General features: G+C 44.9%; 1 pseudogene; it reads right to left on the bottom strand.

Annotated features, from left to right (window-relative positions):
• Positions 1 to 28,373: 28,373 nt before the first annotated feature.
• LOC144773294 (heterogeneous nuclear ribonucleoprotein R pseudogene) lies at positions 28,374 to 30,894 on the bottom strand (annotated as a pseudogene).
• Between the last annotated feature and the right edge of the window lie 41,195 nt (positions 30,895 to 72,089).

The raw sequence follows: 72,089 nt of genomic DNA, 5'->3' as shown, positions 1-72,089 counted from the left end.
TTTCCAATGCATCCCAACTTAACTTTTTCTCACCCACTTCCCAGTCTTTTTCCTTAAGCTTTTCATAAATCCCTGCAGGTAACAGTACTTTTAATAGCTTCAGAATGTCAGCGTATGTATAATCTCCTATGCGGAGGATGTCTTTTAATTCACGGTGAAATCCCCCTGGGTCTTTATCATGACAAGGTAACATCTTTTTCATTTCAAGAATCTCTAATTTCGTTAAGGGGGTGTAAACATACACCCGTTGCAACACATTGTCCGCGTCTTTGACGGGATGTACCTCTCGTAGGGGGTTCTGTCTGTCTATGTGTACGTTATGTCTGTCATGGTGTAAGACTGGAGGCATGTATGTAGTCAGAGAATCTATGTACTTATGTCGTTGATCCAGGATTACATTAATTAATTCAGTACCTAAACCTGTCCATCTATCTAGTAAAATGTCGTCAAGTATTTTATGCAAGTGACCAGGATCAGAATGCTGACTTTTATACAACGTTATCAAGTGTTGAACCATGTAAATACCAGCCAAACGCTGTTCGTTCGGTGGAAGGCTTAAGAAAGTCTGAGCCACTATATCACTGCTATATATATTGGCATTGGACACCCACTGGGTGGCTGACCGGGCCAACTCTATTTCGTGTTGTGTGGGAGGTCTCTCATTCCCTATCCATTGTTTCAGTGCTTTCTCAGTAGCTTGGAATAGAGCTTCAAGGGAATAGCTTTCTTTTATAGCTGGCCCTTGTTTACGGTAATCAAGGCACTTGGGTGTGTCAAACTGTCCCGCTTTTCCTTCATAATTAATCTTGTCTTTTGGTTCATCTACTTCTTCTGTTGATAACTCACCATTCTCCTCAGACTCTTTTCTGTGCCTTTCTATTATTTCCTTTCGTATTTTCTTGTACATGGCATCTATCTGTCCCTGTTTCTCATGTCTACCGGCATCTATGTGATCACTCCATTCTATCAATCCTGCTTTTACATCTCCGTCTCCTTCGTCTTGTTCCCTGATCAGGCAGTTAATAATGAAACGTAAGACATGGTTCTTAACCCCTACCTTTCTTTGTGCCATGGCTTGTGCTATACTATCTGGTCCCTCCCCCGTTCTGATAAAACGATACATGCTATCTAGGTGATCTTTCATGTCTGGTAATGTCTCTAGATATGCAACAGCTTGTCTTAGTCTACGTGAAATCACAAGCATTGAACCCTTTCCTGGTTCTGGATCATATATACACTGTGGAATTGCTACATCTACAGTAGGCACCCCTCCCACTGCCCTGGGACCTACGTCATCTGTTAAGGGCTGCTGCTGGAGTTGTTGGAGCTGATCTGCTGGTGGGGGTGGAGGAAAACCTGCATTAACGTAGTCCGGGAGGGAATCGTCTAGATACGAGGAAATGAATGCTTCAGATGCTGTCGGCTTTATTCTATGTACTCTATATGGTACAGGTGGTGGCGTTCGCGACCTACTGGGTCTCTCTGAGGTGTTCACTTTAGCTAGTTCTTCTGACAGAACGGGATAAATACCATTAATAACGGCGTTTCTTTCCCTATCAGTCTGTTCTGTTTTGACACGTTCCCCCTCCTCCCGCAGTCCCTTTTCTCTGGCTTTTTCCCCAGCTTGTCTAGTTCTATCTGCTTTATTCAATTCTTTCTCTGTTCTCCTATGTGACTCTTTGCGCCACAATTCGATGGCATCTTTCTGAGAGGGTCTTGACTTCTTTTTCCATAGCGCTTCCTCTACTCTCATAATGCATTCAGAATCCCATGTACCCGAGATTGGCCATCTATACTTTTCCTCCAGGTCCTTGGTGTAGTCTACCCATAAATCTAAAAACAAAATGGCGTCTAGCCCATGCTTATTATACATATAATGACCAGGTGTGTCTCTAGCCGGGATGTTAACTGGTTCTTCTAGTATACCTTTTCTGGTCCCTATCTGACGTAACTTTGAAAACAGTGGCATGTTTGAAACCAATATTCACAAAAATAGACTGAAACAATCAACAATCATTCACACACAAACAAATATTAAACACTAAAACAGTTACAACCTAAACTGATACAGAGAGCTAAACATGTACTTGAAAAACTTTATGCACTGAAATACAGTACAACCATACCGGTCTCAAAAATGAGACACGTCTTGACCGTTCCCACGTTTAACCGTGGGCCCGTACTTTACCGGTCTCACGTGAATGAGACACGTCTTTACCGCACCCACGTTTACCATGGACACGTCTTTAATCTTGATGCATTCCCCATAGTGGTACTCACCGGGAAGCAGCAGAACTTGAAACTTGAAGGCCTCGGACTTCTACGCATGCGCCTTGGAACAGGTGGACCTCTGGAGACCTCGGACCTTGCTCTCTCACGGGCTGGGCTCTGGTTTGAGACGATCCGCGTTCCTCACCGCCTCACATGGATGCCTGGTTGCAGTCCGTCCTCCTCCTGGGCCTGAGGGAGCAGCGGGAAATCCCAATGGCGTGTACACTTTAAAGTCCGTCACGGCTGTGGAAGGGGGCAAAGACTAGACCAACAACTCCGGCGAGTGGGGAAAGGGACATGTCCCTGTTCAAGGGCGCCAATTAATGTGGTAAATAAAATATTACCCTGGCAGAATTTCTAGGCATTAACAAAGTATCATGCATCAAATGAGAGACAGGATCCGTGGTGTCCAAGTTAAAATGGGCTTTATTCCAATAACTCGAGTCAAAGGGAGAATATGTTCCATCACCTCTGAGGTTCAGGAAGAGTCTTCTAACATTTAATAACAATGAACAGAATATATACATTTTACTCCTTGTACATAGGGAGGAGCGCTCCAGGCAGAGCAAAAAAAGAAAGAGATAAGAGCATGTGGGCGTGTATGAGGTGCATGAGGGTGTACACTTGATGAGTCATAGGTAGGTGATAGGTAGGTGTCATAGGTGGGTGGGTACTTGGAGGAGGAGTTTGCATGACCAGCTGGAACTCTGCCCTAATTGTGCAACTTGAGTATGACGTGTAAATGGGAGGAGAGCTGACTTTCGGCCTAGCAGAGAAATCTCTTGTGTCAGGGCGACTTGAGCACGTCTGGTACAACTGATGTCTAGAGTCAGGGGATGTTTAATCTGAAGTAAAGGTTCATCACTAGAAATAAAGAAAAAGCATATATTTCTCCGTTCATTGCATGGGGGCTGAGACAGAGAGCTAGGCCTTATCTGTCGCGAACGGGTTCTGTTTACATTTCCTCACCGGGCAGGGATGCCACTCTGTACAGCAAACAGATACTTGTTATTCATAACACTGTCTTGGCAGGCTTCTTGCTGACGTGACTGCAGCATTCAGTCATGAAAATAATATTTCAGAAAGTGGTTTCAGGTTCAACCACAAAAAAAGGGCTCAGTACGATATTTATTTAAAAGTGCACAATGCAAAATGCAAAATACATGGGCCTTCATTTTAGCTTAACGTTTGGGAGACTTTGATGACTTGACTTGCAGAACATGTTTGCAGAGGCCTAGTGATTCAGGCCACTACGAGACATATGCATGGGTGACGTGCACATATATGTAACATAGGGTGTATGTAGTGGACATTTTTGGTCAGGCAAAATATCATTTTCCTCATACTCCTTCCAGGCAAGCGGCTTCCACAAATCCAGTAATGGTGCAAACAGCATAAGCTGCTCTCAACCGACCAGTATCGTCTCTTAAACATGAGCCATCAACAAAGAAAATTTCATCAGGGTCAGTCAACGGCTCATCCACAATATCTGGTCTTGGCTTGGTGCATAGTTCAGTCACATCAAGGCAATCGTGATCTTCACATTCTTCGCCTTCTATATCATTAGGAAGTGGCATCAATGTAGCAGGATTCAAAACAGAGCACCTCTTAAGGGTCACGTTCTCCGCAGCAAGAATAACTTGCTCGTAGCGCGTGAGCCTATTATTGGTTAAGTGCTGTGTCTTGGTCCTGGTCATTAACAGTTCTACAGAATGAGGTACATACACCACTAATTGGTGTCCCATTACTATATTTTCACACCTTTCAATGCTGACACCTGTTGCAGCAACGGATTTGAGATATCCGGGCAACGCTGCGGCTACCGGATCTAAAGTAGCCGAAAAGTATGCAACTGGTCTACGGGCATTTCCATGAGTTTGTACTAAAACTGACAAAGCACAACCCTCTCTCTCGCAGCAGTAAAGTGAAAATGGTTTTTCGTAATCAGGCATCCCCAAAGCTGGAGCACGGCACAAGTCCTCTCTCAGCTGTAGGAACGACATCAAACAATCCTTGTCCCATGGTACCGGATCACTCACCTCCTTGTGCGTCAGTTTTTGTAAGGGTTTTGCTTTCAGGGAAAAGTTAGCTATCCACTGTCGGCAATAACCGACCATTCCTAGGAACATCCTGACTTCTCTCTGTGTCGTAGGCGAGTTCATCTTCATTATCGCCTCTATCCTATCTGGTGACACCTTGCGCTTTCCTTTTTCTATCCGGGGACCCAAGTACTGTACTTCTGTCAGACAATACTGCAATTTGCTCGGAGATACCTTATGCCCATTTTCAGCTAAATGGTTCAGCAAGGCAATGGTATCTATCTTACAAGCTTCTTCCGTTCCTGACGCAACAAGTAGGTCGTCTATGTACTGGACCAGAACCGAGTTCTGTGGCAGTACTAGACTTTCAAGATTTTTCTTCAGTAGCTGGTTGAAAATTGATGGGCTTTCTGTATACCCCTGTGGGATATGACACCATGTTAGGACACGATTTTCCAGCTTAAAAGCGAAAAGAAACTGGCTCTCTTCATCTAATGGAATTGAAAAGAAAGCCTGACAAAGATCTATCACTGTGAACCACTCAGCTTGGAATGGTATCTGAAACAATATCACTGATGGATTCGGTACCACTGGACAACATGAAACAACTATGTTATTAATCTTTCGAAGATCTTGTACTATTCTAAATTTCCCACTAGGTTTCTGCAAACCCATAATCGGGGAGTTGCATGGACTACCCACGATTTCCTTCAGTATTCCCTGTTGAATCATAGAGTCGATTACGGGTTTTATTCCTGCAATCGTCTCCGGGGTCAATTTGTATTGAGGCGTTCTTGGATATTCAACATTTGGTTTTACCATGATCTTCACTGGTTCTACTCCTTTGATCAATCCTATCTCTTCTCCAGTATAATCCCATACCTCTGATGACACTGTATCTCGTAAGTCCCAAGGAAGCTCCTCCACAGTCAGGGTAGGATACAGTTCTACGCATACTCTCGAATTTGCAACTTTAAAGGTAGCATCATCGTCTGTAGTCTGTACCTCCACTCCCTGAGGTGTGCAGTGTATTGTGCAGTTCAGTTTGCACAATAAGTCTCTTCCTAACAGACACACAGGACTAGAATCACATACTACAAACTGATGTTCATCGGTGTAGTTTCCTATTCTCACTAGCACTGGTTCCGTCAAAGGGTTAGTCATTCTCCTATTTGCGACTCCTATCACTTGAATTGTTTCCCCCAACATTGGTAGATCAGGAATCACTGCCGATCTCAAAGTTGATCGAGTAGCTCCGGTATCTACTAGGAATGTTGTAGGACACCCTGCCACTTCAGCCTCAACAAACGGTCCTCTTTGATCCACCTCTAGAACTGCCCCGAGGGTACAGTCCTCCTCTCTACTTACACGTCGTCCCGTCAATGGATCAACGTAGTAACACTCTTCTTCGTCTATAAAAAGAGGCATTTGTCTATAGATCTTTCCCCCTGTCGTAATCTTTCTCCAAGTATCAAGCCACAGTATAGTATGCAACCCAACGTTCGTTGCCATATAGTGAGCTGGTGTACCCTCTGGCAGTGCCTCTTCCCCGTAATAAGATTCTCTTCTTTTTCTCTTAAAGATCGCTCTCAAACATTTAAAACACTTCATGTTCAAAATCTACAAAATTTCTATTTTCTCCGCGTTCGTTTACTTCCTGATGACAATCCACCAATCTCAGCGCGGTTCTCGCTAACCGGCCTATCACAGCGCGGCTTCACACCAACCGGCCTATCACAGCACGGCTTCACACCAACCGGCCTATCACAGCACGGCTTCACACCAACCGGCCTATCACAGCGCGGCTCTCGCTGACGTCACTCGTCTCCCCTTCGCAGCAGTTCCCCTCCTTTCTCAGGTCGTCTCCCGGTCATGCATGCGTCCCATTCATACTCTGAAAAATGATTACTTCCGACCAAGCGATCACTTTCCTTGACTGTACGCCCACAGTCTAACTGTAATTGTCACCTTAACTGACGAAATGTCTTTCCGTATACGTCCAGACAATCGCCTTAACTGATAGGTTACTTACACACGGTAACTTTCGACTTGCGTCCGTTACCCACACACTCACTCTTGCGTTCCCCCTATCTCGGTCCTGCGGGCGATCAATGGTACCTCATGACCCCCTTTACTCTGGTCGACAACTACTCTGGATGTTCGATACACCCTGTGGTAAATAAATAAATAATACCCTATTTTTGACTAGACATATATCATAACAGATAGCTCAATAAATAAGAGTCAAGATTCGAGGTAGTAGGAGTTTTGCAGGTTTAATACAGCATAAGGACAGGAACAGGACGACCTGCATAGGAATAGGATGGCAGGGCCCAGCAGCTGCTGGGGCTGGATCTGGGATGAGTGCGCTGACTTTTAATAACAATACATGAACATATATACATAACGCAAACACATAGCATTACATTGCAGTAGGCGTAGCAGTGGGTGGAGCAGAAGGCGTGACGCGTAGCAGTCGCGAAAGATAAGGGGGGAAAAGAGGTGTAACTGGGCGTATACATAGACATGTGGTGCAGACGTAACAGAATATGTCATTAATGGGGCGGAAACATTGGAGGGGGCTACCTGGGGAGCCGGGACCTCTAACCTAGTGGTGCGCGCAAACTGGCAATGACGTATCACTAGGAGAAGCTGGGGGCTATGAACTCTGTGCTAGGAGCAGAGACTGAAGTCTGGAGGGTCGGAGCGACATGTACCTAAACAGTATCTAGTATCTGATGTTTAGAGAACATGTTGATATAAACTATAAGTCAAGAGGGGAAAGGCTAACTTGATTCTAAGACTGGACCATGCATTATTCTACATGTAGTGCGTGATGAAGAATATTAAATGACTATTAAATGCAGTATTTCTCTAACGTGGAGACGTGAAGGCTAGACAATGACGGAAACTATTGATGCAGTTCAGTAGCTTAGGAATGCAGAGAAGGAGGGCTGAACTGATAACTGGAACTATAACATATTCTTGGCAGACTCAGAGACTGAGCCAGGCTGGGCCGGGCACTGCGAGGCAGGAAGTAAGTGAAGGGTCGAGGATACAGGTGGGGGCTGTATCGCTCCTCAGCGAGGCTTCAGGAGACAGGAGCTGAATCTGGTGTCCGGGCCCTTTTGAGGCCTAGAAACGGGGACTTTATAATGGAATAACGTGCACACTGAGAAACGTGGCAACGTAGCTTTACATAGGCCTGATATTCGTAGTATTCACGAGGACTGGAAACTGGCATACTAGAGGTGGACACAACTGTAATTGCGTCATTAATCGGACATGGGGAGTGCATATGCATATTTAATCATGCACACATAACATATGATGAATGACACGTAGGGACACAGAACATGGCAAAATTTACTTTTCCACATTCCCTCCTTGTCACTACGTTTCCATCAGGAAACATCAATATTCATGATACCATCTATCATTTCATACAGTATCATTTGCTCGTCTCGAATTATCCTGGAACGGGATTTAGAACGGGGCTTGGGACTAGGAATACAAGAGGTAGCACAAATGCCGCAAATCGCAGGGCCACATTGTATACAGAGGCAGCAGCTGAATATGATCGCTACTGCGATACCTAGAAAGGACAAGACTTTCCATCCCCATGCGGACATTATATTCCAGAACCAACCGGACCATGTCCAGGTGCCTGGATCTTGGTGTATCAGATGGGCAATTTTATGGAGTCTGGTTATAGCTGAATAAACAGACGGCGCGTTATTTGGAATGAAAATGCAGCAACTAGATCCGATGACTCTACAGGCCCCGCCCCTATCGGCCAGTATGACGTCAAGGACGAGACGATTCTGTAAAACGACAAATCTCATAGCAGATTGCTCTTCGGTTAAGTTACCTAGAGCGGAGGCAGTCTCATCTACTACAGCTTCAAGGGTTCTTGTTAACCTACGGATTAGCTTACTATTTACAACTGTACCTAAATAAGGGAAAACACCTTTATCAATATCAATGAATTGTTCTGCAGCAGTTTCAGTATAGTCGACAATCGGGAGATTTCTCTTGTGTCTAGTATGTACTAGGTAGGAATTCCTATGGTAGTCAGGTGGGGCTAGGAAAACAGGTGGCAGTAGGAAGGCAATGTAACAGGTTCCCTCCCAATCGAGGGGCAGACGAACATATGCAGTTTGACCACAAACAAAATAAGAATGACGTGAAGCTTTAAAAATAGATTTCCCACTGTCACTATACTTGACAATAGTAGTACAATCACTATGTCCTACATGTACAGAACCATAATTACGAACACATAATTCGCCTTTGACTGGTAATACTGAAATAGCAGGTGAGTCTGGAGTAGTATCAGACTGAACATTCAGGACCATAAAATTCGACGAATAGTTACCTAAATTGTACACTTCATTTTCTAGATCTAAACCTGTTCGGTGAGGGAGACCTTGCTTGTCTGGAAAACATGTACTGTTAAGAAAAGACATATCTGTTGAGGATGACGTTAACGTGGACCATGCTCCACACGAACCATTATGTGAAAAAGGATAAGGAAAAAGTGGCAGAACTCCCTTCGGCATCTGGAAAGGGGGGAGTCGACCACACACCCAACAATTAGTGGCATTGCTGGTCTGGTGTGAGTAATGTAACATGCGGATAAATGAGTTATTACGCATAGCGAGGCGGTAGGACAGCTCGTGAGGAGGCAGATCACTAAACGTGTGCTCTACTGTAGCATTAGCAGACTTATTTACATGTGAAACTGGGAAACATAGGTAAAATGCATAACTGGTACAGGAAATCATAAGGCTGGAAAATAATATGAAACATAGAAAAACGATACATCGGATTGAGTTTTGACTAACTCTCTCACTATGGGGGTCTATTTTATACATGTCAGAAACAGTCTAACCGTTTCACCTAGGGGAGGACTTAGACAATCAAACTGGCTGACTTAATTTACTAGACCGTAGTTTCTGTTTATACTCCTGCTGTGGAGTTTTCTCTAACAGGGGGGGTTTTGAATCAATGTCATTTGCGGGACAGTCCTTGAGAGCAATATTTTGGCAATCCTTCAAATCCTGGGAAATGTTCTTAAAGACGGGTTTTAGTCCATTAAAAAGTTTAACATGAGAAAGGTGCACCCAGCCCTTGCGTCCTTCCAACTTCACGGCTGTACGGGTGGTGAGGAGGACCTGTCGGGGCTCTTTCCAACGAGGCTCCAGCGGACTTGATCTGTCAAAGTTGCGGACCATCACCATGGATCCTGGAACGATTTCATGCGGTGCCACCTCGGTATTGTCTGGAAATGCGGCAGCAACCTGTGAACGACATGAGTTGAGGGCAGACATCAAGGAAGCTAGGTAATCTGTCAGCATATTACTTGAAACATCGGTAATACTTCGGGGTCTAGGAGTACCCCACATATTTGGGGGGCGGCCGAATACGACCTCGTACGGGGACAGACCTGATCTGGAATGTGCGACCATGCGCATATAAAATAAAGCAACTGGCAGAGCTACTAGCCAGTCCACACCTTTTTCTTTACATACTTTGGCGATTCGGATTTTCAGGGTCTGATTATGTCTCTCAACGAGACCGGCTGCTTCAGGATGGCGTACACAATGGAACTTCCACTGGTACCCTAACAAAAGGGAAACGTGCTTCATTAACTCTGAGGAGAATGGCTGGCCGTTATCAGAATATACGACTCTAGGGAGTCCATAACGAGGAAAGAATTCACGAACCAACTGCTTGGCAGTGGTCGCGGCTGTGTAATCTGGGACTGGATATGCTTCTGTCCACCTGGACAAAGCGCATACAACTACAAGGACATACTTGAAACCTCGACATCGCTCCATCTGAATATAATCCATCTGGAGGACTTCAAAAGGGTGGTCAGGGGGCTGGAATCCACCTTGTTCCACCGGGACACTTTTACCTGGATTAAACTGACAACATATCATACAGGTACGGACTTTCTGCTTGGCTGCAGCTCGTAAATGCTTGTTGAACCAAATGTTCTGGATACTGTCTAACATAGCTTTTTCTCCTAAATGTGCTGGACTATGTGCGGTATTAATAATGACTTGAACCATAGAGTCGGGGAGAAACCATGTGGCTCTACCCTTCGTTAACCATCCTTGATCTGTCTGGACCCCTCCTTGTTCGGACCATTTCTTGATTTCTTCGGGAGTAGCATGTAACTGGATATCTATGACATCTTGTGTAGGGTCCTTAACTGTCATACATGTAGTCAGATCTGGAGTTTGTGTCTGTGTCGGATTAACTTGAATGTCTGGAGTCTGTGCTGTAAGCTTGGCTGTGCGATCTGCTAGATCATTACCTTGGGAAATAATGTCAGTGACTTTCGTATGTGCTTTGCACTTCATGATAGCAATAGATGTCGGTAAGTGTATGGCATCTAACAGAGCTTGGATAAGGAGACCATGCTGAATCTTGGTTCCATGAGAAGTCATGAAACCTCTCTCCTGCCAGAGCACTCCAAAGTCGTGTACGACTCCAAATGCATAACGTGAATCTGTGTAAACATTAACTTTCAAGTTCTTGGCGTGTATACAGGCTTGTGTCAGAGCAACTAGCTCTGCTGCTTGAGCGGACAGAGTGTCAATACGGTGTGTCTCAATAACTTCAGTGTCAGTAGTCACTGCATACGCGGCGACTAGTTCTCCTGTACTTGTTCTCATACATGAACCGTCCACATAAAGTGTCAGGTCGGGATCTAGTAACGGAATGTCTGTCAGGTCTTGTCTTGGCTTTGTCGTAATGTTGACTACTTCCACACAGTCATGTGGGTCAGGATTTGATTTAGCTGATGGTAACAATGTAGCAGGGTTCAGGATGTTGCAGCGTCTGATTTCTATGTGTGGCTGGAACATTGTCAATTCATAACCTGTTAAACGTGCAATTGTCAAGTGCTGTGTTTGTGTTCTATTCAAAAGAACTTCCACGGAGTGTGGAACTTGTACTGTCAGGGAGTGTCCTAAGACTATGGAATCACTTTGTCTGATAGCTAGTGCTGTGGCTGCAACTGACTTGAGGCACGCAGGCAAAGCCTGGGCTACAGGATCTAATGTGCTAGAAAAATAAGCACATGGCTTGTATTGTCCTGCTTGATCTTGTGTGAGAACAGATAATGCTGTACCTTCGCGTTCAGTGACGAAAAGTGTAAAAGGCTTACTGTAGTTCGGTGTGGCTAGAACTGGAGCTTGGCATAAAGCTTTCTTTAACTCGTTGAAACTAAGTGTATGTTCAGATGTCCAAGGGAGGACAGTCGATACGGCTGCCTCCTGTGTCGTTAACTGTATCAGTGGCTTGGCTAGAAATGCATACTGAGGAATCCATTGTCTGCAGTAAGAAGTGAGGCCAATAAAAGCACGTACCTCCTTCTGGGTCCTGGGCTGAGGAAGACTCGCTATCAACTGGATGCGGTCTGGTGTCAACTGCCTACCCCTCTTGGACAGTAAGTGTCCTAAGTAGACCACTTGCTGGACACAGAATTGAAGCTTCGAAGGGGACACCTTGTGCCCCATCTCGGCTAGGAAATACAACACCGTCAGTGACGCTCGCTCGCAGTCACGTTCGGAACGGGCTGTGATCAGTAGATCATCGACATACTGGAGCAGGGCAGTGTCAGTTGGCATGTGAATGTTATCAAGTTGTCTCTTAAGTGCTTGACTGTAAATACTAGGACTTTCTGTGAAACCTTGAGGAGCTCGTGTAAACATATAGCTCCTTCCATTTAAACAGAATCCGAAAAGAAACTGGCTGTCTGGATGGATGGGAACACTAAAAAATGCATTCTTAAGATCGATTACTGTAAAGAACATGGCTTCGGAATCAATGGCTGTCAATAGGGAAGAGATATCTGGGACAACTGGGTACTGAGGAATAATACATTTGTTAAGTTCTCGTAAATCAATCACTAATCGATATACTGGGGGTGCATTTGGATCAGTACGTTTCATGACTGGAATGATCGGAGAATTACATACATTGGAGTCAGTTTCTACAACTACTCCTTGAGCCATGAGCTCGTCAATAATTTTGGATAAGGCTGCTACAGCCTCGGGTGGCAATCTGTACTGTCTGATTCGTGGTAACACTACACCTGGTTTGAGAGTCACACGATGGGGTGTGATTTGCATGTAACCTACATCAGTTGGACCTTGCGCCCATAAATGCTGCGGAACATTAGACAGTCTTGAATCAAAATCTCGTAATACATAGTGACCCTTGAAGTCACGTAGGAACAATCGTATTCCCTCTGGGGAACAGCATATAACTGCACCTAACTCTTTCAGTGTTTTAATGCCTAATAGGTTTTCTGGACATGACTTAGTAAGTAACAGATCAGTAGTGCGGGACAATGGACCTACTTCTAGAGTAACTGGCTTTGAAATCTCATTTATGATAGGTTTTCCTGAAAATCCAAGGGAAACATTTCTTGAGCCTGAGAGCGGAGCCCCTGGAACTTCGGCGTGACTAATTGTGGTCCTACTTGCCCCTGTATCAATCAAAAACTTTCTGTCTTTCCCTAATACTTGACTGTGAACATAGGGACCCTCTTGATCTACAGGTATCTCGATGAGAGGCAAGCCTACCTCCCTCTCTAGGCTGTTTCATGAATACTGCTGGTACTCTGGATATTCAGACTGTGCATACTGGTACATCTGCGATGTAACGTGCTGTGTTGCAGCAATAGGCTGCGGTACTGTAACTATCAGTTGTGCATTCTGTGGCTGAGGAGTCTGTGAAACTTGTTCTTGTCTAGGCGGACGTGGTCTTTCTTTAGTCTTACCAGTAGCTATGTTGTGTTTCAGAACTGCACACTCATTTATAAAATGACCTGGCTGTTTACAATAATTGCAGTTCCCTTTAACGGGAGCTGCAGGATGACTGGCTTGATTCGGACCCCTCTTCTGACTGTCTTGAGGAACAGATTGTGCAACTAGCACTTTCATTTTCGTGTCTTTCATACGTTTTCTCTCGTGTTCTTGCTCTTCCCTGATTCTATTCTGGTGATACTGGAGCATCTGAAGCATCTGGGACGGAGTATTAGCTTGCCAGGTGCTTTCGACTTTCAAAACTCGATTTTTAACTTGTGGGCTTGAATTCTCGACTAATTTAGTAACGAAAAGGTGAGGGTACGACTCACTACTTGTCTTGAGACCACTGTTGATGCTGAAGCACTTTTCAAACCTAGAATAAAAATCACTAATATCTTCATCTTGTTTCTGTTTACAGGCTGAGATTGCATCCCAGTCTTCTTTTCTAGTTGTCAATAATCTGGGTAAAACTTGAATCAATAATTCTGGTAATTCTTTACATTTCTCTCCTAGACCAGTACCTGGTACTCGTGCCTTGTCTTCGGCTTCTAGAACTGTCCAATCTATCTTTTTCTCTCCCACCTCCCATTCTTTCTCTTTGAGCTTTTCATACACCCCGGCGGGCAACAGGACCTTTAACATTTTAATGATATCTGGGTAAGTGTATTCTCCCATACGGAGCATGTCTTTTAATTCTCTATGGAACCCTGCTGGATCTTTGTCATGACAGGGAATTAATTTCTTCATCTCGAGGAGTTCCATCTTTGTAATCGGAGTGTAAACAAACACTCGTTGCATTTCACCGTCCTCTGACTTAACTGGATGCACTTCTCGTAACGGGTTCTGTCTTTCTATGTAAAATGGTTTACTTTCTGGGGGTGAGACATGAACAAAATGCGGGTTCAGAAACGTTCGGTATTTGTGGCGCTGTTCTAGAATGACACTAATTAAGTCGGTACCTAGACCTTTCCATCTATACTGGAGTAACTCGTTCAGGATATCGTGTAACGGACCTGGATCAGAGTGCTGACCCTCATACAGAGTAATGAGGTGCTGAATCATATACATACCCACCAGTCGCTGCTCGGCTGGGGGCATTTTCAGAAACATTTGTGCCACTATTTCGTCTGGAAAAGTGGTAGAATCAGTAATCCATCGGACTGCTGATCGGGCTAGTTCTTGTTCATGCATGGTACTTAACTCACTGTAACCGATTCGTGATTTCAGAATGTAATCGGTAGCTTGGAATACTTGTTCTAGAGAACCTTGTTCTGGTGCTGAATGATGGAAAATTGACTTGTGTTCTAGGCGTAAATGGTGATCTGGAAATCTAGATCTTCCTACATACGCTATTCTGGCGGTATTCTCGTCCTCTACCTCTTCAGTATCAGAGTTACTTTCTTTCTCGCTTACTTGTGCTGCTTTACGTTGTTCGTGTATCTTTATTATTTCTCTACGGATTTTCTTGTACATACTTTCCATGGCACCAATGGTATTGTGCTTTCCTTCGGCTATATTATCACTCCACTTTGTCAGAGTTTTCATTTCTTCCGGGTCTTTAGACGGATGATCCTGTTCTCTTATTAGACAGTTAATTAAGAACTTTAATATCATGCGCTGAATCTCGGCTTTCCTTTGAGACATGGCATCACTAATACTTTGTGGGTCATCCCCTGTACGGATGAAACGATATATCCTGTCTAGGTCTTCTTTCATATTGGGTAGGGTGACTAGATACTCGGTCACCCTCCTTACGCGTACGGAATATAAAACCATATTAAACTCGCCTGGAACTGGGTCATAGGCACATTCGCCAAGGGTTTGCCTGATCTCTGCAACCGACTTATTACTTTTAGGAGTACGCTGTGATGCTTGAGCATGTAATTCGAGTGCTGATAAACGCTTGTATGGCGGCGGGGTTTGAGGAAGACCTCCTTCTGCGGCCCCTAAACTAGAATCGTCGACTGATATTCTTCGTGGCGGAGCGGGAAATTGAAATGCTGGCTGGACCGGGGGTACCGTAGCAGGTACTGCATGGGGTGCCCCGGTGTCTGGAGAAGCAGGATGTGCCTGATTTACTGGGACTGGCGGAGCGCGAACAGGATTTACATATTCAGGGACTGTGTCGTCCAAATAGGACGAAATAAAAATATCAGCTGCGGTCTGTTTGTGAGGTAGCTTGGTCGGAACTAGTGGTGGCGGGAAATTACTGGATGCCTCCGGGGTCGCTTTTGGCAAGCCCTCGGCAAGAAGAGGATACATACCCTTAATGAGGGCATTCCTCTGTCTGTCTGACTGTTCGGCTTTGACTTGTTCACCTATCTCGATTAATTCTTTTTCTTGGGCTCGTTCTAAGGATTCCCTACTTAATTCTGATTTTCTGATTTCCTTTTCAGTTCTTTTATGAGCTTCTTTGCGCCATAGCTCGATGGCATCTTTCTGTGACTGTCTGGCTTTCTTTTTCCATAATGCCTCCTCTACTCTCATGATGCACTCGGCATCCCACGTACCTGATACGGGCCATCTATACTTTTCTTCTAACTGTTTGGTATACTCTACCCATAAATCTAGATACAATATGGCACTTATGCCATGTTTCTGATACATAAAGTGACCTGGACTGTCCCTGGGCGGGACGGGAACTGCTGCTTCCAGCAGACCCTTTCTAGTTTTTAACTGACGTAACTTGGAAAATATGGGCATGACTGAACTGTAATCTAGACACAATACAATACACAATGAACACGATACTTATACCCCATTCATACCACGACATTAAAATACATGAAAAACATTTAAAATAATCAGTTCGAACAGAATACTACCTGGAAATACTGAGAACAGAACACATAAATTTTCTCGAGAACAGAAACTGACTAGAACAGAAACTAGATGCACTGCTGAAACAGTACGAAACTTACCGGTCTCATAAAGAGACACGTCAGGACCCGCATCCACCGAAGTGGACACTTCGTTTGTGGGACTGTGTACCACCAACCCACAGACCAGAGTCAATTAAATGGACCCTGTCTAGATACCACCCCAGTAACGGTACTCACCGGGCAGCAAGAACGGAAGGCCTCAGACTGGACTGGACTGCTACGACGACGGACGACAAACTTCGGACTTCGGACTTCAGTTACGGGTGGACCTCCGGATACCTCGGACCTTGGACTCTTGGCTTGGGCTCTGGTCGGGACTCGCCGCGTTCCTCCACCGTCTCGTCTGGATGCTGGACCGCCTCCTCCGTCTCCTCCGTGGGCCTGAGGGATACTTGAGCAGAAATATCTGCCACTGCGCAGAAGAGTTCCGTCACGACTGCAGAGGGTCAGGGGGTCGGCGTGGCTTCACCGACGCGTGGGGAAAGGGCAAGTCCCTGTTCGGGCGCCATTATGTGGTAAATAAATAAATAATACCCTATTTTTGACTAGACATATATCATAACAGATAGCTCAATAAATAAGAGTCAAGATTCGAGGTAGTAGGAGTTTTGCAGGTTTAATACAGCATAAGGACAGGAACAGGACGACCTGCATAGGAATAGGATGGCAGGGCCCAGCAGCTGCTGGGGCTGGATCTGGGATGAGCGCGCTGACTTTTAATAACAATACATGAACATATATACATAACGCAAACACATAGCATTACATTGCAGTAGGCGTAGCAGTGGGTGGAGCAGAAGGCGTGACGCGTAGCAGTCGCGAAAGATAAGGGGGGAAAAGAGGTGTAACTGGGCGTATACATAGACATGTGGTGCAGACGTAACAGAATATGTCATTAATGGGGCGGAAACATTGGAGGGGGCTACCTGGGGAGCCGGGACCTCTAACCTAGTGGTGCGCGCAAACTGGCAATGACGTATCACTAGGAGAAGCTGGGGGCTATGAACTCTGTGCTAGGAGCAGAGACTGAAGTCTGGAGGGTCGGAGCGACATGTACCTAAACAGTATCTAGTATCTGATGTTTAGAGAACATGTTGATATAAACTATAAGTCAAGAGGGGAAAGGCTAACTTGATTCTAAGACTGGACCATGCATTATTCTACATGTAGTGCGTGATGAAGAATATTAAATGACTATTAAATGCAGTATTTCTCTAACGTGGAGACGTGAAGGCTAGACAATGACGGAAACTATTGATGCAGTTCAGTAGCTTAGGAATGCAGAGAAGGAGGGCTGAACTGATAACTGGAACTATAACATATTCTTGGCAGACTCAGAGACTGAGCCAGGCTGGGCCGGGCACTGCGAGGCAGGAAGTAAGTGAAGGGTCGAGGATACAGGTGGGGGCTGTATCGCTCCTCAGCGAGGCTTCAGGAGACAGGAGCTGAATCTGGTGTCCGGGCCCTTTTGAGGCCTAGAAACGGGGACTTTATAATGGAATAACGTGCACACTGAGAAACGTGGCAACGTAGCTTTACATAGGCCTGATATTCGTAGTATTCACGAGGACTGGAAACTGGCATACTAGAGGTGGACACAACTGTAATTGCGTCATTAATCGGACATGGGGAGTGCATATGCATATTTAATCATGCACACATAACATATGATGAATGACACGTAGGGACACAGAACATGGCAAAATTTACTTTTCCACCACTTAAGCTCTTCTCTGAACTTAAGATTTTCACCAGTTCACCGGTTCACCAGTTTGCCAGTTTGCCAGTTTGCCAGGTTGCGCGCGCTCACAACCCTCTCTCAATCACACTACAGGCATTCAACTCCGCATGACATTACAATACAGATACAACACAAAACACCGCAATCTGTCAATGCATGACCCTTGTTATACTCACTCTCGTCCGACCCTGCTGCTTTTCTCTCGCACCGTCAGCACCTTCTTCGGCAGGCGATTCTTCCGCTGCTCATCTTTCGATCTCTAGGGACCTTGGGGTAATCTTAACCTAGTCTAGATCACCTTCCTCTAGAAGGTAACCATCCTTCTCTGCTACCAACTGTTACGGCGGGATTTCTGATCTATTGCTATAGATCGAGATCCCAACTCAGGTCGACTGAACCGTTGATACCTGTCATAGAGTAAAAGGCAATCCACTACTAGGTCAATCGGTTAAGGACTTACACCACTCTAAAGAACCACTTACTACGAATAAGTTTAAAAGTTTATTATAAAGCCAAAGTTAACTGGAGATACAAACATCTCAAAATAAGGTTCAAAAGATATACTGGTATCAATACAAACATACATTTTCTAAATGCTCTTAGTCGGCAGAAGAATATCACCAAAACCAAATAAAATATCATCAGAGTTGCAAGAATAGACACAAGCTGTAACTTGTGAGTCATTTACAGAAAGGAAGAAAATCCAGATTAGACTGTCCCTACACTAAACTAAGTGACATCCCTACTTAGTAAAATCTTAATCTAAAAAGGTGTCAGCCGTGGTGACTTCCAAAGAAGATCACTCACTTCCCTTAGTCTTCATTGTGAATCGGTGTCTCGCAGTTATCCTACCTGCCTACCCATCCGCTCTCTTAGGTTCCTCAGACCATCTGCCCTAACTCCACCCAGGGGTGCTGTCCCTAATACAAAAATCACATTTACAATAGAAACGCCCTTTAGAGACGCCCCTCACGTGGTGTCGGTTCTGGCATTTTCCATGCTGATACTCCTCTGGGCCCATCGTTAGCGTTGACCTTGCTTCTCAGGCTCTTCTCCGGCAGGACGGTACCCCCCAGGAAATTCCTGAAGCCTCCTCCAGGCCTCTGCCTGGCTCACTGAACAAAACTCTATTCATCACTCTCTTGATTGGAACCTCCTCGCACCTGCAAACAGACACTTGTACAGTGGGCCCCAAATTCCGGCCTCCACCGTATCTTCTAAGTCGTAAACCTTCGAGCAGGCTCCGCAATTTATGCTTAACATGACCTTCCTCTAACTAACACATGCAGATCAAAAGAAATGACCTTATCTATTCAGGCCTATTAGAATTAAATGAAACGGGCCTGTGCACTCTGTAAATCTTTAATTTCTTAGTCTAAACAGTATTCTAACTTATTACACACAATGGTTATATGAAACACTTCTATAAAACATATATTTCAGTTCTATGATCAATAATACTTTGAATTACAACAACATTAAAATCCATATCAAGTGAGAGTGTAACAGCACCTTTCATTCTCTGTGAACTGCCATGTGGCCTACACATTTCTACGTTTAGCAGCATTACATTCTCCTCTACAACAGCCACATAACATGGGATTTCAACATCATTCTAACATCTCTACACACTTCTACATTAGCTTTTCACACTGATATATGCATTCTATTTTAATTAAACACTCTTATGTATTTTCTTTACTGATGCAACGTGCTTGTAAATATGGTGCACTTCTATTTTTTTTCTCGATTTGCGCTCTCTCACTCTCAATACATCACTTCCGTTTTTCCTTCGGGAGCACTGCTCAACTACAGTTCTCTTGCACTTATACTGTTGAAATATGGCTTGGGGGCCTACTTGTTTTTTTTTCTTTAACATGCAGGCTGCTTGAGGAGGTTTACAGCCTCTTTTCTACAATGAAACCAGCGCCTGCACTTAAAAAAAAATAATGAGCACTGCTCTTTATAGCTCTCCTGCTGGGCCCCCCTTCCCTATCCCATCTCGTTTCCAGCCCATGGCAGGAGGCGTGCAGTGTATTTTCTTACATGTGTTTTCTTTAATAAACATGGTACCCGCCGCAATTTCGTTTTTTTTATTAACCACAGCTGTACGAAACTGGCTCTATATATACTACACCAAAATGAGGTACAGTGTGTATAGAGTCCAGGTGAACCCAGAGGTAGGCAGAGGTTAAAGTTAGATAGAACCTTACTCTCTATTTGTCTCAGTCAGCAAATGAATTCACACACTCAAGAACTGAACTCTAGGCCAATTGTTTTTGCGTAGAAAAAATATGCTGTTGTTTTATTTTTGTAACAAAGCAAGCCTGGCACAGGTAAGCATTAAATACTTTACAGTAATAAGTTGCAGAATGTAGAACAGTTTGAAAATGCAATAGGAATTGTACTTTGTTTGATTTACAGGGGATGCAGTAGGTTGCAATACTTAGCAAATACAGTACATTTAAACGAATAGGCTTTTTCAGTAAATGACAGGTAAGTTACTTTTTACGTTACTTTTCTAACTCAGTGCTGGATACCTAGATTCAACACTGGGACATTTCCTGCAAACAGGTAAGTAAATACATTTTGGTTATTCGTGCAATTTTTACAGAATATTCTTAGATTTCAAAATTCTACACTTTGAAACTTTGTGGAAGAAAATTGTCAATGTTATCCTATGGAGGAAAAACAGGTTATCGGTTCAAAGGTAAGTTTTCGACTGTGGGAGTTAAGGTTCTGGGGTTAGACTCAGCGGTCCCCCAGGGTCAGTGATGCACTCTTGTTACACCCTCAGTGGCTCTAGAGTGGCCGGGTGCAAAGTGTTGAGGCCCAATGTTATCCAATGGGGGATGGGGGCCTCTGGTTGGTGGCTGCTGGCAAGCAGGCCACTGGTTTGTGGGAGCAAAGGTCCTGGACTTTAGCTCAGGGCAAATGGGAAAACAGATTAGCACCAAAGGTGCACCCTCAGCGGCACTAGAGAGGCTGGGTGCGGGGTGCTGTTTTGAGGTCAGGTGCCCTGTTGTTTCCAATGGAGAACCTCCAGTTTGCAAAAAGCACTGCAGGCAGGGAGTCGAAGGACTTCTGGGTGCGACCACCACTTCGAGAGGTAATTTGGGAGGTATGGGGTTGGTTAGGCACCATCGGTTTGGGCACACAAGGCCTTGGGCGTCGGGTGCAGGGGTGTCTTTTGGGGTCGGATCTTCTTACCAGCTCCTGGTCGCCATTAGGGGGCCTTCTGGATTTAGACTGCAGGCGTCGGCTAAAGGCTTGAGGCAGGTCATGGGTCGCCTGATCTCGGTTCAGGGGTGACCTCCTTGTGGTGTTTTCCACTCAAGCTCGGTCGGGGTTCGGGGGGTACAGAGTGGGCTAGATTAGCAATTTCAAGCTGCTGCAGAGGTTGCAGTTGAACAAATACGGTGTTCACGGGAGAAGCAATCTTTGGAAGTGAAGGCAGGCAGGTCCTCCGGGGTTTTTGAGGTTGCTGGCTGCAGGACACACCGGGGTTTCGCAGGAGCAGGTTCAAGGGGAGACAGGCCTGTAGGGCTGGGGCCAAGTCAGTGGGCGTTGTCCTCTTGTTAGCTCTGCACGGCTCATTGGTCCTTCTTCTTATCTTATTTCTTGTTGATTTTGGATCTGAGAAAACAAGGTTCAGGGTGCCCCTTAACTACTAGATTTAGGGGTGTTACAGGTAGGTAGAGGGCAGGGACCAATGGGTCCCTTCCCTGGCGTGGGTACACCCCCTATTGTGCCACCCTCCAGTGGGAGGGGGGCAGGAGCCTGTCCCTGGTTGGTTGGATCCCCTCATCCTCAAGATGGCAGGGATTCAAAGTTGTGCTTCACCTCGCCTCCCCCACCTGAGGGGTAGAGTTGGCAGAGTTAGGCACACCTCTCTCCCTCACTTGTTTTTCCTGCCGGTTCTCCTGCCCAAAGTGGGGGGCAGAGCCAGTGGGGACCAGTTGCTGAAAGCAGCAAGTGGTCTGGGGAAGCTCACAAAGGCGGCATGCCTTAGAAGCTTCCCCTTCGTAAACCCCGCCCATCCTGGGGGAGGAGGTTTGGCACCTCGTCCCAGGATGTGCATTGTTTCAGGCCCTCCAGAGCAACAGGCTCTCAACCCAGGGGTCCAGAAACATGTTTGTTGATGGCAGCCTAAGCAGCCACTTAGTCGGGACACAAGAAGTTGGTCGAGTTACAGGGGGCATCTCTAAGATGCCCTCTGTTGTGCATTTTACATTAAATCGCACACTGGCATCAGAGTGGGTTTAATGTGCTTAGAAGTTTGATACCAAACTTCCCAGTTTTCAGTGTAGCCATTATGGTGTTGTGGAGTTCGTAATGACAAACACTCAGCACCATATACTCTTAAAGGAAGCACTACACTATCGAAGGCTGGGGTCCTATTGAAATCCTTTCTGGCTGACAGAGTACAAACAGTTGATCTAGGAGGGGACAGATCAAAACCATTTTCCTTCCCCTGTGGAGTTCCACAGCGATCCTCCCTTAGCCCAACGCTTTTCAATATATATGTGAGACCGCTGGCTGCCCTTTTAAGATCTTTTGGGCTATTTTTAACCTCCTATGCAGATGACACGCAAAGCGTGCTATCTCTGCAGAGAGGCACAGAAGTGGAAAAGACCACTAGCTGCAATGACTGCATGGCAGCAATAACCAGCTGGATGTCTGCTAATTGCCTGAAGTTGAATGCAAGCAAAACAGAGGTGATTATTTTCGGGAACAACCCCGAACCTCTGATCTCCAGCATGGTGACCCAGTGAGATGGGCCTCGCCCACCACCTGCACTTAAGGTTAAAAATTTGGGGGTGAATGTGAATAACACTCTCACATTTGGGGACCAGGTCAGTGGAGTGGTGTCTACCTGCTTTTTTATCCTGAGAACACTGAAGAAAATAAAACTCCTCCTCACGGAAGAAAGCTTCAGAACAGTTGTCTCAGCTCTCATTCTGGCCCGTCTGGATTATTGTAACAGTCTGTATCTGACTATTAATAATAAACATCTGAACAGACTACAGATGGTACAGAATGCGGCAGCCAGGCTGCTTACGGGCACTCTGAGGTTTGTGTCAGTCAGAAACGGCCAACTTCACCTTCACTGGCTCCCAATCAAACAACGAGCCCAATTCAAGGCTCTCTGCACAGTCTTCAAGTCCCTGAGGGGGATCGGCCCGAAAGACCTAAAAGAGCGCATTAAATGGTATGTCCCCGGGAGAACCTTGCGCTCAATGGAAGCAAAGTGGGCGGCCGTTCCTAGGGCAAAAAAGGCCAGTTGGGGCGGAAAGAGCTTTGTTCTGAGAGCCACCAACGCCTGGAATGAACTTCCGTTTTATCAAAGATCTGCCACAGAACTCCTTTCATTTAGGAAAGGTCTGACGACATGGTTGCCTTCAACATATTTTCAGGTGGGGCTCAAGGGATGGAGGGTTCCAGGTATACAGTGCTCAGCGCCAGAACACCCTTGGGTAACAGTGCGCTTTATAAACCCATATAACATAACATAACATAACATAACATAACATAACATAACATAACATAACATAACTGCACTTACAATGCCCAAGAATAGACTTGGGCACTGTAGGGGTACAGGGCTCATGCACCTGTACCCTCACTACTGGCATAGTGCACCCAGCTGGAGGGGTGGCTGATCTAGGCCTGGGAAGTGGGTTGTAGGCATGGCACACAGGGATGTGTGCCATGTCGACTCTTCACTTTGGTTCTGCACCAAGACAAGCTGCGTGCACAGGCAGTGTGTGAATGAGAAGGTGCAGGGCCTCTAAGGGTGTCACAATAAGTGTTGCAGCCCTTAGGGGCCTTCCCTGGTCACAGTGCCCTGGGTACCTGTGGTACCATTTACCATAGGCCTATCTGTGGCCAGGGATGCCAATTGGTTTTAGGCTTCAATGGAATCTTAGGGAAGGAACTTAGGCCCTGGGTACCTGATTAGCAGGAGCCCAGGGCACACTCAGTCAACGAACATCAGCAATTCAGCAAAAAGTGGGGGCATACCATGCAGAAAGAGGGCACTTTCTCACAACAGCTCTCATGCCTGACTCCTAAGTACCTGTGAGTTGGCAATTTGTACTGCTGTCTGCTGCCGTCAGCTCTGCCAGCCTCAGCTGCTGGCACACCAGGAAACACTCCGACCTGGGATCCAGAAAGGGGGCAGACAGAAGTCAAAACACAGGGAACACAGTGGCGCAAGCGGGCTGTAGCAAGACACACGGGTCGGCTTATTTTTGGTAAGTCATATAAACTTATATTGCTTGTAGAGGACAGGTTTGCATTTGCAGTGTTTTGTTTCTCTGAGCAAGGTACTTGGTGGGGTTACTCGGCTCTCAAAACTTAAACAAGCATTTACAATGCAATGGTCTCGGCATTCCTAAAGTTAGAGCTAGTGGCATTGCTCATGACATTATTTTTATTTGTTTTTGTTTTTAAAACATAAATAAATGGCATTGTCATTTACAATGCCAATAGCAGGGCAGGAGAGCAAGCACAACGAACGAGGGGGCAGGACAGCAAGCACAACCAACTAGGGGGCAGGAGAGCAAGCACAAGCAACGAGGGGGGCAGGAGAGCAAGCACAAGCAACAAGGGGGGGCAGGAGAGCAAGCACAAGGAACGAGGGGGGCAGGAGAGCAAGCACAACCAACGAGGGGGGGCAAGAGAGCAAGCACAACCAACGAGGGTGGGGCAGAAGAGCAAGCACAACCAACAACGGGGGGGCAGGAGAGAAAGCACAACCAGCGATGGGGGGGCAGGAGAGCAAGCACAACCAGCGAGGGGGGGCATGAGAGCAAGCACAACCAACGGGGGGGGCAGGAGAGCAAGCACAAACAACGAGGCGGGGCAGGAGAGCAAGCACAACCAACGAGGGGGGAAGGAGAGCAAGCACAACCAACATGGGGGGGGCAGGAGAGCAAGCAGGAGAGCCAGCACAACCAGCGAGGGGGGCAAGAGAGCAAGCACAACCAACGAAGGGGGGGGGCAGGAGAGCAAGCACAACCAACCAGGGGGGGCAGGAGAGCAAGCACAAGCAACGAGGGGCAGGACTGCAAGCACAAGCAACGAGGGGGCAGGACAGCAAGCACGAGGTGGCAGGAGAGCAAGCACAACCAACGAGGGGGGACAGGAGAGCAAGCACGACAAACGAGGGGGGGCAGGAGAACAAGCACAACCAACGAGGGGGGGCAGGAGAGCAAGCACAACCAACGAGGGGGGAAGGAGAGCAAGCACAACCAACATGGGGGGGCAGGAGAGCAAGCAGGAGAGCCAGCACAACCAGCGAGGGGGGGCAAGAGAGCAAGCACAACCAACGAAGGGGGGGGGCAGGAGAGCAAGCACAACCAACCAGGGGGGGCAGGAGAGCAAACACAAGCAACGAGGGGCAGGACTGCAAGCACAAGCAACGAGGGGGCAGGACAGCAAGCAGGAGGTGGCAGGAGAGCAAGCACAACCAACGAGGGGGGACAGGAGAGCAAGCACGACCAACGAGGGGGGGCAGGAGAACAAGCACAACCAACGAGGGGGGGCAGGAGAGCAAGCACAACCAACGAGGGGGGGGGCAGGAGAGCAAGCACAAGCAACTAGGGGGGGCAGGAGAGCAAGCACAAGCAACGAGGGGGCAGGACAGCAAGCACAAGCAACGAGGGGGCAGGACGGCAAGAACGAGGTGGCAGGAAAGCAAGCACAACCAATGAGGGGGGGCAGGAGAGCAAGCACAACCAACATGGGGGGGCAGGAGAGCAAGCAGGAGAGCCAGCACAACCAGCGAGGGGGGGCAAGAGAGCAAGCACAACCAACGAAGGGGGGGCAGGAGAGCAAGCACAACCAACCAGGGGGGGCAGGAGAGCAAGCACAAGCAACGAGGGGCAGGACTGCAAGCACAAGCAACGAGGGGGCAGGACAGCAAGCACGAGGTGGCAGGAGAGCAAGCACAACCAACGAGGGGGGACAGGAGAGCAAGCACGACCAACGAGGGGGGGGCAGGAGAACAAGCACAACCAACGAGGGGGGGCAGGAGAGCAAGCACAACCAACGAGGGGGGGGGCAGGAGAGCAAGCACAAGCAACTAGGGGGGGCAGGAGAGCAAGCACAAGCAATGAGGGGGCAGGACAGCAAGCACAAGCAACGAGGGGGCAGGACGGCAAGAACAAGGTGGCAGGAAAGCAAGCACGACCAACGAGGGGGGGCAGGAGAGCAAGCACAACCAACGGGGGGCAGGAGAGCAAGCACAGCCAACGAGGGAGGGGAAGGAGAGCAAGCACAACCAACAAGGGGGGGGCAGGAGAGCATGCACAACAAACGAGGGGGGTGGCAGGAGAGCAAGCACAACCAACGAGGGGGGGCAGGAGAGCAAGCTCAACCAACGAGAGGGGCAGGACAGCAAGCACAAGCAACTAGGGGGCAGAACAGCAAGCACAAGCAACGAGAAGGCAGGGGCAGGAGAGCAAGCACAACCAGCGAGGGGGACAGGAGAGCAAGCACAACCAGCGAGGGGGGCAGGAGAGCAAGCACAACCAACAAGGGGGGGCAGGAGAGCAAGCACAAGCAACAAGGGGGAGCAGGAGAGCAAGCACAAGCAACGAAGGGGCAGGACAGCAAGCACAAGCAACGAGGGGGCAGGACAGCAAGCACAAGCAATTAGGGGGCAGGACAGCAAGCACGAGTTGGCAGGAAAGCAAGCACAACCAACGGGGGGGCAGGAGAGCAAGCACAACCAACGAGGGGGGGAGGGGCAGGAGAGCAAGCACAACCAGCGAGGGGGGAAGGAGAGCAAGCATAACCAGGGAGGGGGGGCAGGAGTGCAAGCACAACCAACTGGGGGGGCAGGAGAGCAAGCACAACCAACGAGGGGGCAGGGGCAGGAGAGCAAGCACAACCAACGAGGGGGGGGGCAGGAGAGCAAGCACAACCAATTAGGGGGCAGGAGAGCAAGCACAAGCAATGAGGGGGCAGGACAGCAAGCACACGCAACGAGGGGGCAGGACATCAAGCACAAGGTGACAGGAGAGCAAGCACAACCAATGAGGGGGGGCAGGAGAGCAAGCACAAGCAAAGAGGGTGCAGGACAGCAAGCACGAGGTGGCAGGACAGCAAGCACGAGGTGGCATGAGAGTAAGCACAAGCAATGAGGGTGGGGGCAGGAGAGCAAGCACAACCAGTGGGGGGGCAGGAGAGCAAGCACAACCAAAGGGGGGCAGGCCAAACTCCCTCGCTCAGAGGTGAAACCGCTAACCGAATTGTGGGAATAGTTCAGGCAAAATACAGCGCGATTATGTCAAATGTGGGTGGGTTTAATGCTGGTAACAGTATGTGAGGGGCGGGCCCGAAATCAGTTGCTCTTGGCAACTGATTTCAGAGTTGTTGCCGGAAGTGACGCAAGGCGGAGAAACATGGATGATGTACAAGAACTGCAGGGGGAAAGGGAAACCCGCAGATCGGTAAGAATGGTCTGAGGACAGTGAGGATTACAGAGGCGGGTGCACGTTGTTACAGATGAGAGGGACAACATGAGGATTACAGAGGCGGGTGCACGTTGTTACAGATGAGAGGGACAACGAGGGAAATTAGGAGGGGTAGAGGAAAGGAGAGATTGGCGGGCAGATGTGGCGCAAAGAGGCAGAGAAAGACTCTCAAAAATATCACCTGTGCAATCGGCCACCCCAACCTGTCAATGCTTAACTAGTGCACGCAGACAGTACATATCAATGGCATTCATCAAATGCTCTTTCTGTTTTAACATTGCTCAATATTTATATTCGGCAGTCGCTGTTATCATATCTTGTTTATGTCCACGAGAGAGGGGGTTGTGGCGATGCCCTGTCGCTGATACCCTGCTTCAGCTTGCTACCAACTGCTTGTCTTTTTGTTGGCTCTTGGGTTGCAAGTGCTGAGTCTGCCCCGCTGGTCCCCAGATACGCCCACAGTTTCACGTTGGCACGTTCAGCAAGCAGCAAGCACAACGAACGAGGAGGCAGGGGAGGAAGCACAACGAGGGGGCAGGGGAGCAAGCACAGCTAGGGGGCAGGGGAGAAAGCACAGCGAGGGAGCAGGGGAGCAAGCACAGCGAGGGGGGCCGCAAAGCAAGCAAAACGAGGGGGCAGACGCGCAACAGAGGGGACAGACGCACAATGAGGGGACAGAGGCAAGAACACGGGCACAATCAGGGAAGATAGGCAAGAAAGGCGAGCACTCACCGGAGGACTCGGAAGCTTCTCGACTTCTTCCGGCAGCGGACGGGCAGAAATGGCGTCAGAAAAGCGCTGCCATTATCGAATTCGGGGGCGTGGTTTTTGCTGTTGAGTGATGGATGACGTCACGGAGTTAAAAACTGCAAAAAACACGCCCCCGAATCCGAAAAAGACGGGGCTTGAACGGAGTGACGCCCCACTCCTCCAATGGTTGGCCTCCGTTTAGGAAGCTAGCCGATGGAGAAGAGGGGCGGGTTCAAGCCCACGTACTAAGAAACATACAATCCTGGCTGCACGACACTGCTGCACAGTGTACGCTAGGCCGAGACCTAATACTGCACCATGCAAAGCCCTGCTCACGTTTCTTTTTTTTTATTTCCGTAATTTTTTTTTTTTTTTTTTTTTTTTATAGATTTTTGTGTTTTATTGAAATCTTACATGAACAAGTAGTTGTAAATACAATCACATCATGGAACAAATTGCCACGGCTTTTACGGTTAAGCCAAACAAATTTTGTAGGGCAGATTTCCAAAAAGGTGTGAAGTTATAACATTTTAAAAAACACAGTTAACCTACTTCTAAGAATGCAAAACATACAGTCAAATGTTATTTTCAATACATGAAAACTTAAAAATTGTTTTTTGTTGGTTTTAATCTCTTAAAACGGCTAAGACAAAGCACTAGCTTTTTATATTATGTACAGCATTCTCCTATGTGGTCTAATTGAAATTAAAAAAGTGTAACTGTCCCAAACAAGGAGGTTCTTGCAAAACCATGATTGAACATTGTTTCCCCTGCCTCATTTAACTGCTAAAATGAATCCTAAAACAATAAAAGCACTGTCTGACCCATAAGGATTGGGAATCCTGCAAGTCTAGTAACTTACAAATGCATTAAACGAAAAGAAGAAAAACTCAGGTATATACAGTATAGACGTTCAGTCATCATTTAATGACTGCCAAATTGCTATTTAAGTGTTTATACTTTATTTTGCCTTAAAAGAATGCATTTATGCCAATTCGATATTGCCAATTTTCCTTTTTTGTTATTCTTTATTTCCACTGTTGCCCATAAGAATCTTGATAAAATTCCTGGTTGTCATTATTGTAACCATAGTTACCAGAATAATCACCACCTTGCTGGAGTGGCTGTTGAGCGATGGGTTGGGAGCCCCAGTTCTGGTTGTTGGTCTGGCGGCGTTTGGAATCCGGTTGGTTGTAACCATCAGCCTTTCTCTTGCCTCCTACGTTGCCCCCGCGGTTGCCTCTAGCTCCACGAGCACCACGTCCTCTCTGCTGCTGTACAGGACCCCCACGCCCACCCCTAGCTCCTCTAGGTGGTCCCATGGGGGCTCCCCTCTGCGAGTAGCCAGCTCTACCTCTTGGTGGCGGGGCACCCCGCCCCCTGGGTGGTGGAGGAGCACCTCTTCCACCCCTTCCTCCACGTCCTCTAACTGGATAGCCATCATCATAACCATAGTAAGGATCTTCATAGCCACCACGGTAGTCATGATAATCATAGCCATAGTAATCGTCATAATAATCTTCGTAGCCATAGTAATCTGGGGGATAGGCATATCCACCTCTCCCACCACGTCCCCTCCCTCTTACAGGGGGTGGCATTCGGGGTGGAGGGTAGTAGTAATAATCTTCATACGGTGAGCTTCTAGTGGCTTGACGAGCAGCTTGGCGTTCTTTTCTTTTCTTGTCTGGTGGTTTAGCTAAGACTATTTCAATGTGTTCACCTTCTAAGTTTTTCCTATTCATTTCAGACATTGCCTTAACTGCTGCATCTCGATCCTCAAAATGAACGAAAGCATAGTCCTTTAGCTTTTTCACCCTTTCCAGTTTTCCAAACGCTGAAAAAGCTTTTTCCAATATTTCTTCCGTCACTGTAGCAGCCAAATTCCTCACAAATAACACTTTTACCTTTGCCATTATATCAGGATCAGGTACCTCAACAGGGTCTGCCCATTCTACAGTCACTATATTTCCCCATACTTTTACTTTTCCACTCATCAGCCGCCGCCTTGCTTGTGCTGCTGATTTATGGTCCTCATACTCCAGGAAGCAGAATCCTCTATTCTTTTTCTTGTCATCTGGCTGATGATACAGAATGACATCCACCAAACCTTCTGTGACTTTACTGAACTCTTCCAGTATATTCTCCTTGGTCTTGTTCTTTGGAATTGACCCAACAAATAGCCTGTTGTTCGCCACAGAGATGCATACACCAAGATGCTTTCCAGGCCGTATTTCATAGTTATCACACAATTTAACTGCCTCTTGTGCTGCATCCTTGTTACAAAATGTGATAAAAGCGTACCCTCGGTTTTGACCAGAAAGAGGATCCATCATAAGGCGGAGATCCCAAATAGGACCAGCTTTCTCAAACAGGGGAACCAATTCATCTTCATACAAGTCTCTAGGAATCTTCCCCACAAACACCTCTGTCCCAATTCCGGGCTGGGAGCCAGAGTAGACATCATCTGGAGGAGGACCACCATATTTCCTCTGTCCGGTGGTTACATCCAAAGTGTACCCCGTTCGTTCTAGCAAAGATTTGATCTTGGATTCATCTGGTCCCTTAGTGGAGTCTTGAACTTTGTTTCCTTGCTTCTCTCGCTGCCTGTAGGTTTTCATAACTCCACATAAAAATGCACTTTTATTCTGAACATGCGATAAGTCGCTTTCTTGAAATTGCTGCAGCACAGCCAAAGCCCCGTCTTCGTTAAACTCCCTAAGAGCATCTATAGCTCGTTCATCAAGGTCTTCAAAGGTCACCAAATCTGTCTGAAATATTTCATCAAGCCTCTCGGCCACCTTCTCAGAGAGGCCGGCCTCTATCAGTGACTTGTAGTGTTCTGTGTTTTCTGCTAGAGTTACACTGCAAGAGGTATCCATGGGTTCGTCCTCTTCTGTTTTTATTGTAGAAAAAATATATATCTACATGGAGCATAACATATACATGGGTGAACAAAAAAAAAAAAAAGAGAAAAGAAAGGAAGAAGGAAAACGCCCGGGGGGGGGGGGGGGGGGGGAGGGGGGGGTTGAGGTGAGGGAGGTGGACTTGTTCGTTCCCTGCTTCCAGTCTTATTGGAGTTAGTCCAAATCCTGTCGTTCGAGCTCGGCTTGTCCTTCGGTTCCCCGTCCCCAGGTTGCGTTGATTGTCCTTCTCTATCCCACACCCCCGCCGCAAGCGGAAGAGATAGATAGAGACCCCTGCTCACGTTTCATTGGTGTTTTGTATCACTCTGAATCATGCATTTGTTTGCCTTTCTAAAGCTGTGTGCAACAGTTCATTTTCTTGACCTTGAGACTTTTTTGCCGTTGTCACTTTAACATTTAAAGAACGTAGGAAGACTTGGTTTAGTTAAACCCAGCTTGTTAGAGGGAATTCGACTGCTTTTAAGAGCGAGGCCGGCGGTTCATTTAAAAAGTAGTGTTTATTTCAAAACTGGAAAGGTTTAACTAAGTCACTACAACAGAACTAGATAACTATTTCTGTTATGTACAAACGAGCACTAGTGTGTAAAGTTTACCAACGTCTTATTATAGGTTTTCATTTACAGGTGCTTATCAGTTCCCTGACCACAGCTAAGACGTAGATACATAATGCTGTTTTTTTAATTGCTTATTGGCAGCACAATCGGTGCAAAGGTTGCGGTATTTCGGGTGTCTAGGAGCTTAGTAGTGCATGTGTTTTATCTTTGCTCCTCCAAGCTGGCCCTACACTTGTGCTCACTCGTTCTGAGTCGCGCAGTTCATAACTGGCATCAGCAGTGACCACACTACATCCCTTTTTAACTTACTCAAATCACTGTAGTCCAATGCAGTGAGTGGTATATCTTTCCGAAGGCCTGACACTTCTGAGTTGAGATAGGATGCCGTAAAGTGGTGTGTGCTAAGAATGTCAGGAATTTAACCAGGGTCATGAGAGAAGAAAACGGGGAGCTACTTTCAGTTGCCTGGTAAACGAGTTCTATGTCGCAGGGTGCCTTTGTCTCTTGTCAGTGATCATTGAAAGTTACTGAACCATGTATGAAGATTGAAAATATTGAAGTAACACACTGTTTTGGGGCTCCTTAATTTGCATTTGCTTCTCAGTGAAATGTTTTTTTTTTTAAACTGTGCTTTACAAAGGTGCATTGGGGAAGCCAAGAGCTTTGCACACTCATTATAAAGAAGCTACCTATTGGCTTTACTAGTGATTGTTAGGTTTGACTACAGGCAGCTATAGTTGTGTTAACAGATTTAGTTGTCTGCTGCAAAATCTCATGTTTTTTCGTTTTTTGAAAAAAAAACACACAATTGTATGTAAATAGACATATGCTTATAGAAGGTTGGAGAAGAATGAGTATGCTTGATGGTGAAAGCTAAGGTTGCACATTACTTTAAAAAAATAAATCCTTTGCCTCTTTTACAGGTTTTCACTGTAAGATAGGAAAAGTAAACCAATAGAAAAAAACGCCTTCCCACTCCTTTTTTCTGTTTCTTTACTTTTCAAGCAATCTCTGCTTTAACTTAAAATATTTAAAGCTAAAATGTGGATGCTACGATTGATTTGCAATACAATTGCTCTCGCATTACTGAAAGCTTGAGCTATTGGCGTTGCATTATTATTAGCAACGCCAATAGCTCAAACTTTCAGTAATGCGAGACCTATTGCATTTCAAATGCTTGTTTTTATTTCCAGCATGGACAGATGGTCTATTACACAAACATTGTAGCCAACCGAACAACTGAATTAAAGTGTCCAAGAATCAAATTAAGCTAACCCATGATGACTGGACTTGACTAGTGTTTTCAAAACCACCATTCATGCCCTAGCAGCACAGAAGATGAGAGAGGAAGCAGTACACTAATGTAGTAAAACGATATGCCCCAATAACTGTTAGTGGCCTGATACATGTCTATGAGCCTGAGAGACACATTAGAGTGACAAGATGCGCTATATGTGCACAATACCTCCCCTCATATTGCATCATGGCTAATGCCAACCATTTTGGGTCTTGTGAAGTGATTTCTGAGAATACTTGGATTTTGCAGTCCATACGTGAAACTACATGTCCCAGAATGCAACACACCCTTGGCTAACAGCCAGGGAAGGCTGCACGGGTGGAGCTTGACATGGATATGACTCAACTTTAAATGGATGGATTTACTGGACATTCTCCTATGGACGTATATCCAGACACTTTGGGCCAGATTTTCAAAACATACACACAACGCAGCACAACACCCTTTGTGTTACTTTTAGGGTACTTTTCAGCACAAAACTAGTTTTGCGCTTGAAAGTAAATTCCCCCCAAAAATGTTATGGTGGTTCGCATCACTTTTGCAAAATGTTTGAAAATCTACCCCTTTGTATTTTGCTTTCCCCAATTTTGACTTTTCCCTGATTCCGGCACCAGACTCAAAGTTGCAGTTTTAGCAAAACATAGTTCAGTAAATGACCACCTATTTTTCCCGTGTACATCCTTGCACAATAGTGAAACCTAAATGTTGCGTTCCATGCATCATACACCCACTTCCAAAAGCCATGTCACCCACTGCACCATGCACATGCACCCCAAAGCTACTGTGTGAGGAAGATCGATGTCATCTGAAAAGAGGCATGGATGGTGCTCCCTATTTATTTGACATTCTCCCCGGGCTGTTCAAACTACGGCCCTCATTTGCAAGAGACCTGCACAGCCAGAGCGTCACTTTTAATGATGCACCGGTGGCGCAGGCCTCTCAATCATATCTACAAGGCAGAGGAAAGCCAACCTGCATGGCTTTTCAAGTCGCTGAATTGCCTCACATTGCTCCGGGGAGGCTTGGCATGGGTGTTGCGGTGGGTGTTCCCACTCAACACCCATGGTTTTTTATGTATTCCCACATTTACAACATAGCACAAATATGGAAATGTGTCAAAACCCTCGCCTGGGGTGGCTTAACAGTTGTTTTGTTTTGCAGGAAGGTGTCCCCTCTTGCACAAAAATAACCTGATTTCAACACAGGCACCCTTGCACCATTTTGCATAGGCTCCAATGTGTGTGCCAGCGCAGTGGAAGAGGGCAGGAATGTGGCGTATCGCATAGATACGGAGGATTCCTGTCATTCTCTTTTGCCGCAGGGCAGTACAGCAAAGGGACATGCAGCATTGCCCTGTGTCAAATTGTTGTCTGTGTATACATTGCTCTCTGTTTGCCGCTGCCTTAGAAATAGACTTTATTCCTTCGCTGGGATCTGAATAAGTTGCATCTCTGGCTGCACATGCAGGGATGGCTTTTATCGCTGACTTTTAGGTGCACCTCACCAACGTTAGGTCCCAACAGCCTGGAATTTAAAGACTTTCCCAGTAGCACATAAGCAGGATTTCGGGAGCGTATGTTTGTGCACATGGCACTGATATGGTTAGTAGGCCATTACTGTGTGTAATTTCTTTTTTTTTTCTTTTTAAAGCAAAGGCTGTTTTCTGACATTCTATTTTCTTTTTTAACAGAAAATACTTTCCCTTAATGTACCTTCATTACAGAATGTGCTAGCTAGCATTTTGCCTCAATACTGAGATATAGATTTAGGAGTGGGTTTGTAATTGAATAAAATTAATTTGAATTTGATGCATTTTTTGAGTTTGTACCTATTTTAAATGGTGAGTTTTAGTATTTTAAATAGTTTATCATTAAATAAATAACATTCTACGAGGCCTATTTAAAACTTTTTAAAATGGATTGATCCACTGTTCCAGTCCTGGGATCTATTAAGCTGAACAGATGTAGCAATTTTCCTAGGACACACTTGGGTTACAGTTACAATGACTGGGTTTGGGTTGAGTAAAAGGTGTCAATCAAAACAGAAGCCCCCAACAAGCAGTATCCAACCATGAGTCTTACCTAACTTTTATACCTTGGAAATTATGGGACACACACGGACTCTCGCATAGCAGCAAGTTAAGACAAATGACAAGGAAATCCATAAAAAAGAGACCTGCTCCAAGGGACCACATTGGTCCTGTCACACTGGGCGCAGGCCAGATGCATTTAGCAGGGCCGTCATAGGTAGCGCTTTCGCACTATGGATAATTAAAAATTTGCTAACTTTCGTGCCAAGAATTTTCAATTCTATTAAGGACAGGAGGCGAGGATTATGCTTTCTCATTTCTTTACTGTCCAAATACAGCAGCCAATGAAAAGACAGTAAAGAAAACACAAAAACTACATATCCCATGAGCACCAGTAATGACCATAGAGGTGATATAGTATAAAAGGTGGGATAAGTGTTATCCCCAAGCACTCGTTTTATTCCAAAGCTAATCCCAATCATTAAATTTATTTGGGTTGGTGCGTCATTTGTCGCACGTCGTCTCACCGTGCCTTTAAATGTCAAAACGTGATGTTTGGAGGGTCACCTGCCCACCAGAAATGTGCGCACAATATATCATGAAACTCTCGGGTTTCTTCACAAAGTTCAATTTTATTTCATTCAAAATCTGTAATCCATTCAAAGTTTTGGATTCAGTTCATCGTTCAAATTGGACATCATATGCAGGCATAATCAACATCTTATGGTGCAATAGTCAATGTTGTTCGCAGCTTTTCAAGAATACCCAATGCATTGCGGGTCGACAAAGCAGGACCCTTCATCAGGGGTCTATAAAGAGAAGAACCAGGACCTGATAACATACTCCACTTTAAGAATAAATGACAAAAATACATGACGAAAATACATACAATTTTCATGCCAAACTTGAATTATGTGACTAATCTCATGAAAAAGGTGCAACATGATGGAATAGTGGTTTACTCAACTAATGTGGTGAATCGCTAGCGTGGACACAACCGAGGTGCCTGGGTGGTACGTGATGCGGTAATTAACATGCACCAGCCTTTGCATTTAAGTACAAGACATGCGGGATTGCGAACATGTTTCAGGCGGACACTGATTCAAATATGTCACTGCGATACGCTATAATACACAAAGTGTATGCCAAGTTGTATGCGCTGACTAAAATAACTTACATTGCACTGCAACAAGCCGTGTCTCTACTCCTCTCACAAATGATAGCGTTGAGGAAGTGGATTTACGCGCGAGTAGAAAATAGTGAAAGACGGACTACCGACGTTCACCTGACAGGAGTAACTACCAATAAAAACGCGGAAAACGCTCATTGCACATGTCATGTGATACGAGTATGATGGCTTCATAAGGAAATGAACAGTGATACATTAATAAAGTTGTGTTGAAACGCAATATACTGTCAATATGCAAAACGACAAAAAGGTGTGCAGCATTATAAGTGAAAGCAAAAAATACATAAAAGGTGCCATAGAGGACAACACTTCCTCTTTCTTTGTCCAGAACAGTTCAACTAAAAGGAGAAAGTCTCAAAATCAAGGATCCAAGAAGAAGGACACGAAAGGTAGACCAGAGGAATCCTAACGAAGAAACTGAGGCCGAAGATCTCCTGCGCGAAGCACCATCCTCAGGCAACGGGAACTTGAAGGCAGGAGCTCATTTAGGATCTGAACCTGAAAGGTAAAACAGAGCCGTAATAACCCAAACCCACACAGGTATAAATGCAACGATAACCAAAAGTAGGGTGGGAAAAAACAAGGCATATAAACAGTAGAACACATATCATAATACAATTGCATAGAAGCAAACGATACTGTACAAGAGAAAATGCAGTCATGAAACAAGGGTGGGATAATCCTCGCCTCCTGTCCTTAATAGAATTGAAAATTCTTGGCACGAATGTTAGCAAATTTTTAATTCTATGGCAGGACGGAGGCTCTGATTATGCTTGTTCAAAGCTTAGCCACCACAACAGAAGCAACATCCACAATAGGTTTAAAATAAAAGGTTTTAAAAACAGACTCGGAAGACCAATCAGCGGCCTTCATGATGTCATGGAGACTGACACCCAAAGAAAAAGCTTTAGAGGCCATCGCCCCCGTGCAGAATGAGCATCAAAGAGGGAAACATCAATGCCAGCCTCAAGCATGAGCCAACGGACCCATCTCGCCAACGTAGCAGGAGTGACCGGTTTGAAAGGCTTTTGCAAAGCAATTAAAAGTTGACCTTGTAAAGTTTGTCGAAAAGGAGCAGTACTCACCTCATAATCCTTGATGCATTGAACCACACAAAGTTGTGGATTATGAGGAAAAGAAGGATAAGTCACAGAAGACGTGTTACATTTAGTACGTCCAGAAATCACAAAGGACACGCCTTCCGGCGAAAATGAACGACCAGCAAGGTCCAAAGCCCGAACATCTGAAACACGTTTGCAAGACAGCAGGCACAACAACATAGTCAATTTTGCAGACAATTGCTTGCGTGACAACAAGGAATTAGAAGGCCATGATTCCAGAAAACGCAGAACAACAGAAACATCCCACAAAGCGACGTATTTAGGACAAGGAGGTTTTACCATCCGAATTCCTCTGAACAATTTGGAAACTAAAGGATGTTCCCCAACAGGCTTACCATCTACAGAACATGTCCATCCGAAATGGCGGAACGAAAACTATTAACAGTTCTGTAGGCCAAACCAGACGAAGCAAGAGACGCAAGAAAATTCAGAACCAAAGTCATATCCGCAGAAGCGGGATCCACTTGCCGTTGTGAACACCAATCACATCAACGTTTCCAAGCTGACGCATAACGTTTATGTGTGTTGGGGGCCCAAGCCTCACCGATAAATCTGGCAGCGTCTTTAGATAGGCCTGGGATTTGCCAGCGACCCCCGAAATCCCCCACGCCACCAGACGGACCTGACCCTATAGAATGAGGGGATGAGGTTCCAGAAGAGGGTTCAGCAACAGGTTCCACTTGTGGGGAAGAAGGAGCGGCGAGGAGCAGCTCATCTCCAGAAGAACCGGAAACCAAGCCTGGGCTCTCCAAAGCGGAGTGATGAGAATGAGCTCCGATTGAAAGTGCCGCGCGTGGGCCAGAACTCTGGGAATCATCACAAAAGGTGGAAACGCATAACACAGGAGAGGAGGCCAAGACTGGAGAAAGGCATCCGAGGCCAAGGCCTCCGGATCCGGACGCCAACTGTAAAACTGGGGAAGCTGTTTGTTGAGGCGAGAGTCAAAGAGGTCTAGGTGACAATGTCCCCAAAGACGGGATAAGGACCGAAACACCCGAGGGTGAAGCCTCCAATCGCTGTAATCCCTCAGATGACGAGAGTTCCAGTCTGCTATCCGATTGTCGCGACCAGGAAGGTACTCTGCAATAACTGTGATCTGTCGTTGCAGACAAAGATGCCAAAAATCCTTCCCAATCTCTGCTAGGAGTTTGGACCTCGTTACCCCCAGTTTGTTGACATATCGCACCGCCGAGACATTGTCCATGCGGAGGAGAATGCAACAATTGGACGTGAGAGGGGTGAGACAACAGATGGCAAAGGAACCCGCTAGAAGTTCCAAACAATTGATGTGAAGGGTCAGTTCCTCCTGAGACCAACGACCCCCCGTTGTTACGGAGCCGCACCGGGCTCCCCAACCCCAGAGACTCGCGTCTGATTCTATCACCACATCTGGGGTCTTCCCGAACAGTGCCCGACCGTTCCAAGACTCTGTGTGCTCCAGCCACCATAACATCTCCCAACGAGCATCCTCCGCAAGAGGAATGAGATCCGAATAATGAAGACCTTTCTGAAGATGTTTGATCTTGAGGCGCTGGAGAGCACGATAGTGCAACGGACCCGGGAAGATCGCTTGGATCAAAGAGGACAACAGACCTACAATCCGAGCCACCGACCGCAACGAGACCATCTGTTTGTATAGTACCATCCTCAATTCTCTCTTGATTGCTCTGATTTTCTGACCAAGCAGGAGGAGCTGGCAAGACACCGAGTCGATCCGAAACCCGAGGAAGTCCATTGTCTGAGAAGGCATGAAGTCGGACTTCTGAGGATTCACAAGAAAACCGAGAGACTGTAAGAGATCTATGGACCAAAGTAAATGAGATTGCAACAGGTGAGGACATTGCGCCATGAGCAGAATGTCATCGAGATACACAATCAAGCGTACTCCGCGGGCTCGCAAAGACTCCACCACTGGACGCAGAAGCTTTGTGAAACACCACGGAGCTGATGAGAGGCCGTATGGGAGGACAGTGTACTCGAACCACTTCCCAAGCCATTGAAACTGCAGGAAGCGGCGATGAGGACCGTAAACAGGAACCGATAGATAAGCGCCCTTCAGGTCGAGGCGGACCATTCAGTCCCCTTCCTGAAGAAGATCCCGTAGAAGATGGATGCCCTCCATCTTGAAGTGACAATATACCACTCCACCATTGAAATCCTTCAGATTGAGAACCAAGCGTGAACCGCCTCCCTTTTTCTCCACCAGAAACACAGTGCTGACGAAACCGTCGGGATGCAGAGAAGTTGGAACTATGGCCCCTTTGGCAAGACGTACTTCTTCATGTAGGTCACCATGGTTGGGTCAATGTCAGGCGTGTCTGCCAACTTGTCAGAGAGGTCCGGACGGGGACATTCCGAACGCAAACGGGCCCGTACCTCCTTGTCAAAAGGACGGCGAATATGCGTCTGCACATAATCTGCCACTTCAGGTGAGGGAAGCCAGGCAGAGGAGTTAGGATGAACAATGTCCGCAGGATCAAAGGTCAGAACCTGTGGGTTAGAAGGGGCATCTACAAAGTGCTCCTTCCGAGCATTCTTCTTAGGAGGAGGAACCACCGGGTCAGAAGAGGAAGAATCAGAGGAGGAACCTGAAGTCGAAGAAGAGTCGTGCTGTGTAGGCACAGATTTGGACGCCTTTTGGAAGGGTGCGAAGAGGAGAACGTCTTCGCCAGTTTGGCAAAATCTGCATGATGCGGATTCTTGGGAGACTTTTTGGAATGGCCGGAGGAAGGAGGCAACCAACCTTGTTGAACGGCATAGTCGGACAAATGCCGCTTTAGCGGGGCAATAGCATGGAACAAGGCTTGACCCATCAATTCGCTATTCACAGAGCCATACTGCTCGTCATCTTCATAACCATACTCCTCTCCATCATAATAATCTCCCATATTGCCAAAATATTTGGATTACGCCCACAAGAGGAGAGAATATGTATTAACAAGCCAAAGGGCACTGCAGGGGGAGTGTAACCCCAAAGCAAGCCAAGCAAAGCAGGACAAACCTGACTGCACCAGTAAATTAAATGTGGAGGGAGGGCTTGCTTGTCACACTACAGACACTCTAGGCAAAGCCTATGCAAAATTTACAACCCCCACTCTTTTTTATTAAGGAAGGCGTGAAAGGGGGCAAAATACAGCCAGGCAGGTGGGCACAAGCTTCAAGAAGCGTTTAAATGAATTCCTCTGAAGAGAACAGCCGCCTCCGCGCACTCTGTGACCTTTGTCGGGCTGGAACGTCAACAGAGCGTCTGCGCATGCACGGGACGGAATGCCGGCTGAATGAGAGACGCGCGAGCTCAACGCGCGTCTCTCTGCCCCCAACTCCCGCTCCACAGTAAAGGTACGAGGCGCGAAGAATGCGCCTGTAAGCGGGGGGTGAACACACGCCCCCGTATGAGCAAAACCGAAGCGGACACTTCGAGGAGCCGACGCGGCTGGAAGGAGCGCAGCCTGACCTTAAACAACCCAATACTGCAAGAAACAAGCAGCGCAAAGCGGCGAAATGCAGGTAAACAGCGCACAGTCAAAGTAGTAACATTAATACATTAGCATAAGTATAAACCAAGAAAGAGCACTTAACTGGCTGCGGAGCAGCAAAGAAAGAGGAAGTGTTGTCCTCTATGGCACCTTTTATACTATATCACCTCTATGGTCATTACTGGTGCTCATGGGATATGTAGTTTTTGTGTTTTCTTTACTGTGTTTTCATTGGCTGCTGTATTTGGACAGTAAAAGAATGAGAAAGCATATTCGGAGCCTCCGTCCTGCCATAGAATTGACGGCCCTACTTTGCTAAGTCAGGGAGCTCTGCGGTAATTTGGTTGGTGGCACATCTGCATTCAGGGATTTTACACACACAGGACCAAATAAAGCTCAAATTTGTTCACCCCGCCTAGTGAATTATTTCCAGCACAAATGGGAAAAATATCACATATCTGAGCTGGAAATAACCCAATCTGGCAACACTGCTTCCGGTACTCGAGGGCAACTATCGGTTTGAAATACATGAAATAGAAAAAGGACAAAAGTAATCCCCAGAGTAATGTTTAGCTCCAGCTTTCGACGGTATCACCAAATTATGCCAATGAGCAAGTGGGCAATCCCATGAACACACAATTTTAATTTGTGTTCAGAATCAAATATACTCTTTATTTTTGCTTGTAAACTTGTTTTTAACTCCCAACTTTATTAAAATGTTGTTCTAAAAAATAGTGTCAGAGCGGCTAATATTATGTAGCAAATGGCGACCTAATTACGTGACAAAACTGACTAAATCGTGCTGCCGGAAAAGAAAAATTATGGCATTCTCGAACATGCCAATAACCCTGGTCTGACGTAACTCCTGATTTTTGAAGCCAAAAATGGCTTTATTTTGGCTGCCTCCCTACTGAAATTGCCTCCCATTCAATAGACGTCTATGGGTGAAATACATTCAAACAATTTTTTTTAATCACCCTCTTTCCTCTAAAAAAATGTTGGCATGTATGCTTTCTGTGGCATTCTTGTATCACTATTTTGACATTGTAGTGCCAAATGAAAGAGACAAGACCCTAATGCTTTCGAAAACACAAATGTTATTTAAGAAGAAAACACATTTAGCAACCCTAAAACACTATTCACCAACAAATAATGCTATGCATGAAAGCACTGGAGCAACATTTTCCTAACAATATATTTTTCAACTTCCAGTGTAAAATAATTTGCATAAAACAAAACATATTGCACGAGCACAATAAGACTACCTACCTGTAGACACTTCTTGTATTAAAAGAGATGTCTCTTTTATTCTGTGCATTCCAAATATGTTTTACAACTGGTATTCCATTTCAGGTTTAGTATGGGCATCCTCAAGCAACTCTTTCCAGTGAGAAGATTTTTGTGACAAAGATGGGCTCATTATTTCTACTCTATCTGATTAATTTTAAATATGAAAAGAATTTGTTATATTGCATGCAAAAGCCCATTCAAGCCAACAGACCTGATTCAGGAGGTAGACTTCCGATTTTTTTAAGCAAAACATGACTTTATTTTACCTGCCTCTCGCTGAAAAATTGCCTCTGTTTCAATGTATGTCAATGAGCAAAATGTATTCCCCACATTGTTATCGAAATATCCCACTTTCCAGCTGTAAAGCATTGGCATGTGTACAAATTCCTTCTCCTGACTATTAGCTGAGGTAATTATTACTACCTACAAATATGTTCACTTCTTTATTATTTATCTGCATACCGCAATGAAAATGTGAAAGTTGACTAGCTAGCTTTTCCAGAGTGATCACCATGGTATGGCCAGGGTCAAGGGTCCCTTTGAGCAAGAAACCTTATTTTGATTTAAATCTCAATTTATGCAGCAGCTGATTGATGATGCTTCAATGCATTTTCTCCTTCGGCTAGTCCACAGCAAGTGACAACTACTTCATAATGTAGGAAAAGTAAGAATTTTAAGACATACACACACCCCAATAATCAAGGTTTACTAACTTTTATTACTGGTAAATACACCTGCGCTCGCACGTTTTATTTTTTGCCCCAGTCTACTTAAGTGTACTTAACACAGAAAAAAAATATCACCCTCGAAATTGCCTTTGACACATTTTTCTGAAGCACATTCTTTGCCAAAAAGCTCAGCATTCTTGATAAAAATACAACAAAAATAGGGGACAGAAACAATTTAATTTTGTTAATCCCTCTGAAGAAATTAGATAGTTATTTTTAAATCATCCTGAAGTCATCAGTAAAAATCCTAGCTTAAGAAGTCATTGTTAACTAATTTTCAAGTCATCCTCAGTCATCAAAAAGATTCTTATCTTGTGAAGTAATCAAATAGTCCTTTTCAAGTCATCCTGAAATCATCAGGTTCAAGTTTCTAAACTTTGCTGATGACTTCAAGAGCTGGGTGATGACTGATGGTGTTAGAATTGACTTCTGCAGTACTTGTATGATTATCCAAAGACTCAGGGATGACTTCTTTTTTTTTGATAATCACATTTTATTGAATTTTTCAATACAAATAAGTTCATTGGCAACAAGTCACAAATTTCATTTAGAAACCCCTGTCCCTCCCAAATGACAACACAGATCTTATTAGTCTTTTCAGAATAGATAACTAGCGCCCTCATAGCACATTGAGTGAGCAAGAAAGGACCCATCAGGATGGTAACAAGACAAACCATTTGCCCCACACTTTGCTGAACATCTCCGGGCATCCTCGAGCCTCAAAGAGGGCCTCCTCTTGCACCCCGCACCAGTCCACCCCCCTTCTCCATTTCTGTAGTACCGGTGCCTCAGCCTGAGACAATCTAGCCACAATGTCTCGCTTCGCCACAGCCAATGCTGTTCCCAGGAAGCGCTTGTCGGCCCGGGAACCGTCCAGGCCATCGAACACTCCCAGTAACAAATGTCTCGGGTCGTGGGGAACCACCCAGCCGAAAGCCCGCGTAAGCTCCAATTCCACCCCCTTCCAGAATGGATCCAAGGCCGGACAGAGCCATACCATGTGATAGAAGTCGGTTTGGGTGCCAGCACAACTTGCAGAGGCCGGGGAGGTTCTCGCACCAGCTCGAAAGAGACGGGCCGGCGTGAGATATGCCGTGTGGAGGAAGTAAAGTTGGACCAGGCGTAGCTTTGAGGATGTGGTTAGGGTTTTGGGTGCCATAAGGGCATCGCGCCAGTCCGCTTCATCCAAAGGGCCCACCCACCCCTGGGAGTGTAGGAGGGCATGTCTTTGCTGTAGGACAGAAAAGGAACACATGTGATCCCCTACCCACACGTCTCCCAGTAGGGAAATCCCCACCAGGTCCCAACGGCGGAAACCCTCCAGGGTCGAGGTCTCTCTCAACCAGGTGCCATGCCATAGGGGCGTTTGTCTAGTCAGTTTCCAATCCCAGTGCACCATGCGAAGGGCAGAGCGCCAAGCCACGTGGACCGTTCTGGTGACTGGGGGCATGGACTGTGGCATCGGGGAGCCGTATAGGAAACCCTGAATCTGCGCGAAGTCGAAGGCAGTGAGTTCCACCCGGTAGGCTGGGTCGGACCAGCCGCCCGCAAACCAATCGTGAATCACAATGAGTTTTGTGGCCAGGAGGGATGACTTATAAAGTAATCCTGTTTGACCTGGGTTGGAGAGGAGGACTTCTCCCTTACTGGCCCCAGGTACTGGGCTGACAGTTCAGGTTATCAGTCCTTCTCAAAATATCACTGCAATTGAAGCCTCTCGTTATCTTTTTTAAGTCGAGCCTAGGCAGCTCGCATGCGCTATCTGCAAGACCTGTTGTTATCTCCTCTATCAGCTTATGGCATGCCCATGAATTACCATTTGTTTGTTGTTGTGCCATTTAGAAATACAGGGTTTTTATTGGTGCATTGGGTCTGATTCTCCCGCCTTTGCGTGCTTGGGTCACACCAGGCGATTTCACTCATTGTTTGCTTGCGTTGGCCATCCCAATACGTCCGCGATTCCTCTTGTTCATCCTGATCTGACTTTTTATCTTGTAGGCTATCAGCATTGTTTTAGGGTTTCAGCCCCTTTCACGGAGCAATGTTCTGTTCGGCACCTGCAAAGTGGCAATTGCTGTCCGTTAGCTGTTGAGCTATGCCACCAGCTCTAATTAAAAAAAAATGTGTGACCTATTGCATTTCTAATGCTTGTTTATGGATGCTGTTGATCATGTGAGTACTCCTGCCTGCCTCACTCACCAGCAAACAGTGCAACAGACGGCACATACACTGGTCTGAGTGTCCTGGGTTGGCACACCAGGTGGAAGCCCATGCATCAACTACTCAGGGGTGGCACGTCATGCACTCTATAAGGAGGGCTCATTTTATGTACAATATATTGTTTCTCCACGTACAGCTTATGTTCTCACGTTCTACCCCTTTGCTTGCTCCTCTCACTCGCTTTCTTTCACCCCTCTTCCACTTTCACGTCGCGGGCGGTGATTGCTCGACTTTTTGCCTTAAGTTTAAAATGGCAAATACAGCCAGCTAGCAGTCGAAGGCCCAGCACAATGATCCTACCCTCTGCAATGGAAAACATGCAATTTTTCCCACATGCGAAACACAAATTATTAGAAATATTAGTAGTATTTTGTGCATCATTTTAAGAATCAGACTTACATTGCTACAGACGAGTACAAGCTAACTCGAAAAAAAGGCAAAGAGAAAATGGATAAAGTGGATTATTGATAAACTTAATTACGCATTCAAGTGAAATTGCAGACAAATTATATGTCTTCATAACATGAAGCAACTGAACCATGTGGTTGCTAACCCGGCACGCTGGGTGAAATACAATTTTGATCAAAGATGGCGGTTTCGAAGCAGTGAGCCTCAAACATGTGCTGCCAGTCCGCTTTCTGTCTTAATAATTGTTGAGTACATAGACTTGCTGTTAGATTTTTAGACTCTAATTCTGTCTTTTTTGCTAAATGCAGTGTTTTTTTTCTTTTCTTAATGTAATGGTTTTAAGTAACCACACAAATAAAGAATTCATTCATTCATTCAGTACGCTTTCTGTCTTCTAAGAAGTGGTATTCCCATAGAGTGTCTGCATGTTGATTAGCATTAACACGGTGGTCTGTGGTCTCCTATGGAATGCACGTAGGTGAAAAGTGATCCACGTGACTTGTGACACCATCAACGAATCTTGGTTTTTGAACCCGTATCAAGGTATGTGCTTATAATGGTAAAAAGAAAACTACAAATTGTAGAATGTAAAGTGTTGTTGACTTCACAGTAATGACGAATGTTTTAGAGAGCGACAGCAGTAAAATGATAGCTTTTGCAGAATTATACTGAGGGTGAGTTGAGAGCTATGCATTATGATTTTAATGGAGGGGTGTTTCTGCAGCCACTGAAAATGTACTGGGAGCAGGAAATAAGGACCAATCGAGTGGGCTGTGTTGTCAATGTCAGGGACAAGCAGCGCAGGTGCTACTATGAGGGGATGGGCGTAGCTGCCAAGTCGATCCATGTTGCGTAAAGGTAAAAGTGTACTTACTCTCAAAGGCTAGTCATCAGAATGAGTAAATTACATGAGCTACAAGGCATTCTGAATAGGTTGCAAACATCAACATAAGGCTAGCAACTGCTACCCCTAAATGCCACCACCCCTGCACCAAATGAAATGCTTGTAATAAACAAGCACTGTCAAAGCCAATAGGCATACTCTATAACTGAATTTGTGTATTGCCAATGGGTGTTGGTTAGGCCAGAACGAATGAATGGATGCGTTTTTCCATATGCTTATTCATTCATCTGCCCTCGTCACCTGTCCTTACAATTATGTATCCATTCAACCACCATTTAATCACCCATTGACTCATTTTTTCATTCACCCAATTACCCATCCACAAAAATACACACACAAGCTCACCAGTGAAAAGTCTCTTTATTATAAGTCAGACCTATTGTCTTTGCTGGTGCATTTTTTCTAAAAGGCACAGGGCTATCACGGACCTGATTTCAATAAGGATCCCACAATATGAAACTGATGGTCGATTTAGCTATAATTCCTCACTAGGACATAAATCTCCCACAGCTCAAAGATTCCTGCTTTGATGAAAGTCCTTCGTTTGGTTTAAGAGGAGCCTTTCAGTCAGATTTACCCAGGGCACAAGTCGTAAAAAAAGAAGTGGGGGGGAACGCTGTCACCGGAAGTGACGTCACAACAGGAAGTGACGTCACGAAAGGTGCCGAGCTCCTAGTCCCAGAGAGGCCAAAGAGTGAAGTCCAGCTGTTTGGCAGGGGGGACGGAGTCCCCCCATAAAATAAGTGGGGGAACGCCGTCCACCCGCGTGGTACCCCGACTCGAGCCCTGGATTTACCTACATTTTGCTCGACACGTCAACGGCTGGTGTAAGTCAATAAATACGTTGTTGTAAACGTATTTATAGCATAGTTCAGGTTTCCTCTTTCCCTTTGAAATACTGCAGCACACTCACCACTTCAGCCTCGACAGCACGGCTCTCTTTTTCATATCAGCTTCAACTTATTTAGGGTGGGCAACATTTCCACAGAATCAGCCTTGAGGATTTTCATTTTTGCTAATGAGTGACGGATGATTAATTTGTTTATTTTTTTCAAATCATTGTACTGCACCCACTTGTTTTAGTTAAGCCCTGCCTCTAATTCGTCCACGTTTCCATTTCACCCTGCATCTGGATCACCATCTGTACCAGAGGAAGCAATGACCTTTTTCACCTCATTCGACTGTAAATCAATGCTGTTCAATAAAGGAATACTTGACAGTGATTTCCCAGCACCGTCTGCCACCACCGTCAACAGAACATCGGTAGGAGGCGTCCCAAATGGATTGCAGTGCTGCTTGTCGCATAGTTCATTCTCTGGATCAGGAAGAAGGATTCTAAGATGGCTGACTGACATGCATCTTTGTCATTTGAAGGTCGCCTGGCCCATTTCCTGTCTCTGTGCTGGATACAGGCTCTTCACACACAGATTCACTATCTAAGTTGAAGCACAATAGAAACAAACAATACAGCGCACTGTTATTGTAGTATCTCTGTATACCTGCAGCTACACCCAAGAATTTGTGCCTGCTTTGGTATAGAACAGCATCCTACTTTCTAAAGCTGTCATGTCAACAGGGAGCCGCGGAGGCTACCAAGAAGTCCGATTGGCAGGGCTTTCAATTCTACTCTTGGCTCATGCAGGCAAGATCCATCTGCTCCTTGGCACCCAGGTTCTTGGCTATGACTTTATCATCTGTATTTAGATCATCTGTGATCCACCTATGGCTTGAAATGACATTGGACTGGTCCAAAATGGTTTCCCAAGCTTTATTATTTGGCCTGTGAGAAATACAATGTACCTTTGCCTCATATAGACAGGTTCGTAAGGAATGGCCCCCATCTGCTATAGCAAGAGCTGCAATCTTTTCTGTAGTGAGAACTACTTCTGCTCATGGAAAGTCCTCCCAAGCCACAAGCACATTCTATCACAGTAAAATAGTGACCACATATATTAACATTACGCTATGAATAGTCTAAGCAGGATTATCAATAGTGCCCACCCAATCATTTCAATTGAGTTTACCAGCAAAAATGCCAGGAAAAAGTTTATAAATATTCAGGGCCTCATTATGAGAAGTGTTGCATCGTTGCGTGAAAGCAGCGATCCAGCACTTCTCAGTGCGCCCTCCTTGCGACATGAAGGATGCGTCATATTTACTGTATGACGCATCATGTCGCAAGGAATGACAGATACCTCAGTATTACTAATGTATCAGTCGGTCAAAAGTGGCGCATTGCTGGGGAGTGTCTGAAAACAGACACAACTCCAGCAATGTGTCCTTTCACATGGGGCAAGCCCTTACGCCTGGTTTTGACACATTGGTGTCCTAGAAGTGGTGCAGTGAAATCTTATAGATTTTACTGCGCCACTCCTATGGCCCTTTCTTGCGGGGTAACGCCCACCTTGCATACATTATACCTGACTCAGGTATACTGTAGCGTAGGGGCTTACGAAGTGACGCATCTACCTAGATGCGTCACTTCGTAAATATGGCACAACATACGCCGCCGCATCACAAAAAGTGATGCAATGGCAGCCCAAAAGTGATGCAGGGGCTCATAAATAAGCCCCTAAATGCCTCCACTTGACAAATGAAAACAGCCAAAGCATCGCACACCCTCTCCCACAAAAGACACAACCAGAGCAATAAGTATGCCCCACTCTCAGTTTCTGATCATGTAACTGTCAACTTTACATGTGTTTCGGAGTTCAAGCTTCTGTGTTTATCAGCATATCATAATCTGAAAATTCACATTTTTCAATCAAATGCCCCTTTCCATTTTGTGCAAAACCCCTCAGTTTTCCAGAAAATACCCATTTTCTAAAATACTTATTTTTTGCCTTCAAAATATCAGTTTTCATTTTTAAGAAATACACACTCCCAAACATTAGCTTGTCATTTTCATGAAGCACTCATTTACTTGTCCATTTCCATGTGCCGAATCTGATCTGAATGTCAGTGTTCCTGGAAAAAAGTTTTTAACTCAAAGAATGTCAGAATTGTTCTGAATATGTAGGTATGACTCTTGAGAAATACAATTTTGACTTTTAATTGTAGTTATCTGAATCAGCAAATCATTTTCAGAAAATATTCCTTGCATTGCAAACCTCAGCTCTGCAGGGCTAAGAAAAATGTAACTACAATAAAGGCTTTGCCTATTAGACAATTATGGAAATTCATATGTGACTCAGCAGAAGAGGAGAATAACCTAGTCAGTGTCTCTGTGATTCAGAGGTGGTTTTGAAGTCTGTGCCTGCAAGAAAGCACCCCACCACTGAAATCTACAGGTATGGCTTTGATGGACAGCTATTAAAAGTGGAGAAAAGCACCTAGATGACAAAAGTTGATTTTATCAGTCACGTAGGTGTAAAATGGGAGATTTGTGCAGCAATCGTAGTTCTGAATTACTCTCCTGCCATGAACGAAACTGTAGTAGAGAAATTAGCATACTTGTTTTCTAGTCATAAATACTTTGCTGCAATATCCTTCTCCCAAAATATTGTGTTTTAAATATCACTGTTTGGCCTGTCAGCCTTAGGTTGGTCTTCCCCCAAACCTTTTGCCTACTCCCTTCCTATTTTCTGAAATTCATTTTTGTTAGTTTTAGGACTCTGAGCACTTTACCAGTGCTAACAAGTGCTGAAGTGCTTGTGCTTGCTCCTTAAAACAGGGCAAAATTGACCTACACCTGATTGGCACATTTAATTTACTTATAAGTTCCTACTAAAGAGTTACAACATGTACTCAGGGGCTGCAAATGACATGCTACTAGTGGGCCTGATGCAATTATTGTACCAACTACTTAAGTAGCCTTTATAAAACATGTCTCACCTGCCATCGCAGCCTATGTGCAGTTTTATACTGTCAATTTGGCCTAGCAGAATAACCCTTTTGCCAGGCCTAAAACTCCCTTTGTATAACATATATGTCACCCTTAAGGTAGGTGCTAAACAGCCCATAGAGCAGGGCGCATTGTATTAAAACAATTGGACTTGTAATATTAAGTTTTATATGTCCTAGTATTGAAAAACTCCTAAATTCGTTTTCCCTACTGTGAGACCCACCTCTCCCACACGGTAACCTTGGGTTACCTTACTGCATTTATTAAGTGATAACTTTTGTTTGCGAACAGGTAGAAATATCATGTTTGATGTCTAAAGTATTGTAATTTAATGTCCTCTTTAGTGGTAACGTTGGATTTTAAGTCACAGTTCTGAAAATGCCACTTACAGAAAGTTGTAACAAACAACAAAGACTCAACGGGAATCAATAGAGTTAAACTTGAGGGATAACTTAATTATCATGAACATTACATAAAAATAGTCCCGAAATTATCATGCACAATAAATAAAAACAAAAGTTGTCCCAAGATTATAATTTAATGCAGAAATATTCTCAGAGAGGACAATCCGATCAGTTTTTCATAAAACAAATAGCAGCCTTAACTATGCTTCTACGGTTGTGTGTTAATGTGAAATAGTGAACACTTTCTGCTAATGAGATAATATAAACGGCTCATGTGAAACACAGGAAAAAAGAAAAATTGCTACAGTGCATTGGTTCAAAATTCAACTGAAATTATGCATGAATCAATACTGTTGGAGAAAGATATAAAAGCATGTCATAATTCAAATGCCCAAATTCTCGCTTGTGCAAGTCAACGGCGTTTCGACCTTCATGACTTGAGTTCATCGTCAGGATATGGAAAACACAACGGTCAATGATAGCTGCCTAATGGATTAAAAATAGGGAATTATGAGGGATAGTGAAAGGAATTGCAAAGCAGAATAAAGCAGGCACAGAAGTAGGGACTATAACTAGGTGCCTACAATAATCAATGGTAAGGAGAAGATTCAAAGGGGAATGGTATTAGTGGCTACTTTAAAGACCCTGGGGAGAAGGAACAACAAAAAACTTATGTAGAGGGTTTCCCAAAAATGGTGGTTCCAAATGTCTAGGCGTCAATTAATGGTGCACGTCCAGTATGGTACTGACATCCAAACATAAAACATGAGTCAGACTGTGAAGGAAGGGCAAAAATGCCCAGCCTATGAGGATGGGATACACAAGAAGTGTGCACCAGTACCCAATGGAGAGGCAACTCACCGGAATTGGGACAACCTCAGGGTGGGAAAAAAAGAGGTAGTTCAGACAGAGACTACAATAAAGGGTCCTAAAGAGGTACCATGGAAAAGGCGAAGGAATCTAAAACCATAAATTGGACAAAGCAATTAATGTGCCAGCGCTATACCCCATGCAGCTGTCAAAAAGGAGAAGAACACTGAGGAACTGTTGACTCAATAAATAATCATGGATTTCTCATTCCTGTTGGAAGAGCAATAGTAAAGCACAGTATATGAAGGGCCTCACTCATTTAATGATAGTGGGGCGAAGGCAATTCAACCCGAGGTGCAACTGTAGGGGGGGAGAAAAAAAGGTTTGTCCATGGGGCTGGAAGGACATGAGTGGAGTGAAGTCAAGGTGGCAAGTTCCATAAGAGGTAACAGCGCTCTCTATCTCAAACTCCCAGAGAGTGCACAATTAAGCAAGCAGAGCGAAGCGTGTTCGGTTGATTAAAAGCCTTGCATACGGGAGGCATGAGAGTCAGACATTCCCAGTCGTAGGGAGCACACAACAAAGATAGTAGGGCCAAGCTAGGAACATTATACCTTGTCGGTCACCATGGATGTGTCCTACATGCCCATCCAGTCTGTGCCAAAGGTGATGACAGGGGGAAGTGGTGGCACCAAGTACGGGTGCCAAGGTAGACATCCGCGATGTGGACAGCCTGAATAAGCTGGTGTGTGTCAGTGCCTGCATGTGTAGGAGCCTGGGAGTCACAAAGCAACCAAGCTCCTACCAGTTCCGATGGATGGATTACCATCAATGAATTGGGACCAGGTCATCGGAAAGAGGAAGGGGCGGATCAATTTGTGAAACAGTTCCGCTAGGAAAAGTAGACCAGGAGCCAGCAGGATTTACAACATGCCCCCGGGGGAAGGAGGCTGAGAGGAGATAAGTAGCCCAGTGCCCCGGGGGAAGGCTGAATGGATCAGGCAAACAGAGTAAAGAAAGATAGGATAGGGACAGTTATCCATGTTGGCTCGCATTCTATTTATTAATCCTGGCACGCGATCACAATGTGTCTACAAGAAAAGTATTACAACTAGCCAAAGTACACAAATGCAGGTAATCACGTTCATAATTCAAGTACAATTGACATTTAGAACCAAAGAACACAGCCTTTTGTATAATGAAGAAAATAAATTGAAGAAATATATACAACATTGGGGAAAAATCTATTTTGAAAATAACTGGTCAAGTAGGTGGCTACTGCTATAAGATAGCTCCTTAGTGTGATGTATAAGATTGGGGTAGCCAGTGCCACGGTAAAGGGAATGAGTGAATCTGTGGATAGGAGGGGAGGAAGGGGTAGCTGAGGGAACCAGACTATCAATGTCTGTGGTTATGTCTGCATCAAATTTCAAATTGAAATTAGTTAGAAAAAACTTTCATGGTATACAAATTTCCTCAGACATATAATTGCATACTGATCAGAGGCCTGAGAGCCCCAGACAGTGGGAGAAGCTGAGGGGAGGAGCGGTCAACAATCACTGTGTTTAAGTGGAAACCATACTATTCCATTCATCTAAGGTGTTGAGCCAATTTTCTACTGAATTACAACGAGAAATTAGCAGCGTAACAGAGTCTGGGCAAGGTCACCACCACGTAAGGAGAAAATAGTTTGGAGAATCACTTGCCACCTCAGATCATTTTCGGTGTAGTGTTGGGCTTTGAAGTGTGCTACTTATGTTGCATTTTGAACTTCACATTTAATTCTGCTTTTGTGTTGTATAATCCGTGCCTTTACCATCTGTGTGGTTTGTCCGATATAGATTAAATTGCACTGACATTTTATGGCATAAATTACATTTATAGAGCGGCAATTACTCAACTGTCTCAAAACATATGTGGTTGTGCCTGTGTCAAATGTTTTTATATTTGAATTCAACTTCTTCAGTGCACTCGTAATGAGCAAAATTGTTTACATTTTAATCTTTTTTTGTAGTGTGCTACTCCATCCACATACTCTGTCTGGGAGGACTTAATTGTAATGTAAACTATATGGTGCAGATGAATCTGTTCCAAGGGATGTGTGCACTATTTACACAAACATTAAAGTTTCTTCAATTCTTCATTCCTTTAATAATGTATTGAAACAGTTTTCTGTATGTTTCAAATTATGTTTATTACTTCTTCAAATGCAAATTTCAAACATTATTCGTTATCCTTAAATTTAATCATTTCTAGATTACTTCATTAACTGTATTTCATTTACCCATTGCATTTTGGGTCGAGTTATTGACCCTTCATCAGGGGTCTGTAAGGAAAGAACCGTAAACTAAGTGAGCTAGTCTTAGCTGGATTAATTATGTACATCATCAAGGTTATATTACTGAAAAACATATTTTTACACATAAATAAACGTTGCATCATAGAATTACATTCAGATCGCATACAGTGTTCGAGTGCGGTTTTGTGTAGGCTCGTATTTATGCAATAGCTGCTATTTAGTTTGGTGCGCGGCGGCAAGCGTGATATTAAATTTAAAAGTGTAGTGAAGTGGTGGACCATACCCTTGATAGACACCCACAGGCTGCGACGGTACGGGGAGGCGGGCGACTCTCCGGTCTGTTAGACGCCTTAGGACTGACGGACTGCTGGCGATACAAACACCCCCACGACAGACACTACACATACTACTCAGCAACACACAATTGCCTCTCGCGAATTGACCATGTGTTCATGTCAGGTGAAGGGCTTTGTGGGGTCGAAGAAGTGGCCATCTGCCCCAGAGGTATCTCCGACCACTCCCCTCTCCTGCTCACGTACACGAGTCACCGCGCGCACAGGTGCCGTACGTTTCCGATTCATGCGAGTTATCTGCAACATGCCCCTTTAAAAAAATCACTCACCACGACTGCCGAGCGCTACTTTCGGGAGAATGTGGGCTCGGTGGACTCCCAGAGTACTCTATGGGAAGCATTTAAAACGGTGCTGCGGGGGCAAGCGATTGCATCGGTAACGGCCCACAGGAGAACACAACAGCAAGAACTCAGCGCCCTGGAGGAGGCCCTTACAGTGGCCATCTCTAGACAGGATTCCAATCCGTCACTGGGAGCCGCCCAGGCGGTCCGGCTGTGCCGCATAGAATGGTTGGCGTACCAGAGGGAATCGGTTAGGACATCAATCCAGGCCACCCGCCATAGAGTCTATGAACTGGGCGATAAAGCGGGAAAGGTGCTGGCCTGGCTCGATAAAAAGGAAAGGGCAGGCAGGGTTATTGCTCGACTGACGCTGCCTGACGGACGGTCGACCTCTGACCCCGGGGTTATTGTCGACCTGCTGGCAGATCATTATGAAGCGGTCTACGCTCCTCAGGCAGGGTTCTCGACGGAGGAGGCATATGACTACATTAAGGATCTGACGATCCCCTGTCTCTCTCCGGAGGCGGCACTTTTATTTTTATTGGAGGCCGAGGTTACCGTGCAGGAAGTAAGGGACGCGACCGAGGCGTTGGCGTCTGGGAAGGCCCTGGGACCCAACGGCATCCCGGTGGAATTGTACAAACAAACGTCCCAGACGACAGCCCCCCATCTTCTTAACATGCTCGTGGACAGCCTAGAATTGGGTATGCTGCCGAGTGACCAGCGCCTGGCCGCTATCATCCCGATCCACAAACCTGGTAAAGTGGCAGAGGAATGCACTTCCTACCGCCCCATCTCCCTGCTCAACGCGGAGCCAAAGATCCTCGCCAAGTTGCTGGCGTTGCGGTTGACCCCCCACCTTGCCACTCTAATACACCCGGACCAGTCCGGCTTCATGCAGACTCGTAATACCTCGCATAATTTGCGGCGTTTACAGGCGGTCCTGGCTCGCAGGGAGAGTATACGGGAACCAGCGGTACTGCTCTCCCTGGACGCCACTATGGCGTTCGACACGGTGGAGTGGCCTTATCTCTTCGCGGTGCTCCGACGCATGGGCTTTGGGCCCCACTTTTGTGCGTGGGTCCGACTGCTGTACGCTGGCCCCCTGGCGCAGGTTGTGGCGAATGGCCACATCTTTAGGACCTTCCCGCTTGGGCGTGGTACGAGACAGGGTTGTCCGTTGTCTCCTCTTCTGTTTACCTTAATCCTTGAGCCGTTGGCAATTTGGGTGAGATGGGAACCATCAATTAAGGGTATCCGGTGGTCACCAACGTGGGAAGACCGGATATCGCTGTACGCCGATGATGTCCTGCTCTACCTCACCGCCCCGCGGAAATCGGTCCCGGAGCTGCTCAATGTCTGCGAGAAGTTCGGGAGAGTATCCGGATATAGAATTAACTGGACGAAGTCAGTTCTATTCGTTCTTGTTGGCCACCCCCCCACTTCCGAGGGGCTGTCCGTTAGCATACACTGCTGCCCCCTTTAAATATCTAGGGATTTACGTTACTCCTAGTCCGGACGTATTCCACGCTTTGAACCTAAGACCCCCCCTGGAGCGGTTTGTTCGGGATGTCAAGGTGTGGCGCTCCCTTCCACTCACTCTTCTGGGCAAAGCCGCCCTGTTCAAAATGATGGCTCTGCCTCGTTTTTTGTACCTCCTGGAGAATACGCCGTTTCCGGTGCCCCCCTCCTACTTTAAGGCCATCACGGCGGCAATTTCTAATCTGCTCTGGGATGGGAAACCGGCCCGCATTGCGCAGAACAAGCTGGTGAGGGACTGGTACGATGGGGGGATAGCACTCCCTAGTATTGAACTATATTACTGGGCTGCCCACCTTAAACAGATCAACTACTGGTTACATGTCCCACACACGGACCCAGCCTACATGGCGGACAGGCAGAATATCGAACCCAGAGGTCTGCTGAGAAACCTATATAGTCGCACCGTCCCCGTCCCGTCTGAGCTACAGGGCCCGACACGTCATACGATCCAAATCTGGTATAAGGCACACAGACACCTGCACTGCGCGCACACTGTTACACAGATGACACCCCTATGGGACTCACACAGGTTGGGTAAAAAAAAAAAAAAAAAAAGTGTAGTGAAAATGTAACCGTGTACGTTAGATAAAGAGCTTCGAATTGCGAGAGACTTACTTCAATAAAAAACGCTACCGGCGACTCCGGGTTGACCAGCTGTTGGGTTCATGTGACTAACTGTGGCGAATTGTGGCTATTTTAATATATTTAGTGTCCATAATGATGGATGGTCATCTATGATAGGTTAAAGCATTGTCACGTGATCGTAACATTCATAAAGTGTGGATAATAAATATATAGTGTTCCGAGATACATATCTCGTCGTGATTTCTTGAAATCTTATGTGTGTTCTTACCGATATGAAAAAGACGTCAAGAAATACACTTTTTGAGTAAAACTCAATTAGAAATGTGGCGGCCATATTGGTATGGGTTAGTAGGTTAGACAACGTCTCGTAAAAGTGTCAATCATGGGAGGTGCTAGTAATAATCTTAAATCCCGGCTTGATCTATTACAAGCTTATGTATTCTTGTGAATATCGCGTAATTTGACTGTTAACTAAAATTCAGAAGAATGGCGCCATATTTGTTAAGGCTACTGAAGTCAAAGACGGCCATTATAATAATGGATATTATGAATTGATTAGTGTTGAGGTGAATCATTTTAAATACATTAAATTAAAATAGAGTAAATCGAAATCAAAAAGTTAGCATTAGATATTGCATAATAACACATGTATTGATGCTAGCGATATTTACTCTGAAGTAATATGCAGAAGCAAAACAGGTCCAGAATTAGTCAATCACAGAAAGCAGGATAATTATATCCTGTCATTCATCCCTTGAGGGTACATGCTGCCCAGTTTTCTTATCCAGAAGTATTCTGATCTTAGGCGTTGTTTATGAGGATCAATGTCACTATGTGTGGTTATGGCTTCCAATATTGTAAATCTTAATTGAGCTATGTTGTGTCCACTTTCAATCCAGTGTGCGGCCACTGTTGATTTTAAGTTCTTTTGAGGTATATTGCTTTTGTGTTCTGTCATCCTTATTTTGACTTTTCTTTCAGTTTGACCCACATAAATTTTTCCGCACGGGCATTTGTTTCCATTAATGGTGTTTTTGGTATCACATGTGCTTGAATGTAGTAGAGGAATTTTCTGACCCGTCATGGTGTGGAAAAACAGCCAATCTTTAACGAATACCAAGGCTGTTCGGCGCAAGACGCCTCTAATTCCCAATATCAATAGTTACCAAAATAAAGAGAAAGGCGCTGGGAACTGGAAAGCAAGAACAGGTTTATTACTCCAGAGGAGAGCACGTCGACGCAGACAGGCAGAATGTCTTTGGGAGATGCTCTACAATTTCTCTGCTGCCCTCCCTTTTATACCATTTTCAGTAACTTTATTAGTGGTCAAACATCCTAGGAATTCCTGCCTCCAGCCGGTTCCCACACAGACCCACCAGCTGTCGTCCCCCCTCCCAAATCTAACAGATGATTGTCATCTTGCAGGTGGACATTCCAACAGGACATAAAAGTGTGTGGGATCGGTCAGATCTAAAGGTTATGTAAGTGATAAGATCAAGCATTTCTGTTTGTGTAACAAGTCCTGCTGTGTGGGGGCATTAAAGTACGTCCACAAGGCTTGGTTTACAGCCTGGGACCGGATCAAGTGGCCAGGTGCAGTTGGGGGTTATCAGAAGGCCTGGCTAATGTGCAGGGGATGAAAGGACAAATGTGTTTTAGGGTGGGAAGTGGCTCCGGGGCTTTGTCAGGCTGACAAGGTTTTATGACCTTAGTGCATTTGGTCATGCTGAATCAGGGCACCGGGGATGGTTGCAGGGTCAGGGTGAATCATAGGTGACTTGCAAAGCGCGAGATGGCAGCAGCACCTAAAATGAATGCCGTTTACATGCGGACAGTGGCTTCTTGTTAGGCAAGATGGTGCCGGTGATGTTCATGATTGTCGATTACTTTTCAACAGTCGCCACATTGAACATTCCCAAGACATCTTGCTAGTCTATTTTGATCAGTGTCTACAGTGCACAAAGGGTTTAGACATAGGGAACAAAAGGGCGGTGTGCAGTCGGGTTGTCTATTGCGGTCTTAGGTGGCCTATTTGTATTAAGGCCAGATGAAAACAATCCTGCTATCAGAAAAAACAATATCGTCAAAAAAAACGTATGCAGTCAATGTGACAGGCGAGGAGGCAGTGCATACAAAATGACATTTGTCGTATCATACGTTTAGACCTGGAGATGGACATATTTCTTAGATGATGCAGATAGTTCATTTCAAATACAAACATGTTATCATACAAATTGTTCTGGCAGGATAAGGACCATTAAGTGCATTATTTGAGGTCTAGACTCCATGGGGATCCAAACTAGAGAGCATATTCATGAGGACAACTGGTGTTCTACTCTTATCATCATATAATGCTAACTCTTTCTTTGTTATTCATATACAGTAAAAGTGACCGATGTAAGGTTTCAAAGGAAAATCTTTTTCTTGTCCAATTGGGGCATAATCAATACGAAGTGGTTGGGAGAGAAATTCAACTTAATACAAGTGATAGTCTGGGAGTGATAATGTTCAAAAGGCTCTTTTTTCCAGTGTCTTATTACAGCGAGCCATCACTGGTAGGCTTCCATTGTTCTTCTTCTTTTCGTTGGCGCTGTTGAGCACCTGCAGTGGAGCTATGCGTCCAGCTCTGATCCAGATTCCACATTGCAGGGCGTGGCCATTCTTTCCTCTAGGACCACAGTCCTTTTTGCCCTGTTCCCTAACTAATCTATCATGGGTACCTAAGACAGGGTACCCGCAGTCTATTCTTGATCCGTGAAGTCCATCCCTGCTATCCCTATTCTATCTGTGCGCTGTGTTTCTTCATCAATTCAATTGCAAAAACTCTATATGAAAAAGGGGGTGTGCTTTGGAAGGTCGAGGGAAGAGAGGGAGGAGTGGGATCAGATCTGAAATGGACCAAGGGAGGCAGAAATTTCACCAAGTGGACCCATCAATTAGGCTCAATGGGCTGGGACTTCTGGCATGTGTTTAAACAATAGGTTGGAGCTTCTGGACAGCCCTTCTTTCTTCCATTTTCCATGTTGGGAATGGTGCCTCGTCCAGCATCTCTTTGCTCTGCGGCTCCACCTTGGTCGAGGTCATAGGTGTTCCACGATCTGCAGCTAGGCTGTGCGTCACGTCCGGCACCTCTCCTCCGATGACTGCATGATATCTTTAAATAAGTACAAAACAATTTTTAGAGAACTGGCAGGGGAAGACGTTTACACAATTCAATTTCTCTCCCAACCCCAAGTAGCTGGGGAAACGTTTATCGGTTACTCAAAATGACAATAGGGTGGATACTTTTTAATCCTTACATCAATGCCTTTTATTAACTCATAAATCATTACTGTGGTGCAGGTCTGCAAGCATTTCTTATGAATTACCACCATAATTTTTATCCTTGGTGTTCATTCCTTTTTCATTCACGATTGTGGCAAGAAATCTAATATCTATCAATTACATGGTCTGTCAAATTTAAACCGGCTCCTCCGGCAGAGACTCGTCGTTCTAAACTAAATCCTGTTGAACTATATTTTTCTTCAAGGTCTGCTAACTACGAAAAGTGTGACGTGCTATTATCATGGGCATACAGGTACCCTTTCTAGTTATTGTTTATCATAAAGTACTCAGGCTAAGCATTGTTCCATCCTGTCAATGTTCCTTATTTTCAGCTAAACATTTTGGTTTCAGTATCCATTCAGCAGGGCTTACTACAACATTCTTTTCACTTTGCTTCGAATCATTTTTTATAAACATTATTCTAATTTCTGCATCATCCTTTACAACCTAACTACTTCATTAGTCAATGAGGGACTCGCGATGTCCATACAACTTATATCTAAGGTGACCGGAATCTTAAAGTAAAAACAACTATGGGGCATTTCACAAAATTGGGAGAAGGACTACGAACTGACTTCAAGCTGCGAGTGCGTTCCTTAGCAGAGAGCTACAGAACGATCAGTAAGAACTTACATAAATTGCGAATTTTTAAACCTGGCGGCTCGTTTGTCAATTAAATCTTTTCTGGAAACAATGGCTAACTTCTATCAGTTTTAGACGATTTAACTTTAAAAACCGGGACATGAGCTACATTTCTTAAAATTTTCTGGGACAGCTTGTACAAAACTGGGACCATTCTGGAAAAACGGGGACGTTTTAGTCACTCTACTTATGTGCAATGGGTGGGATAGTATGAACGAAGAAGGTTGTGTCACTAAGGCACTGAAACAAAAGCCACTGACATATAGTTCCCTTTTAAGGGCCAGATTAGGGGACATCAGTTGTCTCACCTGTCCTTTCTTTCTCAGCCAATTAAGTTCCATCAATTTACAGAAAGGAGAGGTAGTAATATGGCAAAATATGATATTTTGTTTCTGGCAATTTGTTCAAACACTGTCGTGTTTAAAGCCAATTGGGCGTGTACCGGTGAGGTACAGTGTCGTCATTTATTCAAAAGTGAGCTCTCAGAGAGAGAGAGCGTCATGCACAACAATAGGCTATTCAGTACACGCACAACATAGAGAGAGAGAGAGAGAGAGAGAGAGAGAGCGTGTACAATAATAGGCTATTCAGTACATATACAACATAGAACAGTACATGTCGGTTTACATATAAAACACACAAGCCGAGGGAAAAGATCAATGCATAGTTTACGTACACACAAATATCGAATAGGGCGCGACAGTACATGCATCAAGTACAAAACATCGAAGACAAAAACACAGAGTTATTTTGGACAAAAAGGACTTTTTTATGCATGTTGCATATTCTCAGTACTCTACTTAATTTATTCGGGGTCAGGCTGCTTCTTTCCTTCTTTCCAAATAGTCGACAATTTTAGCTGGTGGCCTATTTTGAAAATACTTACTCCCTTTTAATTGGTCGGACACTAGCCGAGTCGTACTTATACTCATGGTGGGGTCCCCCAACATCTAGCAATGATGGTCCAAGCTGAGGTAAAGGAGGGATGTTAGTCGGACGTGTGACGGTACAATTCTTATTTTTCTATGTGGATGGAAGAAGAAGGGGTAAATCTAAAACATGAGAATATCTCTAACTTCTGGGTGGAGGAGGATTTGGATGAGCCCCAACCCAGGGTACTCTTCATTTCTCTAATTGGTCAGTACATAAGTCAACTCACAGGGGCGCATTACTTTGGTCGCACACTTGGGATATCGGTTGGAGTTGGGCTCGTTGTACTGTAATAATCCTTCAAGCTCCTGATGTAGGCTACCCTTCCATTCACTAGCTTCAGAGAGAGACTTGTTTCTAAGTAAGGTATGTGCCATATTTCTATTCGTGTTTCGCATGTAGGTACCATGTTCAGGCCTATTTTTCTCATCCCATTAACCGTTCGATCAACACTTCAGTCATGCAAAAAGCATTCTCTTATCGATCAAGGTGTACACAACACATACGTATTCATACCACACAAATCAGGACACACACACGCATTCATACCATACAATTTTTCACACTGCCAGAGATAGCCTCTGCATACAACGTACCATCTCACAGTACTAGCCTATTTTTCGCGTGGAACACGGTGCGTTTAGGCCTTCTCCATTCTTGAGCTGAAACTCTGATGTAACCTAAAGAAAAAGAAAAGAAGGGGAGGGGGCAGCATTCAAAGCACATCAGCTCGCATTATAACGAAAATATTTTTACTTACCATGTACCTGACTTATCTCTTGGGATGCAGTCCTTGGCATCGCAGCATTGGAGCCCAGATGAACTGTTATTGCGGCAAAGATGACTAATGGTAGGACGCTCACTACATAGATCATTCGAGTGCGGTAATACGGACCGCATGTAGGAAAGGTTCAGAGGCCAGAGGAACTCAATATAAGATGAGGGGGGGTGATGGATCAATGTTTTCATTTGAAGAAAAATGATCTATAGTGGCCTGAGGCCGTTCCTATTCGTGGAGCATGGAAACTATAGGAGGTAGCGAGTTTCGTTGGGTGCATTCGTGCTTTCAATGGTATGCATTTTTGCTACGCGGTAAGACCATTAACAGACTTGTCTAATGTCCGCATGGAGATCAGTTTTGCGGGCGGGTGGAGGACACGGTGCAGTTCTAGTTCGATAACGCGGGAGCACAGTTGTGCCAGAAAATCACAGATTCATAATTGCCATGGCTGGCAGACCTATTCATGGGGTCCATAAATACGGACTAGGCCATGCCTGAAATGTTTGTGCAAGGCACACCAATCTATAACACACAAAAGAAACTGTGCCTTTCTAAAAACCGATAATATACATTTGTGCCCGACTGCTAAAATACAGTACCTAGAAATGTCTTTCATAAATAATCTAAACGGATGGCCGTTGCATTAGGAGGTTACGAGAGGTTAAAACAGAGCAGAGCTTTCCTAAAAATGTTCCTTCTAATCATATAACTTGTGCAAGGACATCAAACGCTAACATTTAAAAATGAGCTTTCTCGCGATGTTTTTCTAGCCCTGGCTTTGGCCATGCAGGCAAATATGGTTTGGAGAAGATTTTTCTCTCCTTTGTACTTAATACGTTAATAACTTACTCCTGCCTAATGTTAGACTGGATGGCATTCCTTTGGTGAGGCTTAGGAGCATTTGAAAAACTCCTCTGAAATACGTGGTGTGCAAAACAAAGATTATGATGTTTTAGGACTCCAAGGACCAGAATGCACTTGGGGTTCATAGCTAACAAATTTTGGGCTAATGTACTTCTTTGGGAACCTTACAACAAAAATTCCTAATTCGAAAAAGGCGTGCTTTTGCTCCTCCGAGGGAGCTGCTAAGTAAAAGAGGTTCGATCTACTGTCCTCTTCATTGACATATCTAAATGTCAGGATCTTTACCGATTGCTTACGTTGTAGGAGTGTACAATACAACAGATCTTGACTATTCTTTTGACATTGTTTCTGCGTACTGTATCTTTTTAACTTTTTAGAATCTAGTTACTTCATTTTACTGGCCATTTAAATTTGAGTTCCTTCTTAGCGTATTTGTTCCTCAATGAGTCATACATTATGGGACAAATACCATACTTTTTGTTCAACAAACAATTCAAGCTAAAACAACCATTTTCGAATAACTTCAGAAAAGACAGGCATGATGGATATCCATCAAAAGAATCTCTCAATTAATCCTAAATTCAGACAAGGAGTCTGCATTACCTGTCCTTTACTATTTGCAAATAGTAACCATTATTCAAAAACTACCAAATAATCAATATTCACGTTGCTCATTCCATATTTCGCGTGAAGGGCTATTCCTAGCGTTTCCATTTTAGCGGGGTCAAAAGATCCCATCAGTGGCCTACTGATTTACTCGATTTTCCTAGTGAGTTTTATGCTATAGTTTGCTAAAAGCTACAGCGACTTATCCATATTTCATATTCATGTCCTTTTTATTAGGGGTGCCTTCCGATGGAGCCGGATGACTGACCTCTAATAAACGGTCCGGGTTGAACCAATTACCAATCAGTGGGGAGAAGATAGGCATGACGTATAATCGGACAAGTGAAAATCTCAAACAATTGTGGACAAAGTTCCGCACTACCTATCCTTTGCTGTCTGCAAAGAGAGAGAATATTCCTATTCTTCGTTGTTTGCAAGCAGGGAATATCTCAAAGAGAACCAACGTACCAACTAGCTAACAAGCTAAACGAACCAATAAAGCGCAATACTAGTATTTCAATCCAAACAATTCCAATACAATCAATCAAACAATCAGATGGATAAACCATCCTACCAATCAGACGTATAAACGTCCTACTTAATCTTACCCGGACCACATGGACAGTTCTTCGCCTTCCCTTTCCAGCGCCCGATCGTTCTCTTACTCCAAATTTACGGCAGCATTCCTGTGGGATCCCAGTCAGGACCGCAGGTCACTCGAGAGAGGTCCGTTCGGAACTGGAGAAGTTCGGATGATCGGCTGCCCAGACGAGGGTCTCTTTTGGGCAAGTGCACTTTCCCGATCGTTGCAGTCGTTCACTCCGTTGTTAGGACCTCTCTACCGGACCCACATGTCTCTGATGGGCGCCACGTTGGGACGCCAATTGTGGAAAAACAGCCAATCTTTAACGAATACCAAGGCTGTTCGGCGCAAGACGCGTCTAAATCCCAATATCAATAGTTACCAAAATAAAGAGACAGGCGCTGGGAACTGGAGAGCAAGAACAGGTTTATTACTCCAGAGGAGAGCACGTTGACGCAGACAGGCAGAATGTCTTTGGGAGGTGCTCTAACAATTTCTCTGCTGCCCTCCCTTTTTTACCATTTTCAGTAACTTTATTAGTGGTCAAACATCCTCCAGCCGGTTCCCACACAGACCCACCAGCTGTCGTTCCCCCTCCCAAATCTAACAGATGATTGTCATCTTGCAGCTGGACATTCCAATAGGACATAAAAGTGTGTGGGATCGGTCAGATCTTAAGGTTATGTAAGTGAAAAGATCAAGCATTTCTGTTCATGTAACAAGTCCTGCTGTGTGGGGGCAATAAAGTACGTCCACAAGGCTTGGTTTACAGCCTGGGACCGGATCAAGTGGCCAGGTGCAGTTGGGGGTTATCAGAAGGCCTGGCTAATGTGCAGGGGATGAAAGGACAAATGTGTTTTAGGGTGGGAAGTGGCTCCGGGGCTTTGTCAGGCTGACAAGGTTTTATGGCCTTAGTGCATTTGGTCATGCTGAATCAGGGCACCGGGGATGGTTGCAGGGTCAGGGTTAATCATAGGTGACTTGCAAAGCGCGAGATGGTCGCGGCACCTAAAATGGATGCCGTTTACATGCGGATAGTGGCTTCTTGTTAGGCAAGATGGTGCCGGTGATGTTCATGATTGTCGATTACTTTTCAACAATGGGGTGGGTAAAAATATTACCTGGAATGACATTATTGCAATGGATGCAACTTTCACATCTTTGCATCCCTGTATAAGATTTTTGAACTCTTTTTTTCTTTTGACTGGTTAGTAGCTCATTTAAATTTTTAGATCTACTAAAGGCAAAAGTGATTTTATCTGAAACCAATGGTTTTAAGTCAGGTTCTTGTGTAATCAATGAACAGTGTTTTCTCAAAATTTTAGTGATTTTATTTGCTTGCATAGAGTATTTCAAAGCGCATACTGTTGTCTTGGTGTCAGATTTAGTTATGGTTTTCAGTAAAGCATCTCTGTTCATGTTCATTACTTTCATTTATGATTCCTCTAAAATTTGCAGTGGGTAACCTCTTTTTAAGTATTTGCAGATCTGTCTGTCAATCGTGGTGGACGCATCTTTGGGGTCTGATGTGATTTTTTTCAATCTAATGTATTGAGACATTGGTAGATGTTTTTTTAAAGAGCTCTGATGAAAACTTTTAAAATGTAGACAGCTGTTACGATCTGTTCTTTTTGTGTAAACACTGGTTTGTATCTTATTATTTTCAATGGTGATCAAGACGTCTAAAAAAGCTAATTGAAGATTGTCTATCTGGTGAGTAAATTTTATACGCTCATGACATGTGTTGAGTTGCTTGATGTTTACTAGTAGCTTTTCTTTCTCTCCTCTCCATAAAATAAAGATGTTGTCGATGTATCTTTTGAAGAGAATCAGGCCTTGTTGCTTGTTAGTATTTTTTAGAATATAATCGATTTCAAATTTGGCCATATAGATATTTGCGTAGGATGGCGCCCCACCAAAGCCCATGGATGTTCCACTACATTGTTCAAAATATGTGTCTTTCCATTGGAGATAGCTATGAAATAGTGTGAAATGTAAGAGTTCCATCATAAATACTTTTTCTGAGTTTTGCACTTCATGTTGAAGTAAACACAATTCCATGGCTTCCAATCCTTCATTGTGTGGAATTGAAGTGTAGAGCGCGGTCACATCTATTGAGCATAACCACATTTCTTCATTTCCAGTTAGGTTGACAGTATACAACATGTTTAGAAATGCATAGGTGTCCTTTATGTGTGTTTGCCAACTTTGAACTATAGGTTGCAGAAACCAATCTAGGTATTGACCTAGAGGTTCTGATAGTGATCCACAGGCTGAGACTATTGGCGTTTTTATGCATTTTAGGGAGCATTTAAATTGTGGTCTACGTGGATGCTTTATATTCAAGAATCTGTAAGTTTTTTCTGTGATCCATTCCATTTGAAATGCATGATCAAGGATTGTTTTCAGTGTCATTTGAAATGTGTTGGTGGGGTCTTGATCTAATCTTCGATAGGTATCTGTGTTTTGCAGATGGAAACATACACTTTTTTCATAAAATTCAGTATTCATCACTACAAGGGCGCCCCTTTATCTGCTCTTTGTATCGTTATATTAGACATTTCAGTCAGACTTTTTAATGTGCTCAATTCATTTCTTGAAAAGTTACTTTGTGTCCCACTTCTAAAGTTAATTGTTTTGATTTCTGACATGATGACTCTTTCAAATGCGTCTATTGTTTTGTGTGATGTCGGAGCACAAAAAGTGCTTTTAGTTCTAAACTCTTTGGGGTCCTTGCCAGTTATGTTAACTTCCGTAGGTTGAATGTTGCTGAAGAAATTTTTAAGACGCAGAGTTCTCAAAAACTTGAAGATTGCTATTTCTGTTTCTTGAGGGTTAGATTTGTATGTAGGTTCAAATATTATTCCTTTATTTAATAATGATATTTGCGCTTTGGTTAGTTGAATGTTTGATATATTCATTACTAGGTTGTTTTCGTCTTGCTCCTCGTCATTCGCATAGCTTTTTCTTCCTCGGTCTCTTTTGCTTTTTCTTTTTCCCCTCCTGATTTTTCTATTGGGGCATTGTTGGCTGCCGGGCTTGTTAATAAAAAAGAAGGCTTGTTTGTTTGATCTGTTGATGCTCCTTTTGAGGTGCTTGCTAAAGGTATTCTGTTTTGTGTTGTTTCTGAATCTGAGACCTCGCTTTCTTGTGACGAACTGGTGTTATTTTTTTGGTTGTTGCCATTTCCTTCGATTGTATACATCTGCCCAGGAGTAGACTTCTTCTAGCTTGTAGTCTATTGTGTCTCGATTGGTATATCTTTACTTTTCTATCATGAATTTCTTTCGCATATTTTTCAAGTTTTTGATTTATCTCATCCAGTGTTTCTTGTAAGTCATCATGTTTGGCCAATTTTATTTTTAATACCTGCTAGTTCTTCTTCCAGGGTTTTTAGTGCTTTAGACAATTCTTCCACGATTAGCAGGATCAGATCTAATGAACATTTGTTTAAAATTTGGTAACATTTTTCCAGAAATGCCTTATTGTTTCTGCATAGCAAAGGTTTTAACGCAATTCTTAGACCTCTGGGAATCCGTTGATTTTTGTGATAGTGTATAACGGTTGTGGCATGTAGCCGGTGATTTATCTCTCGTTTACTTACATATTCCAGTTGTTTCAGTAGTTGATTGACTGTACTTAACTGTGGACTAAATGCTCGAGTTTCCTGTATCAGTCCATATATTTGTTCAGCTTCTTCTGAAGTGTAAGCTAATGTTTCCGCTTTGTTGGCTGTGATTTGAGCTATTTCCTCGAAGAACATTTTTGTTTTGAGGTGCAACCGAAGAGAGGTTGGACTAACAGATAATTGAATTCAAGTTCTTCAGTGCACTCGTATTGAGCAAAATTGTTTACATTTTAACCTATTTTCATGGTGTGCTACCCCATCCACGTACTCTGTCTGGGAGTACTTAATTATAATGTAAACTGTATGGTGCAGATGAATCTGTTCCAAGGGATGTGTGCACTATTTATACGAACATTAAACTTTCTTCAATTCTTCATTCCTTTAATAATGTATTGAAACAGTTTTCTGTATGTTTCAAATTATGTTTATTACTTCTTCAAATTCAAATTTCAAACGTTATTCGTAATCCTAAAATTTCATCATTTCTAGGTTACTTCATTAACTGTATTTCATTTACCCAATGCATTTAGGGTCGAGTTATTGACCCTTCATCAGGGGTCTGTAAGGAAAGAACCGGAAACTAAGTGAGCTAGTCTTAGCTGGATTAATTATGTACATCATCTAGGTTATATTACTGAAAAACATATATTTACACATAAATAAATGTTGCATCATAGGATTATATTCAGATCGCATACTGTGTTCGAGTGTGGTTTTGCGTAGGCTCGTATTTATGCAATAGCTGCTAATTAGTTTGGTGCGCGGCGGCAAGCGTGATATTAAATTTAAAAGTTTCGAATTGCGAGAGACTTTCTTCAATGAAAAACGCTACCGGCGATTCCGGGTTGACCAGCTGTTGGGTTCACGTCACTAAGTGTAGCGAATTGTGGCTATTTTAATGTATTTAGTGTCCATGATGATGATGGTCATCTGTGATAGGTTAAAGCAGTGTCACATGATTGTAACATTCGTAAAGTGTGGATAATAAATATTTAGTGTTCCGAGATACATATCTTGTCATGATTTCTTGAAATCTTATGTGTGTTCTTACCAATATGAAAAAGACGTGAAGAAATATACTTATTGAGTATATTGCAAATACTTAAATACTTAAAAAGAGGTTACCCACGGCAAATTTTGCGCCTTGATCTTGAATGCGCTAGTTTTCACAAATAACTTTTAAAATTCATAAGTCTGATTCTACGGATTGGATTTTTTTCATTATGGTGTCAAATAATTTTCTCCTTGTGTTTGCTTTGTTCGAACTTAGTTGGCAGGGTGTACCCAGACTTGGGTCCCTTGCGCACTTTGCCACTGGATTCAAGCTAGCCTGACTGAAGAAGGGTGTTACCCCGAAACCAGTCCCTCCCAGGATGCTTGTTTCTGGTTCAGGGAAGACCTGGCTTGGCAGTTTGGCCTGGACTGTTCCCATGAGGTACAGGATCAAGACTGATTTGCATATAGCTGGGTCTGAACTGAGGTGACAAAGTGAGCTAAAGAACAATGATGGATTCAACCCAGATCTGTGAATGGGGTGAGTGTCTAAAAAATGTCATTGCTCCGTCCATCATCTCCTTGTGTTTGCTTTGTTCATCATAAGTTGGCAGGGTATGCCCAGATGTGGGCTCCTGGCTCACTTTGCCACTGGATTCAAGCTAGCCTGGCTGAAGAGGGGTGTTACCCCGAAACCGGTCCCAAGATGCTTGTTTCCGGTCAAGGGAAGACCTGGCTTGGCAGTTCGGGCTGGACTGTTCCCATGAAAGACAGGGTCAACACTGATTTGTATATAGCTGGGTCTGAACTGAGGTGGCAAAGTGAACTAAAGAACGATGAAGGATTCAACCCAGATCTGTGACTGGGGGTGAATGTCTGAAATGTTTCAGCGCTCCGTGCATCATCTCCTTGTGTTTGCTTTATTCACCCTAAGTTTGCAGGGTATGCCCAGACGTGGGTCCCTTGCTCACTTTGCCACTGGATTCAAGCTAGCCTGGCTGAAGAGGGGTGTTACCCCGAAACCGGTCACAGTATGCTTTGTTTTTGGTTCAGGGAAGACCTGGCTTGGCAGTTCAGGCTGGACTGTTCCCATGAGGCACAGGGTTTTGGCTGATTTGCATATAGCTGGTTCTGAACTGAGGTGGCGAAATGAGCTAAAGAACGATGATGGATTCAACCCAGATCTGTGAATGGGGGTGAGTGTCTGAAAAGTTTCAGCGCCTCATCCATCATCTCCTTGTGTTTGCTTTCTTCGTCATAAGTTGGCAGGGTATGCCCAGATGTGGGTTTCTGGCTCGCTTTGCCACTGGATTCAAGCTAGCCTGGCTGAAGAGGGGTGTTACCCCAAAACTGGTCCCAGGATGCTTCGTTCCGGTTCAGGGAAGACCTGGTTTGGCAGTTCAGGCTGGACTGTTCCCATGAGGCACCGGGCCAAGACTTATTTGCATATAGCTGGGTCTGAACTGAGGTGGCGAAGTGAGCTAAAGAACAATGATGGATTCAACCCGATCTGTGACTGGGGGTGAGTGTCTCAAAAGTTTCATCACTTTGTCCATCATCTCTTTGTGTTTGCTTTGTTCGCCCTTAGTTAGCAGGGTATGCCCAGACGTGGGTCCTTTGCTCACTTTGCCACTGGGTTCAAGCTAGCCTGGCTGAAGAGCGGTGTTACCCTGAAACCGGTCCCAAGATGCTTGTTTCCGGTTCAGGGAAGACCTGGCTTGGTGGTTTGGGCTGGACTGTTTCCACGACGCACTGGGTCAAGACTGATTTGCATATAGCTGGGTCTGAACTGAGGTGGCGAAGAGAGCAAAGGAACAATGATGGATTCAACTCAAATTTGTGACTGGTGGTGTCTGTCTGAAAAGTTTCAGCACTCCTTTCAACATCTCCTTGTGTTTGCTTTGTTCGCCCTAAGTTGGCAGGGTATCCCCAGACGTAGGTCCCTTGCTCCCTTTGCAACTGGATTCAAGCTAGCCTCACTGAAGAGGAGTGTTACCCCGAAACTGGTCCCAGGATGCTTGTTTCCAGTTCAGGGAAGATCTGGCTTGGCAGTTCAGGCTGGACTGTTCCCATGAGGCACAGGGTCGACTGATTTGCATATAGCTGTGTCTGAACTGAGGTGGCGAAGTGAGCTAAAGAACGAGGATGGATTCAACCCAGATCTGTGACTAGGGTGAGTGTCTGAAAAGTTTCAACTCTCTGTCCATCATCTCCTTGTGTTTGCTTTGTTCACCCTAAGTTGGCAGTGTGTGCCCAGACGAGGGTCCCTGGCTCACTTTGCCACTGGATTCAAGCTAGTCTGGATGAAGAGTAGTGTTACCTGAAACCAGTCCCAGGATGCTTGTTTCCGGTTCAGGGAAGACCTGGCTTGGCAGCTCGGGCTGGACTGTTCCCATGAGGCACAGGGTTTTGACTGATTTGCATATAGCTGGGTCTGAACTGAGGTGGCGAAGTGAGTTAAAGAACGATGATGGATTCAACCCAGATCTGTGAATGGGGGTGGGTGTCTGAAAAGTTTCAGCGCCTCATCCATCATCTCCTTGTGTTTGCTTTCTTCGTCATAAGTTGGCAGGGTATGCCCAGATGTGGGTTCCTGGCTCACTTTGCCACTGGATTCAAGCTAGCCAGGCTGAAGAGGGGTGTTACCCCAAAACTGGTCCCAGGATGCTTGTTTCCGGTTCAGGGTAGACCTGGCTTGGCAGTTCGGGCTGGACTGTTCCCATGAAAGACAGGGTCAACGCTGGTTTGCATATAGCTGGGTCTGAACTGAGGTGGCAAAGTGATCTAAAGAACGAAGATGAATTCAACCCAGATCTGTGACTAGGGGTGAGTGTTTGAAATGTTTCAGTGTTCTGTCCATCATCTCCTATTGTTTGCTTTGTTCGCCCTAAGTTGGCACGGTATGCCCAGATGTGGGCCCCCTGCTCACTTTGCCACTGGATTCAAGCTAGCCTGGCTGAAGAGGGGTGTTACCCCGAAACCGGTCCCAGGACGCTTTGTTTCCGGTTCAGGGAAGACCTGGCTTGGCAGTTCAGGCTGGACTGTTCACATGAGGCACAGGGTCAAGACTGATTTGCATATAGCTGGGTCTGAACTGAGGTGGCGAAGTGAGCAAAATAACGATGATGGATTCAACCCAGATCTGTGACTAGGGTGAGTGTCTGAAAAGTTTCAGCGCTCCGTCCATCATCTCCTTATGTTTGTCAAATAATTTATGACATGTTACTACATTTTTCTAAATTTGTATGGGATTTATCTTGTGTTGCATTTTCACTTTAATACAGTTTAAGTACTGCATAAAGAAATGTAAAAAATGCTCATTTAATGTATTGTGTTTTATGATGGTTTAGCATCCTTTTACGATTTTTTAACGAATCAATAAAAGTATACTTGACTTGACTTGACTTGCATAAATACTTTACACATTGCCTCTAAGTTAAGCCTGACTGCTTTTGTGCCAAGCCACCAGAGGGTGAAGCAC

This window comes from Lissotriton helveticus, chromosome 8, assembly GCF_964261635.1.
Source record: "Lissotriton helveticus chromosome 8, aLisHel1.1, whole genome shotgun sequence".
Classification (NCBI taxonomy): domain Eukaryota; kingdom Metazoa; phylum Chordata; class Amphibia; order Caudata; family Salamandridae; genus Lissotriton; species Lissotriton helveticus.
This window is presented reverse-complemented; position numbering and strand designations above follow the sequence as displayed.